Source organism: Lygodium microphyllum, chromosome 6 (assembly GCF_053477565.2).
Source record: "Lygodium microphyllum isolate KBCC chromosome 6, Lygodium_microphyllum_v1.1.10, whole genome shotgun sequence".
Lineage (NCBI taxonomy): Eukaryota > Viridiplantae > Streptophyta > Polypodiopsida > Schizaeales > Lygodiaceae > Lygodium > Lygodium microphyllum.
Genome location: NC_141140.1, coordinates 116,558,298 through 116,630,386, shown reverse-complemented (window position 1 = coordinate 116,630,386; position 72,089 = coordinate 116,558,298). Strand labels below are relative to the sequence as shown.

The 72,089-nt window shown below is 40.7% G+C and overlaps 1 protein-coding gene across 1 annotated transcript; it reads right to left on the bottom strand.

The window, feature by feature from the left end:
* Window positions 1-34,686: 34,686 nt before the first annotated feature.
* On the bottom strand, window positions 34,687-46,598 carry LOC148035011 (pentatricopeptide repeat-containing protein At2g33680-like). Its single transcript, XM_087680759.1, has 3 exons — window positions 43,630-46,598; window positions 34,906-34,996; window positions 34,687-34,830 (listed from the first exon to the last, which is right to left on the bottom strand). The coding sequence occupies exons 1-3, from the start codon at window positions 46,596-46,598 to the stop codon at window positions 34,687-34,689; spliced, it is 3,204 nt and encodes a 1,067-aa protein (XP_087536885.1).
* Between the last annotated feature and the right edge of the window lie 25,491 nt (window positions 46,599-72,089).

Genomic DNA, 72,089 nt, shown 5'->3' with positions numbered 1-72,089 from the left:
TATCTTCTCACCTTTGAATCTACTTGGTATGATTCAATTCATTGGGGACTTTGAAGCTTGCAACCAACTCAAGCTATATTGGAGTTTGTTTCTTGGTTAGCTCCATTTTGAAGCAACTATTGGAGTTCTCAATGCTTATGGGTTTTGTTTGATCAAGTGGTTGAGAGTATGTAGTAAGGATCAGTTGGGCTATTTGTAGAGCACTTCTTGGATGTATCAAGGATGTATTTGCAGGGTTTGTGCATGTCTAATCAGTGTTCTTACTGATCTTAAGTGCCTTACAACTTTCCCTAGATGAAAGGTAATGATTACGAGGCAAAATAGGGTCATTACAGTGCTAAACAGGGTGCAGTCCAAACAGGGACAGATTTGGAAAAGTTGCTACAGAAACTAGTAGCATCATTCTAACGACAAAGGAACAACTGGAAGTGATACTAGACATCATAAGCTTCGAGTGGAGCCATCAAACGTCTCTTTTGGACACATATTTCTCGAACTAGAGCCTATTTGGTACCGGCAGTTCACTAGCAGTTTATTGTGGACAGTTCTGGAAATTCTTAAACAGAGAGGGGTATTGCTACTCCTAAATTCAAACCAGGATTTCTACTTGATACTAGACATCCTAACCTTCGAGTCAAGCTATCATACACCTTATTTGGACTTCTATTTTTCAAGGAACAACATATTTCTTCAACTTGACTACAATGGCAGCTGAGAACAATAGTTCCAGCTCTAGTGAACAACGTTGGCTTCAAATACATGCTAAAATGGACAAATTTGGACAAGGTTGGTTTCAAAAACAAGCTAAAATGGACAAATTTGTACAAGATCAGCTTCAAATACAAGCTAATATTGACAAACTTGTAGCTTCGAATGAACAGTGTATTGCTCTTATAAAGGCATATATGAAAAAAATAGCAAGACCTGAACCAAATGCTTATGCTCATGGCCAGCATCAATATGCTGATGGTACACTTGGATCAAATGTTTATGCTTATGGACAACATGTATATGCTGAAGAGTATCATTCCATTGAACCTTGGCAGCAGAATGGTTATTATGGTCAACATGCTTATGCTTATGAGCATCCATCTCTTCAGCAACATAGTTCTTATGGATGTAACAGAAATGGTTATGCTTATCAGTACACTTCTAGCTTTGATCAACAGCAAGCAAGTGATTATGACCAATACAGTGGGATCAATGATCAAAGGCAACATGTTTATGAATGTGAGCAGCAAACTGCAGTGAAAACAACTGCATATGCTCAACCTAACTGTCCCTCTGATGTGCAGCAGGACTATTATCACCATATGCAGTATGAACAGCATGAGCAATATGGTTATGAGTATGGACAGCCATCTGTTGTACATGATGAGCATGGACAGCCATCTGTTGTACATGATGAGCATGGACAGCCATCTGTTGTACATGATGAGCATGGACAGCCATCTGTTATGCATGAGCAGCAAGATGACTATGAGCAGCATGTCAAAAATATCATAGAGCTGACTAATGGTGATGAACAGGTGTGTAAATTGCTATCTAAAGCTAAACGTGTTAGACACCTTACTAGTGATACAATACGGGAAGTGCATGCTGCGGGCTTATGCTATCGCTGTGCGAAGCCACTATCTTGTAATCACCAAGCCACATGTAGGGCAAAGTCTGCCAAAATAATCTTGCTATTTGAATATTATGATGTAAATGATGGAGAACATCTTGTTGAAGACCATTCTGGTATGAGTCCACAACAAGAAGTTCAACAACAAGAAGTTCAGTTCAAGAAGGAAGATTATGGACAGCATGTGGACTTGGAAGATCATCATGCAATGGAGACTTTGTTAGTGAGTACTATCATGATGATCGTGTTTCCAGCAGTATTTGATTTCGATCTTATGAAAGTTGATCCTATGCATGGCAAAGATACAACTTTTCCTTTTGATCCAGGAGGCTACAGGCTGATTTTGACCTCCTGTATAGATTAGTACTACTATTGAGTATTAGGTAATCTTTTCTTTTATCCCTTGTAATGCTGTACAGAGTAGTACTCTGTTCTATCCATCTCCTTTTTAGCTTGTTTCTAGGTTTGTTTTTGAGGACAAAAACTTTTGGGAAGGGATGGATTGTAAGAAGTTGGAAATAGTTAAAATGTTGATAATATGCCATGTCACACTGACATTGGTATATAAGGAGATAAGTTGTAAATTTCCACATCTTTTGGACATATCAATACAATTACAATCTTTCTCTCCCTTCTTGCTCCAAGCTTCCATGGCTTCTTCATCTTTCCTGTCTTTCTCTCTCCAATTCTAGTCTTTCTCTCTCCTCGTCACTCTATTTCTCTCTCTTCCTGCAGTCTCTCTCTCTCCTCTGCAGTCTTTCTCTCTCCTCTTTCTCTCTCCCTAGTTCTCTCTCTGACAAGTGACGGAATTACATAGTGATTGGATTGAAGAGCTACAAGAGGCATATCTCTTAGATGAGGAATTCAGCCAAATCTTTCAGAAATTACAACTTCTCTCCTTATATACCAGTGTCAGTGTGACATGGCATATTATTAACATTCTAAGTATTCCCAGCTTCTTACAATGGCATAGATACATGATTAAATTGAGGCATATGTAGGGGGACATGCATCATAGACACACACAGACGTGTCCCCATACTTAAAACCTTAACGAGAAGTGTATACCGAACATCAGGGTCCTAGGACCACACATCAGACCACCAACTGCAGACATCCCCACACTTAAGACCTGCCCATCACTAATTAAAAAAAAAGTGTCGGGTTAGAAAAACTTGGCCCATGTTGGAGAGAATTGAGGTTGACTGGTGAAGAATATTGCACTCAGCTCACAGTCACTCAAATGGAATGAAAAAACAGTCACTCACCCCATTACTGACATCACTTGAGTGAATCATGATTGAAATCCGAATCTCACACCTAGGTTAAGAATCGACAAGGGGGATGGTGCAGAGGGAGTATGCCAGGGTGCACAGTTTATGGTACATTAGTGTGTCCAAAACCAACCTCATCTAGCATAGGTGCAAGTAGAAAGGCCAGGGAGCCTTGGTACAGTGTATAGAAGAGGATGACATATCCTGTGGTGATAGCAGAGACCAATCCCATGTGTACATAGGGAAACGAGAGTATACGTGACTCCAATTGTCTTAATGTCCCTCAATCCTCACCCCTCAATAATTGATTTAGGAAACATCAGTCACGCTCAACCTTCCTTTATCTCACATTATGTTGATAGATACAGGAGGGCAGCCTGTTCCTAAAACCCATTGATGTTATCCTCACAGTCAATTGTGCATAGGTTGTATGCCTTGTGCGCAATTGCTAGTGCAACTGTGCATCCCGCCCGGTGCTGGCATACAGTGCAAGAAGGAAGGCCAGAGAGCCTTATAGTCCAGTGCACAGGAACAAATCGTGCTTTGTGCATTGAGAGGCCCATCCCGTGCATGCAACACTCCATTCACATATTGCACCTCTCTGTTAAATATAAAGGGTAAGGGCTGGTCACTCACCCCACCTTCTGTCTCACACTCACTGATAGATACATGGGTAGACCATACTCACATCCCCATCCGGTTAGGATGAAAGCTCGCATCACTCAAGGGGTTGTCGATGAAGATCACTTCATCTATTATTGTCATCAGGGTGTTGAAGATGAGGCGTATCCAAGGAGGCATCCAACATGTGTGGTACTTCGATTGGGTTGGAAAAGAGATCGTCTGTTGAAGGGGTCAGATGAACTGATGAAGTTATAGAGATAGCACACCAAGGGAGGTGGCTTGAAATTGTATCTGAAGTTCTGTTGGTGAGTCAGCTATTCTGAAGTGTGGGGTGTTATCACCTTTTCCATAGCCAACGTCCTGCCCAAGGGTGTTTACCACCTTTTCTTGGAACGAGGCCTACTATGACAAGGAAGTGCTTCCTTTTCTCCCATAGATTTTTTTTTTGTGTTTTTTCTTTTTCTTTTTCTTTTGTTTTTCACCTACGTTCGAGGATGTTTTCATCTTTCCTCGAAGAATAGATCGGCATGACAGGGACCTAAGTCCTTTTCTCCCATGATATATATATATATATATATAATTCTTATTTTTTAAAATTTAAGAAAGAGAATGGTAGAAATACCATGCGTCAAAACCATCCTCACACCACTATTGGATTAGACGAGAGGAGAACAGAGTAGGGATGGGAGGTGTTTGGGAGGGGCTAGTAGAAGGATGCCACCTCATAAAGAAGAGCATAATGGCTATCAATAGCACAAGGAGAGGGATAGTGGGACTCCCAAAAGGGAAAGGGTGGGTCGACTATGATTGTCAAGATCCAGAGGGAGGGAAGTACTTCTTCAGGCGATAGCCATTGATCAGGAAGGGATCATCAGAGGCATCAACTGTTTGGGCCATTTGGATTGACGAAAAGTACCTTATAAGGAGCCATCCATTGTTGTTGAAGCTTGCCTCAAAACTTACCAAATCGGGAATCATAAATGAGAACTAAGTCACCTTCCTTGAACTCCTTCTGCTTGATGAAGCTGTCATGATAGACCTTTCTATGAGCTTGTGTGGTTTTCATGCACTACTGTAGGGCCATCCTACCGATCTCATCAAGACACTCCAAGTGCAATAGATAGTGTTGCAATGACTTGGCATCTCCCAAGCGTTCATTGATGGCCACACGCAGAGAGGGTAGTTGGAGTTCAATAGAAAAGACGGCTTCTATTCCATACACCAACTGAAAGGGGGTCTGTCATCCTATAGCTGCTTTATGGGAGGTTTTGTATACCTAGAGGGCCTTTGTAAGTCGATCATCCCAATCATGGCGATGTGCGGCAATCGTCCTTGTCAGGATTGAGCAAAGGATGCGATTGGTGACTTCAACTTGGCCGTTGGCTCTAGGGTAGTAGGGGGTGGACTTGCAATAGTAGATCTTATATAGTTTTGTCAATTCTTCCATGATTTTGTTACACTACAACAAAAAGGCCTCTTAGATGCACTTTTAGACGCGATTTTTGAATTGATAGAAAATCTTACGGGCGCATCTACCCGCCCATCTATTTGCGCGTCTACAAACTCGCGTCTATAGTCGCATGTATGAAGAAATTTACTTGCAGAAATGACGTGCATATACATGCGTGAATACAAGCGCATAAAAAAACCAAAATTGTTATTTATTTAATTTCTTTTGTGCGTCTACTAGCATGTCTACATGGCAAATTAGACAAGCATATAGACACGCCCATAGACGCGCTTTTACAAGCGCCCATAGACGCAAACACAAAATAAAAAATCTCATTTTTTTAAAAAAGATATTTATTTTTTTTTTAAATTTGAATTATGTAGCGCGTGTACTCTGCATTTTAGTCGCGCTTATAAACGCACATTTTTTGCAATTTAGACGCGCAGATAGACGCGCAAAGCAACCACATGCTCTCTGGTTTTTTTTTCCCCCTCCCATACATCGAATTGTGCATTTGGAAAAAACACAATGGATCTGAAAGCATGAGAATTGAAAACAAAAATCCATGTATTCATTATAGATAAAACGCATTTACATGGGGAGTTTAAGTGCTTGCGACCTAAAGCATGGCCGCAAGCAGTAGGCTTAAAGATGGATAATAGATATACAATAAAACAAGGCCATAGAGGAGGTATGGTGCTCCTCTACGAATCTGAAGAAGAAACATCTTCGCTAGCACCACCATGGCTACTAGCGTCGCTATCCCCCTCCTCGCTATGCTCCACATCGGGGTTCGCATACACACACAAAAGATCAAGGTTGCTTATGTACAATTGCAAAGAAAAAGTTATAATTAGCTATACTTTTAATAGGAAAGTAAGAAAAACATACCTCCTCTGGCTGTCGAATCCTCATAGCCCGGTTGTATTGCTCCTCAGTGATGAGACCCTCCTCATAGAAGTGAAGCCATGTGGCTGCGCGGTTATGGCCTCGATAGTAACCTACCTCTCTAGGAGTAGGTATCCTACCAATGATAGTAGTCTGCAAAACAATTGTGATATATACAAAAAATTATGAGACACAATGTATTAGAATAAATTATATAAAGAATTGAAAGAAATATAAAATTTAAAAACTAGAAATCAAAATATACTTGCAAACTCTGCCTCCCACGACTCTCTGCCTCCCGATCCATAATGCGACGATCCCATGGTTTCCATTTGGATGCGTCGCGCCTCTGCATGCTGGCAACTCTTCACTTTCTCTACTGCTTTCTTCTTAGCTTTCTTCCACTCTATGCAGTGGCACATAGGTGGTTGGCTATAGGCTCCACGCCCCTCCTCCTGTCTCTGCAGTGACTCCCTGGCGCGTGTCATGAGGTGGGATCTTTTGTTGTGAAGCAAATCCCTCACTTTTGTGTGTCCCCAATCATCCGAGAATCGCTGACCCTCAGGATTTGGGTACCTCCTATGGACTGCCCTCAACACCTCCTGCCACAAGCCACTTTTCTAATTCTTGAAGTAAACGAAACAATCTTTATACGTCGCATGCATGACGCTCCTCATGTACGCCATTACATCCCTTCCTTCATCATTATGGAAGATGCCACCAGTATCTGTAACTCTATAGTACTAGCGTACAGGCTCCTCTACGTGATCTTCTGGTGAGGGTGATCGCTCGCCACCTCCTAGGCAACCCCCACACAAGCCTCGTCCTCCCCCTTGACTCTCCCTCCTCCCTCTCTGTCGACTACCCTCTACCTCACTGGATACACGTGCTTCTACAAATGCACGTGCATCGGCTGACGCTTGTGCTTCAACCGATGCATGTACAGGTGTTGCATGTGGAGTACCTGCAATTGGAGTTTGGACATTTGGTGTTTGGGAAGCAGTGCTAGGCAAAGATGTCAGAGGCGTTCCAGACATGACGCTGAACACCTCGTCTGCTGTGGGAGAGCGGCCAAGGTGTCTGGTCATCTCTCCCATGAAGTCTTCCTTACTAGGAAAACATGATTCAAGTAAGGGTATCTCTAACCATGAATATAGTAATTAGTGGAGTAACTATGTGTAAACTTTGGGATATGATGACTTTTTCCTCAACTAATCATTTGATCTATGAATATTGTTTACATTCAGTTCGTACTTCCTACTAGCATATCCCATTGTGTATCCAAAGATGTACGTGATATCATTTACAAGATGGGAGAGCTTGTGAGGTGTGTATACATTGTATTTTTTCATTATATATCTTTGAATTTCTACACAAAAATAAACAATTGTCAAATACATCCTGACAGATACGTGAGCTCGAAGGAAATTGATCCAAACACATTGCAAGATGCTCGAGTATTATCTGTTGAGGTGATTTGTTTGGTGGAGGAAAATTTTCCTCGATCCATTTTGACTACTCAATTACATTTACTCATACATTTGATTGATGAGATCGCACTTTGTGGGGCAGTTCATGCAAGGTGGATGTTTTTTCTTGAGCGCTTCATGAAAACCTTGAAAGATTTTGTGAGGCAAAAAGCACGGCCTGAGGGAAGCATGGCTGAGGGTTGATTAGTGCAATCATCCCTTGTTTATACCTCTGAATATCTTGCTGAAGTGGACCCCTCTCAACCACGACTATGGAAAGATGATGAAGACTTGAGGATGACCTCTATAATACCTCAAGGAAAAGGAATGAGTAAAGTGCTAAAAAAAGAAGAACTTCGTAAGTTAAATAGTTTTTGTGTGCTCAATAGTGATGTAATGAGCAAATGGGTGACACTACATAATGAAGCAAGGGCAAGAAAAAAAGTGAAAGACAAGCATTTCGCACCAGATATGGACGTAATGTCTCATTTCCAGATCATCTAAATGTGCTCCCATGTCATATTGATATAGATTGGTGTAGGCATGGGAGAGGCATGGCAAGAGAAGATACATGAGTGGATGTAGATAGAGAGACTAGAGCTACGTTGTAGTGGAAGAAGGCACCATAGCAAGAGGAATCATGGGTGAAACAATGCCGTTCTGTAGCCACGACTTCCACATCTATCACTTCAATAAAGTGGTGATAGCGTCTTTTGCATCTTGCTAGCCTACAAGAATAAATCCACTTTTTCATATTCTAAGGCCACTTGTCCTACAACATTGTGGCCATCAAAAAGTTGCCTCTGACTTTCTATCACCTCCATAGATTTTAACTCACACTCTCATACTGTGCATTGGCTTGTAACTACATTTGTGCAGCATATGCTTGTTGTCAATGGTGTTGTTATTGTTGTTCCATAAGTGTATGAAGAAGCTGCTTCATCTCTTCATACATGGATCGGAACCTACAAAAGAAGTTGAGTCTTCCATCTTGCCAATGCCTAGGTTGTGGCTTCACATCGGGTTCACCACCAATGTCAAAGAGCAATTGGACCAAGCCATAAATCCACAGAAGATCAGGATCATCACAAGCTAGAAGAAGTCTTATTTTCTATCTCTAGGGTGAATTGCTTACAACAACAGCACAACATAAATTTGAAAATCCATAAGACCCTTGCCAAATTTTGGACTCAAGGTCAAGCCTTGAAGATGTTGATATATAAAGAGTCCATAAGCTTTAAGCACATGATTATGACATTATGAGTATGAAGCTAAGCTAGATAAAAGGAGAAGCTTCTTAAAAAAAGAAGGAAATAAGCTTCGTTATGATGCTAGAGGAGCACAATAATTGGAATTTCAAGGTTTACAAAAGAAGGAGCTAAGCTTCCTTAAGGCATTCAGATTTAGAAGATCTTTAACATGTTGGTATGGAAGGGACACAAGCTTTTTCTTCATCTTCAATGTAAGCAATTTTTAGGCTTGTTTAGAAATTGAGAAAGGAACTTACCGAAGAGTCAAGCCATTGCATCAGTAGCTTAACGCATGCCAATAATCACGAGAAGGCCAAGAATGATTGACCCATCAATTCCCTTCAAGCTCCTCTTATATCATTCTTTTTCATGTCCATCAAAGCAATTGCTAGCCTAGTCACAACTTGTATCCTAGACTGCAGTATAGGTGCTATCATAAGGGGTCGAAGCATCACTTCAACAATCAAAACCAATGCTGCTACCATCATGGAGCTTTCATCTTCGTGCCATCAGACACAAACTTGCCACCTGAAATATGTATTATGAGACTTCTCCCTAATAGGCATAATTAATGGCCATCATCAATATGCTTGACTCCAAAAATAGAAACCATCTATTTTTCCTACTCAAGACCCAAGAGAACTGCATGTTGACTATCATGCTACAATCCTTGAATCCTCTCCTCTCATCATGTAATGGCCATCAACAATGATATTCTCAAGTGCACCTTATGAGCGTTACTCTACTGCAGTTGTCAGCTTCTTCCTCCATGATTCCCATCTTGCTAATCGCATGGCTTTTACCATATCAGGGATGACAACCATCCAAACTTGTAAGGTGATGATCAAATGCAAGAGCTTGCACTAATGATTTTTCTTCCTTACAACTTATTATTTCAAAAGTTCTCTCTCTAATAGTAGCAATGGCTACTCATCCCAGCCAAGGCGATGACTTCCAGCCTCTCCATCCAGCATACTTTTTGCACATGCTTTTTCCATAAAGTTTTCTTACAAAGGCTAAGTGTAGCCTCTCTTCATACAATTGTTCTACCACAAGCTAGCAAGATTTTGGCTATGGTTTTCTATTTCTATTGACAAGATTGCTTTTAGCTACTTTATTTTGTAGTCCTTAGCTTTAGAACCTTAGCTTCATTTCCTATTTCCTCCTTCACATACACCTTTGATTCTTAAGATTACACATCCTTCAAGGACTCCAAGAGCCTTTACTACACACTCACTTGGACCCCAATGTGATTAGCATGCATGCTACTAAAGAGTCATTGTGCACATACTTCATCCTTAATCTCCTCCCTTTACTCTTTCACAGTAGGAATCTTTGTGTACTTGCATAAACCTTAGCTGACCATAGGCAAGGTTTTATTCAAAGTTCCCATGCACTCATGTCAATTTGTGCTTCAAACATAAACATAAGCACATGGTCTAGAGGGACATTCCCTTTCTATACATAGCCCTCCACAATCAAGGCTTAATTTCCATAAGCAACTACCCTAAACTTTTATTCGGTTCCTTCCTTCAACTCGAAGGCAAGTAAAGATGTTTCACAGGGTGGACTAGCAATAGACAACAACATACATGTGAGAATTTTAGTGGTTTGTTTGCTCTCTCATTCCCTTTCTCTGAATCAATATGTAATTTTACTTTATTAGCTTTAGTTCTTTTAATCTTGTTGGATTCACAATACAAAAATTCTTTTTGGAGATATTCGAAAGTAATGCATTCATAGGAGGTGAGCCAAGATGAAGAGCTTGAATGTGTGGTTCTAGTCCACCTCAATTTCATAGCTATGTCAATTGTGTTATCTGAAAACATGGCATGAAAAAAAAAAAATCTTTCAAAACTCATAATGTGATGATTTCTCCACATTGTAAATTATCAATGAAAACTATATATAAGCACCATATGGAAAATGGTTTTGAGAAATTTCTATATGTTTCACAAACATGAATGGCAATTGAGAAAAGTGTTGAATCAATCCTACTTTCTCAAAGGTGAAAAAATAGAGACATACAAGTAGTAGTTAGCCAAAAGAATTGACCTAGCCTAGCTTGTGTGGACCAACACCCTTTTAAAGATGAAGTTTTATGAAGGGTGACTTACAATGACAACAAGAGTTATGATCAAAACATCAACAAAAACAATGGGGACGTTCATCATACAATAAATCTAGAGTGTGCACCTTTTCATCAACGCCATATAATAAGTATGGTGGAATGTTGGCTCAATTCTTCCTAATTAAGAAGAAAGATGGGTGTAATTCCATCGCAAGGTTGTTCTTAAAAGCGCACTTCAACATATTACTTGAGATATTATCTTGATAAAATGACTCAAATCACATTGGGCAATGAAGTAGTGCTCACAAGCACCTAGTAAAGCAAATAGTAGAAACAAAATTATGGAGATTCAAATGAATCTCAAAATAAGATAGGGGTGGAGAGTGGGAGTTGCAAAGATAAACAATAAAATCACATGCATCCAAGAGGAATGCAAACATGGAGATGGGTTACCTTGGATCCATTATCTCACATGAGGAAACCCAAAAACTCAAGGAGGCATTGTGGGCTAATCAAAAGGAGTTCGATCAAAAGCAAAGCAAAGGAGGGGTGCAATTTTCCCAGTCAAGAAGGGACATTGCTAGAAGGTTCACTAGGCAAGAGGTGATGATAGTACCTTCGTAACTCCATTCTCTTTGGCGACTAGAATATGACATTGTAATCAAAATAATAGGTCTCATGATGATGGTTGCATGATTGCCCACAAAAGAGAAAATTGCCACGATCTAGAATTCACTCGTGACTTGATTAGGATAGTTGTGGCCTTTGGGGATAACACACGACTATCTAAAATTGAAACTGCAAATATACAATGCAAAGGGCATTGCTATTTGGCTAGGGATACACCTAGCTTGTTCTTCTTCAAGTATCTCATAATTAAGTAGGCCCAACAGACTATATCAAGCATCAATGATGGGAATGGCAACATGCTAGAGATGAAGCAGATATCGCTAGTAGACGGTTAACATCTCACTTCTCTATTGTCCTTGGCACTTCCCCTCCAAACTCACCAAACCATAAAACTAGACTAAATGCCTTCTTAGAGGCTGAGAGGGGTGTTTTCTAAGATGAAGCCTTCCTTCTTATTTGGCCTTTTCCACAAGAAGAATTGTAGTTTGTGGTGCTAAAGATGAAGAAAGTTAAATCACCAAGAACTGATGGCATCCTAGTGGAATTCTACAACACCTTGTGAGAAATTTGTACTAGAGACTTGTGCAATCTTCTCAATCAAATTAGGGTGAATAGATCATTCCCCAAAGCCTTGAACACTCATATGATTAAACTCATCCCAAAATCGCTTGAAGGGTCTAAGATCTCTACTTGGAGACCTCTAACCACGCTAAATGTGGCCTATAAAATTATGGTTAAGGCATTAGCAAACAAAAATAAATTCCTACTAGAAATGCTCATTCACTTGCAAGAAATATGACTTCATTCAAGGAAGGAAAATCCACGATGCAATGCTTAACCTAACCATGTGCATTGAGCTTGCTCTATTGTTGCAATAGAATTTTGTACTAATCAATATGGATTTTGAAAAAATATTTGATAGGACTAGTTGGAAATTATCCTAGCAATCCTTCATGCTATGGGTTTTGGCATAACTTTCATATAGGTATGGTAAAGATCCTCTTCTCCAATGCTACTACAGTAGTCCAAGTGAATGGTGGAGCCCTTTGATCTTAGGAAGTCAATAAGGCAAGGATGTCCATTTTCCCCTCCTACTCTTTGGCCTTGTGATGGATCCTCTCTGGAAGAACTTAGAGCTAAAGAACCAAAGACAACTCATTAAACATATCTCTATTTCTAATACTAAGCCAGTTTTTTTCTCGGTTTTTTACAAATGATGACTTGAACATAGTTCAAGCTGAGAGGCAATCAGTCCAAGTGCTCTTGGAAGAGTATGATACATTTTGCAACCTATCTAGGTCAGCTATTGGCACTTCTAAGTTGTAGCTAATCTATCCCGGGCATGAGGACTCCTCAAAGTGGACTTCAAAGCTAGGATTTAGGAAAATCTCACATGGTTAACCATTTTGGTGCCTAGGCTTCCCACTTGGTGTCTGGAATACTATGAGATAGCATGCTAATTAGTTGAAGGGAAAGATTAAATCTAAGACCAACAACTAGAAGAGTAGGCCTACAAGTCTACCTTTGCACAAACAATCAGCTCTTTTGGCTTGTAGAATGGTGGTGGAAAAGGATATGTGGCAAAATCTTTGTAGTGAAATTTTGGCCTATTTGAAGGCCTTTGCAATAAAGATCAGACCTTTAAAGTCTTTATAGTAGCTTAAAGAAGGTCCAAATTACTCTTTTTGAAAACCCACCTATGGTGATAGATTGAATATATCACCCATTTATTTTTTATTATATTATCATCGCATTTTTTTAAATCGCCCTATACTTCATTTTCCCTGGTTGTTTTCCCCATGTTGTATTGAGCCACAGCTTCAAATAGCTCTTATTACAATTATAATCCCAAATTGGACCATCTATTCTAGCCTATTTTGAAAATGGATATGGTAAACATCTAAGCTTAGAAAACTTCCCCTAGGGGATCTCTTTAATCAAGCCTTGTTGGACATTCCTCTTAATTTTCCTTAAGAGAGGTTGGATAATCAATGCAAACATGAGAGGGCTAGTGGGGAGACTTAACTTACTAACCTCCTGGGTCAAAGGAATAAGTAAAGTATCAATTGACGGATTTGACCACAAGAACTTAGGAAATATAGCCACTATCTTCTCGCAAATCAAGGGGCCAAATCTGTAGAATTGCAATATACTGATGACGTACTAATAACCTATCATATCATAAGCTTTATCCAATCCATGTTCACAAAAAAGCAATCTTCCTCCCTTATCATGGATCATTTATGCCAAGTACAATATTTGAAATAGCATCTTGAATTTGTTATTGTGCAAAAATCCATATTGTTGCCTATGAAGCAATTTAGTTGTGTAAGCATCTTGGTCATAATCTTGTATGGAACATTCATCATGGTTAAAGGCCTCCATTTATTGGGCTTGAGTCTCTTTTGACTCTTGAGGATAAATTTGATGATCCCTTGATTCACAAAATCAAACACCTAATTAGTTTGATGAAACTTATTCAACATGCAGCAAAAAAATTTTATGCACAAACCCCATAGTTCAATGTAGAATTTTGGTAAAAATGTATTAGACTAAGAGCTCTCTCCATCTTTTTTGAATCAAATTCTTCCTCTTCTAGGTTGAAATGTCTTTCCATTAACATTTCCAAATTCTTGTTAGATTTCATGGATGAACCATTTAAAAATTGTAGCAGTCTCTCTTGATAATCCCAATTGAATTGAAAGTCTACCAACAATGGTTGATGAATGCATGTGAAAATCATGATCTATACCATCTACATTATTAACCAAATTTCCTTCAGCATCATCAATCATGGTCAAATTCTACATCAAGAAAGTGAGAAATTTACGCTTCAAAAATAATATCAATGCCACTATCGACTTGAATCTCTAAGCATTACATAGGTTCAACTCATATCCCATAGAACACCTAGTTTATGGTCTCGATTTGGGAAAGTGATATCTCCACCTATCATAGAGATAATTAGCTTTGAGGATTTCTTATTAGATCTAGACATAGGGATTTTAGCTTATAAAGAGATTTTTTGAAATTTTGTACATTTCTAAATATGCAAGTCGAGAGGGAGAGAGATAGAGACAAAGACAAAGATACACGTGCACACGCACGCACACATGCACACACAGATAGAAAGAGAGGATATGGTCATGGTAGTGCGGCTTCTTTGCGGCTTCAAGGGTGGAACAAGTGAAATTTATAGAACAAAAGTAGAGCCATTATAAAGAATGTAGTTTTTCATGACTAAGAAATATACAAAATATACCAAGAAATCATGAAATAGCCATAATTAGGGTGCCCATAGCTAATCCTCATATTATCATGTGGAGAAATACAATGGTGAAATGGATGAAGCTACCAAGATATCCACTCTTGCTATGGTGGAGCAAGATATACACCCCTTTGCTATGGTGGGAGGTCCAACATAGAATTCCTTCATAAATAAATTGATTAATGAGCAAAATGATGTCTAGATGTTAAATTTCCAGTCTTTATGCTAAACCCCAAACCTTAACAATATGCTTTATTACAAGCCTATCCAGCCTAAAGAAGCTTTGTCCTCAACGCTTGGAATTTGGGAAAGAATTGCAATGAGAATGTATAAAGAAAGCTTTAGAGGATGTAGAGTCGCACTCAAAATGAAGCCCATATGCAGCACCTATGCCTAACCACCTGTGTATTCATTATACTGACAGTACCTACACACATGTACACTATAGGTGGTGAGTGCCCATCCCTATCACTTTATTCTCTATTCTTTCATTGAGATTTGAATAAGGGAAGACTAGTCACACATTGTGATTGCGAGAGTTCCCACATATGATGTTTTACTCTCTTGCTCCATCTACCATAGCTCTTGCATTTCTCTTGCTTCAACTTATGTACTTCTACTCAGGCTCTATCTTTCAATAAATTGGAGTGTGAAAGAATATTTCAGCATAAATGATCACTTTTAACCTTAAAATGGCTACCATATTTATAATGATACCACTTTTTATAGCATGAAGAATTGCAAGCATCTCTTGCTCATACACATGAAGTTGGAGCTCCTTGTTATCAAGTTTTCTACTTTCATAGGCAATGAGCCCATGATCTTGGTGTAAAACATCCCCTATACTTCTTCCACTAGCATCCACACATATAGTGAATTCCTTAGAGAAATATGAACATACCAACATAAGTGCTCAAATCAAGAGTTATTTTAGCTCATTCAAGCTTTTGTCTACTATAAAGTCCCAAAAGAAAGCCTCTTTTTTTATCTAGTTGGTTAATGGAGCCACAATATGTGCATAATTTTTAGTAAATCTTCTATGGAAAGATGATAGTCCAAGAAATCCTCTCAAAGATGTAGAGTTTGTAGAGTAGGCCAATCTTTGACACGTTGCACTTTCTTTAGGTCTGCTATAATCCCATTCTCACCAACTATGTGACCCAAGGATTCTATTTCATCCTTCATAAAAGAACAATTTGACTTCTTTGCAAAGAGCTTATGCAGTCTCAATGTGTCAAATGCCTCCCATACATGCCTTAAATGCTCCTCTTTGTACTTCTTATATATGAGAATGTTGTCAAAGAAAACAATGACTTTTTTGAACAAGAAGGGCTGCAAAATCTTATTCATAAGTCCTTAAAAAGTGGTAGATGCATCTAACAGGTTGAATGGCATCACTAAGAAATGAAAAAATCCCCTTCCAATCCTAAATGTTGTCTTCTACTCATCACCCTCTTTTATTTGGATTTGATGACACCTTGGTCTTTGATGATCTATCTTGTTGCATCCTTAAGTTAATCCAAAAGGTCACCGATACGGGGAATGGGGTACCTATTGTTGGTGGTGGACTCGTTTAATTCCCTATAATCAATACACATGTGAAATGTTCCATCTTTCTTCTTGACAACTAACACCGAAGAGGAAAAAGGTGATTGTCTTGGCTTAATCAACCCCATTTGCAACAACTTTTTGGCTTACCACTCCAACTCCTCATGCTCATACATGGATAGTCTGTAGGATGGTTTGTTGATGGGTTTGGTATTTGGCACCAAGTCAATAGGATGATCTACCTCTCTCTTGCATGGCAAAGAATATGGTAGCTAAGATATCTATTTTTATGCCTCTAATAGATTAAACAATAACTTGGATTCTTCTTCTTTGAACCAAGTGTGGGCTAGTCTTCATCCTCTTTCAAAATAATAAGAGCAAATACACAAGACTTAGCATTGATCTCTCTCTTCAACTTCATAGACATTAATTCCACATATTTTTGGTTCCACACTATGCAATGGTGTTGTCTATCCCAAATAAATTTCATTTACATTAAGTCTAAGTCCATGGTAAAACTTTCAATTGTCTTAAGCCAATCACAACCAATAACTATGTCAACGGGTCCCATTTCCAAGGCTACAAGATTAACTTAAATAGTTCATGATGGTGACAACTTGATAGGAGTGCATGGGCATACTTCATGACTAGCTCCAAATTCCCCTTTAGCAACTTGTACCCTCAAGAACACATCCATATCCTTAGTAATAGCTTCATACCATCCAAAGATTTTGTATTTACAAAACTATATGCACTGCCTATATCCACAAGGATATGAGAAGATTTATCATGTACAAACCCTTGATACAAAGAGTATTTTCACCTCTAAATCATGTCCATACATCATGAAAAATAGTGCACAAGATCAAAGAATCACCTAGGTTGGAAACCCATCCATCGAATCATAAAAATCCTCACAAACAACATCTTTTTCTTCATGTGGTTCTTTATAAGTGGGTAAGATTTCCATTTGAAATACATCACCCTCATTTGCCTCTTCATTGGATCGTTCTTCAATAATCATGCTAAATTTAGCATTTCTTGACTTGCATTTGTTCTTATGCCGAGGATCCACACCTCTCCACACTTGAAGCATAAACATTTAGTGTACATATCCTTCATTTTGTTATTTACCTTGAATATTATTGGTTGAAGATTTAGGACCAAAACATACCAACCTAAAGCTTGATTTTACTTTGACGTTAGGCCTAAACATAAGGCCTTCTTTTGCTCCATATATTGTAGGATAAGTTGGGACTTTGTTATAGGTGTTTTGAAATCTATATTCTTGTCTAAATGCCTCTTTTTGTGATGTTGGTCGAAATTCTACCCCAACCTTGAGGACTAGTTTGATGAAATATTTTCCACAATTTTGGGTTGAAAAGAAGACATATCCATGACATGTGGTATTTTTGGCTATACAGTTCAGCAAGTTGAGTTGCCTCATGAATGTCTTGGGTTGCACAACACCACCTCCAATGAAAAATAAAGTTCAAGTCCATACACATACTTCTTCAATTTTTCCAAATCTGAAATCCCCTAAACATACATTGATAAATTCAAGAACATATTGAAGTAATCCCTAATGGGCATACCTCTTTGGTTGAGGTCATATTACCTTCTTTGCAACTTGTCCTTCTCCATAAGAGTGATGAAAGTATCAAGCATTGCCCATTTAAACTCCTCCCAAGTTTAAAAAAATCTTCTTCGATTTTTCTCATGTACCTCCACTACATGTGGGCACAACCTTCAATTTGATAGCTTGCATAGTAGATCCTAGCTTCATCATTGTGGGGGTAGAGTGTAAAATACATCTCCAATTTATTTATCCATTTTGTTGGTGAAGATTTGTCCCCTTTGAAGTTTGGAATGCTAATTTTCTCTTTGTATTTCTCTATCATTATAAGGTGGTGGTGAATTTGCATTAGGCTATCCATAAGATGATTTCTTCCATGATTCTTTACCCCATGAGTTTTTTTCTAAAAGATGATTTCCCAAATTGATTGCTACCCAATCCATGAGGAGATGGCTATCCAAATCCATTATTAGAGGGCTATTCAAATGAGTGGTGCTCTCTATTTGCTTGATCAAAGAATGTTCTTCTTCCTTCATGCTTGTCTTTATGATTGGCTTCAAATTCCTTTTGTAAAGTTAAGGGATGAGATAAAAAGACCTATAAAACATACCACAAACCATGATAATCATCTTCTCTCCTAAGGTCTTCTCCTTGCCTAGCATCATTCCTTGGGTGGCCTTGCTTTATTCTTGCTTTGCATTTGAGATGGATGAAAGGTATCCTTCAATCTTGATGGCTCTCCATTTTCAAAAATAGACACATTGATCTTATCATATTGTCTTCCAATGGGATTACCATGCAAGGCTAGATTGGTGTCATGTGGAGGTGGAATAGGATCATGGGTAGAGTAAGAATCCAACATCTTTTTGCCCAAACATTTGATGATGCAATCAAATCATCAAACCTATTGTATCTATTATATCCATTGACTTATTGAGTTGATGAAAACCACCAAGAATTTCCACATTCATGTGATTCAACTCCCTTGACAACTCTAGATAATCATTTGACCCTAAAAAGAAGAATATCTGCATTCCCATGTTGAATATTTTTGAGCACTAAGTATACTTGTTCCCTCATCCTCTTGTTGATGGTTGAGGGCTTCATTTGAATTATTTGGATTAGAGTTATAAACTCTAACATCGTTAATCGTTTCCATGATTTGACCCTTTTGCTTATTCTTAGCCATATGTATATAAGTAATGTCCATAGTGACCAACAATCTCAATAATTTGCCAACAACTTTTGTTTCTAATGCTTGAATGAAGAGATTTTTGGCTCTAAATGGTGATATTAATGCTATCTGTCAACCTATAACCTCATCAATCCATAACCTAGAATTCTTGTACCTTATTCTAGAACCAACTTTTCAAACCTGTCCAAACCTCTATTTTAACCCTATTTCAACCTATAAATCCCCTATAACCTGCAAATATCCTATAATAACGTGAGATACGTATGGGGGAGGGCTATATGAACCTAGGGATATGTTTTAGAAACCTACAAGTACCAAATTATTGATATGATACCCCTGCAAGACTCCTATAGCACCTGTAATTAGCTCAAACCTATAACAACCTACTCTTATGCCTTGTTTATGCTTATAATCCTTGTGGGTGAATACTTATGTACATGCATCTTAGTACTTGGAAGACCACCTTATTGTACCCAATCATTTGGATCTAATCCAAACATTTGACACATCATCTTTCCAACCTGATCTTTATTTTTAGCCATATGAATGGGCTTAATTTTTTCCATCTTCTTGGGAGAGAACAATTGTGGAAGGCAAAGCCAATGCAACAAGAGTACAAGAGGGTAAGAGAGAAAAAGCACATGAGAGTGAGTGAGTGAGAGAAAAGAGAGAGAGACAAGAAGCACATAAGAGTTTCGATGGATATTGAAAGTTGAGATACTAAATCTGGTGTATTCCCATATAATATGCTTTCCTTAGAGCTACTAAGCATTGGGATTGGTGCCATATTCAAAGAGAAATAAGGGGTTTAGTGACAAACTGTCTACTATTACATCATTGTTTTCTTATGGCCAGGAATAAGAAGAAAGACCCTATTACTGAAGCACTGAATGATGGTGTCAGAGACTTCCAAGAGGATCAAAATTACACAACTGAAGCCCATAATGTTGATCAAGTAGATGAAGAATTAAGAATTGGGATTGCTCATAGCACACATCAAGGACAGCATGACATATATGAAGAGCATGCAAGGAATGATTATCTCCTACTGTCAAAAGAACTGGGACATGTCAATGAAGGCCTTTCTAAGGATTTGAAGGCTTTGAATGAAGTTTTAACCCATATGAATCAAGGTTTGTTGCAAGGGTTGACACAGGTAAACCAAGGAATCTCTTAATTGCAGCAAAGCAATAAATTATTATTCCAATAGCTTATCTCAGCCATAAAGGAAATCGGAAGCAAACCACAAAGTGAACCTCAAAATATTGAAGAATCCCATGCGATTCCCTTTGTTGGTAATCCTTCCCATCCAAGCAAAGAAAAGTCTTAGTCAATAATGCACACCTTTGAAAGGGAAGAGCCATCTAGAGTCAGGGGGGCAACCATCATCCTTCACAAATTCATGGTATTCATACCCCAAGGCCTCAGTTTAGCAATCCAAAGGATAATCATAGACATGAAGGGGAACAGGACAACACTCGATGGGATAGTGATTATCATGGATGTGACCCCTTCTACAAGAATTTTTATCATCAGCTCTCAAATGCACAAAAAGGAAATGCAATCAACAATCAAGTTCATGAAGGTGGAAGGCATGATGAGCAAATATCAACCCATGACATCCCAAACCAAGAGCATGTTTCAAATGGACAACCCTCATCTCATGGTTTTAGGCCATCTACTTTTAGACAAAATTCATAGAATAAATATTCATGGAGACAACAATCTCCTAGGTAGCCATCTTACAATGAAAAAGAATGTAAAGAGAAGATCAATATCACTAATTTCAAAGGAGATAATGCATCACCTTCGGAATGGGAGGAGTGGATCAATAAGCTTGAATTGTACTTCACCCTTTACCCTAGAAGTGAAGAGGCCAAAATTTATTTCGCAGCTCTTCATCTTGAAGGTTATGCCCATACTTGGTGGGGTTACATGCAAAAGATTGGGCAAAATTTTGATTCTTGGGAGGAGCTCAAGCAAGCGATGATTGATGTCTTTGTATCTCCTTTGGAAAAAGAAAGGCTTCAAAGAAGATGGTATGCGTGCGCTCAAAGGGGAATGTCCGTTAGAGACTATTTCAATGCCTACTTGAATCTTTCCATGTATGTTGAAGGTATTTCAGATTTTGCTAAGCTGAATAAATACATTTTTGGTCTTGACCCTGCCCTATCATCAGAGGTAGGAGCTCAACAACCAAAAACATTATATGAGGCCATACAATTGACTGAAAGATACTCTTTGAAGTACAAAAGAGATGCATGGAATTTTCAGCAAAGAAGTATGACTAATAATTTTTCCAATCAACCTACAAAGTATGGGCAAGTTTTCAGCCAATCAAGAGACTCTTTTAGACAAGAAAACAGAGGTTATAATAGTCCAAACAATTATAACAACAAAGTGCCAGCATTTCCCACTATTTATACCTCTAAACAGAGTGGAAATTTTGTACAAAAACAGGGGCAAACTTTCAGAAATGTGGCTGAGCCAAGAAGTACTTTTTCAAGAGCTGAAAATGCTGCTAAACTGCCCTAGACCGGTTGCAAAGGGGAATGTTGGGAATAAAGGGCCATCGTGCCTTTTATACGTGCACGAGTGTGAACACACCCTTAGCACATTGTACTTTCATACATATATATATCTAAAACCTAAAGTGGTACTCTTGTCATTGTACCGAAAAACGTGTTCACTCTCACTCTGCTCACTCGCACTCTCTCTGTCTCCCTCACTGCGCGTAAGGTATGTCTACCTCAATCTCCGTGCCTATCCTTTCACTACAAACTAGTATCAAAGCCACAATGGTTCGCTCAAGCCACAAGCGTTAGTCGCCAATTGCAAGCCCGACAGACGAGAAGCTGTTGACCAGAGGCTATAGTCGTAGGAAGAATTCGCATACAAATAGCCAATGAACAGGTCATGAAGAAGACTAGCGCGGGTGCTCACGATTGGGCGGCAAGTCCAGTAGGGACCAAGCGACAGCTGGCTAATGATGACTGGGGAACTGCAGCAGGCGCTGACGAGCGCAACTGCAAACTGGTGAGGGGCATGACAACTACACGACAGGCGATGGGAGCATCTGCACGACGGGCGATGGGGGCATCCAACTGACGGGGCGCAAGGGACAGGTGAACAGGCGCCGTGTCCAACAGGCGTCAAAGCTCATGGCTAACAGCGTTGACCCGTCATATTTTTTTCCCAAAAAAATCAACATTTTTTCTCTAATATTTGCTTCACCCACTGACGGGGTTTCGCATGCGTAAGCACAAGACTTCATCTATGCAAAATCGGCTCAAAAATTTGGGGCTTTTCTCGAATCTGGGGATCTCAACACAGAATTGGACAATCTGACTCAAAAATTACAAAGTCGATGCACATTTGCCAGGGAATTTTGGGGCTTCTCACATTTTTTAGCGAAATCAGTGCACGGAGGACTTGGAAAATTTGGGGATTTGTCCAGATTTGGTGCGAGCAAGATGCAACAGTGATATTTATCTTAGAAATTGCAAGAATTTGTGAGGGGCTTTTCATGTACATGCACAAATTGGGCCGAAATTGACCCAATTTCTCGACATTGAGGCACATTGGGCCTCATGCAATTTGGGGCTTTTGCGATCTGGGCAAAATTTGTGCAGCATTTGATCATTTCAAGTATATGCAGGTTGAATTCCACGCAATTTGGACATCAACACTTAGTGAAATTTGGGGGTTTTGCTGAAATTGCTTTATTTTGGCAAAATTGGACAGTCCTATGCATGACAGAGGAAATGCGGATGTGTGTTTGACACTTTTGAGCACAAAATTTTGGGGCTTTTGACCGTTCGTGTCAAATTTTATGCCCGTGGGTACACATACAATAGAAATTGCAGCTGAAATTTTGGGATTTCTCATGTATTTGATGCACATGCCCTTTGGAACAGCTATAATCAATTGGATAATGCTATAGCACTTGGTTTGGTGCTTTTGAAAACTGAATTACAGATCTGAAATCTGTACTTCTACATGATCATTTATTGCTGATTGGTACTTATTTGTACCTTGGTCACTTGGGTGAAAATTTGGGCCTGCATTTACTGGTTTTTTGGTCACTTTTGAGCTGAAAACCATGGCTGGCAGCAATGACAGCAGTAATTTGATGCATATAAAGAAGCTTGAAGGCGCACATAATTTTGCAATGTGGCAAAAATAGTGCTACAATATCCTGTTACAAAAGAAGCAGGCAAAGCTGATCAAAACTAAAGGGGCAAAGCCTGCAGACATGGATTAGGACAATTGGGATGAGTTTAACTCCATTTTCAGTCAACTTCTTGCCTTGAAGTTCATTATTGATGAGGAATTTAAGGCTACTTTCTTGCTTTGCATTCTACCAGAGAGTTGGGATACATTCAGAACTGCTATGAGCAATTCTAATGTGATCCTTTTGTATGCTGATGTAGAGAGTGCTCTAGTTATGGAAGAGATGAATCGGTAAAACAATGCATCCAGTAAGTCTTCCAGTGCTTTGCATACTAGGGGCAGATCACAACAAAAGGGCAAATATGATGGCAAGGGACGCAGTAAATCACGTGGAAAAGATGTTGAATGCCATCATTGTGGCAAGAAGGGTCACTTTAAACATGACTGCTACAAATGGAAGAAAGAGAAAGGAAAAGGCAAGAAGACAGACTCATGACAGTGGGAGTGATGTACTCTTTGTCTCTTCACATTTTGGTGCACATGCTCTACTTGTAGATACAGATGATGACATGCATACCTGGATTCTTGATTCAGGTGCTTCCTTTCATGTCACTCCTCATCATGAGTGGTTTTCCGCATATACAGGGGGTCGACATGGTGTTGTCCATCTTGGGGACAACTATGCATGTGAGATTGCAGGTATTGGCAATGTGCAGTTACAATTTCAGCATGGCTCTGTCTTTACACTTCAACATGTACGGCATGTACCTCAGCTCAAGAAGAGCTTGATTAGCACAGGGCAGCTAGATGATGATGGTTTTCGTACCACCTTTGGTGATGGAAAATGGAAGATCTGTAAGGGATCTAGGGTTATTGCCAGATCTTGCAAGAGTGGTACGTTGTATCCACTTCATGTATCTAGTGTGTGTGACCATGTTGTTACCATGACCGAGCAGCCAAGTGTTTCTTTGTGGCATGACCGATTGGGACACATGAGTCAAAAAGAAATGAAAGTGCTTTCTTGTTTGGGTTACTTGCCTTGTCTTCATTATGCTGATTTTGAGCACTGTGATCATTGCATTTATGGCAAACATGCACAGACTTCTCACAAAAAGTATCTTTCTTTAAAATCTTCTCCTCTAGAGTTAGTACATTCGGATGTATGTCAAATTTGCCACCTTTGTCGATGATGCTACATGGAAAGTATGGGTTTACCGTATTCGTAGCAAGGATGAAGTGCTTGACAAGTTTAAAAAATTCTTAGCACTGGCTGAAAATCAGACAGATAAGACACTTAAGTGTCTTCGCTCTAACAATGGTGGGGAATATGTGTCCAAAGCCTTTCAGGCATTTTGTGATAGCAAAGGGATAAAGAGGGAGCTCACTGCCCCTCATAATCCACCCCAAAATGGAGTTGCAGAGCATATGAATCGGACCATACAAAATAAGGTCCGTGCGATGCTGTCTCATGCTGCATTACCCCATGGTTTTTGGGCAGAGGCTGTTATGACAGCCATTCACTTGATTAATCAGTCACCAAACAGGTCTTTGGGGGGGGAGTTCCCCAAGAAGCGTGGTCGGGCAAGCCACCTTCATATGCTCATTTGAAAGTGTTTGGCTGCGAGGCTTTTGTGCACATTCATAAAGAAAAATACAGCAAACTTGAGCCAAAGTCCTGTAAATGCATTTTCCTAGGATATGGTGATGAGGGTGAAATGGGATATAAATTGTGGGATCCCGAGAAAAGGAAAATAGTACGCAGCAGTGACGTTATCTTGTGGGAAGATCGCATGCACAAATAGCCCGAAAATACTGAGGAGGTCCGCAGGGTTGTATTCAGGAAGAAATACCTTTTGGACAGCAAAATGTGACCGCTATACAACAAAAAATACCTGCTATAAATAAACTTGTAAATGTAGGAAATGATCAGCCAGCTATTGCCCATGAAAATGAGCCATTACATGTGCAGGAACACCCAGGACAGCCAGCTGTTAATGCTAATTTGCAAGCTTAAATGCTAGGACAGCATGCTGAAAATGGAAATTTGCAAGAACAACCAGCAAACAATGACTATTGGGTTAGGAGATTGTCTAGGGCTACTAGACAACCTGACAGATTTGTTCCTGGTGCAATTAATGTGGCTGAGTATGTCATGTTGACAGACTGTGGTGAACCGTCTTGCTTCAAGGAAGCAATGGATAGACAGGATAGCAAGAAATGGTATAAAGCCATGCTGTCAGAGATGGAATCTCTTGAAAAAAATGGCACTTGGGACTTGGTGCAGTTGCCTAAAGGGCAAAAAACCCTTCCACGCAAATGGGTTTACAAAATGAAGGTCACTTCTGGTTCCTCACCCAAGTACAAAGCAAGATTGGTTGCAAAGGGGTACAAGCAGGAGCATGGAATTGACTTTGATGAGATTTTCTCTCGACTATGTTTTTACATGGTGATCTGCATGAAGACATATATATGCAACACCCTGAAGGGTTTGTTGGACAAGGGAAAGAAAAAATGGTATGTAAACTCAAAAGGAGTTTGTATGGGCTGAAACAAGCACCAAGAGAATGGTATCATATGTTTGATACATTCATGCAGTCCCAAGGCTTTCATAGAAGTCAAGTGGATCACTGCTTGTACACCAAGAAGGTAGCAGATGGCAGCCTGATTATCTTGGTTTTGTATGTTGATGACATGTTGATTGCTGGCAGGGATACTCATGCCTTGGATTCATTGAAGCAAAGTCTTCATGGTAGCTTTGACATGAAGGATCTTGGTTATGCAAATCACATTCTTGGCATGCAAATACTCAGAGATAGATCTAAAGGCTTACTCTATCTATCTCAGCAGGAGTATATCTCCAAAGTTTTGCAGCATTTCAATATGGAGGGGGGAAAAACAATTGGGGTTCCATTGCCTCCATATGTGAAACTCAGTGTAGAGGACAGCCCTACATCTAATGATGAGAAGGCTGAAATGGCCAAGATACCATATGCTTCAGCTATTGGTAGTTTGATGTATGCTATGGTTGCTACACGTCCTAACATTGCTTTTGCAGTGGGAGTGGTTAGCAGATATATGGTAACCCCTGGAAAGAAGCATTGGGATGCAGTGAAATGTATTACGAGATACCTCAAAGGCACAAAGGAGTTGTGCATCTGCTTTGGAAAGCAGAAGGCATCTGTTGTTGGCTTTACGGATGCAGATGATGCCGGTCATGCAGACTGCAGGAAGTCCACTTCTGGGTATGTGTTTACTTTCACAGGAGGAGCGGTCTTTTGGATCTCCAGAGGCTACAAAAGTGTGTTGCATTGTCTACTACAGAGGCAAAGTATGTAGCTGCCAGTGAGGCATGCAAGGAGGCTTTATAGCTTTCACGTCTGCTGGTGGGAGAGCTTGGCATCACAGAGTTACATGTTCTCCATTGTGATAGTCAGAGTGCTATAATGCTAGCACGGAATCCTGTCTTTCATGCAAAGACAAAGCACATACAGGTGAAGTATCTCTTCATTAGAGATGTACTTGACAGCAAGAGCATTGAGCTTGTCAAAGTGCATATAGATGATAATCCTGCAGACCTTCTCACGAAGGGTCTGCCAGCAAAGCGGTTTGCTCATTGCCGACAGATGATGGAAGTTGGATAGATATATTTATTTCAGCTTTGTACATACTTAGACTTAGCTGATTCTTTTCTCCTCTTAAGGCACATTGCCTTTAGGTGGGAGGTTGTTGGGAATAAAGGACCATCGTGCCTTTTATATGTGCACGGGTGTGAACACACCCTTAGCACATTGTACTTTCATACATATATATATCTAAAACCTAAAGTGGTACTCTTGTCATTGTACCGAAAAACGTGTTCACTCTCTACTCTGCTCACTCGCACTCTCTCTGTCTCCCTCACTGCACGTAAGGTCTGTCTACCTCGACCTCCGTGCATATCCTTTCACTACAGGGAAAATACACTTAGACTCAAAGGTTTCATTAATGGCAAGGTTGCACATATTCTAGTGGATACAGGCATCACTCATAGCTTCGTCAACACCAAATCTTTGAATGGGCTGAAGTTGCTACCCATTGATATGGATTCTTCCTTGCGGATACAAGTTGCCAATGGTGCATATGAGTCTAGTAAAGAAGTGTGTCCATATACTTCAATTGAGTTATTGCCCTCTTGCACAATAAAAGTAGATTTGATCACTTTGGATAAGGGGCCTATTGACATTATCATTGGTTGTAATTGGCTAAAAACACTTGGCAAATTTACCTTAGACTTGGAGCAAATGCTAATGGAATTCAATTGGCAAGGACAGCACATAGAGTTGAAAGGCATAGACCACAAACAAATAGAACTCATCTCCATGAAGAAATTGCACAAAGAAATCAATGCAAAGTCATGCATCTTCATTCTTTTGCTTGCGAAAGTAGATGAAGGACAATCAACAAATCAGCCATCTTCTTCTTCAAAGGAAAGGGATCCATAATTAGAAGAGCTATTGGAGGAATACAAGGATTTATTTCAACCACCATCATATTTACCTCCAAAGTGAGAGGTTGACCATCCTATTGACTCGTTGCCCGATACAAAACCCATCAACAAACCTCCCTATCACTTGTCCAAGTTTGAAAGAGAAGAAGTGGAGTGTCAAGTCAAGGAATTGCTACAAATGGGTTTAATTTAGCAAAGTCAATCACTGTTTGCCTCTCCCATGCTCTTAGTCAAAAAGAAGGATGGATCATTTCGCATGTGTATTGATTATCGGGATTTGAACAAGTCAATGATCAAGAATAGGTATCCTATTCCTTGAATTGATGATCTTTTGGATGAGCTTAACGATGCAAAATTCTTCATCAAAATAGATCTTTGATCAGGTTATCATCAAATTCGAATGAAGGAAGGAGATGAGTTCAAAACAGCCTATAGAACTGAAAGAGGGTTATACCACTTCCTGGTTATGCAATTTGAACTTTCCAATGCACCTGCTACTTTTCAAGCCCTTCTTGTTCAAAACAGTTCTTGTTTTCTTTGATGATATCATAATCTATAGTTAATCCAAGGATGAGTATTTGAAGCATATGAGAGAGGTCTTTGACACTTTACGAAGACACACACTCTTTGCCAAGATGACGAAGTGTTCTTTCATGGAAGATGAAGTTGAATACTTAGGTCATGTTGTGGGAGAACAAGGGATTAGAGTGGACCCCAATAAGGTAAAATGTGTCAAAGAATGGCCTACTCCTACGAATGCAACCTCTTTGTTTAAGAGGATTCCTTGGGTTGTCATCCTTCTATAGAAGGTTCATCAAGAATTATGCTCATGTGGCAGCTCCATTGACAAATAGGCTCAAAAAGGAAGCTTTCTTTTGGGACTCCATCGCCGATCAAAGTTTCAATGAGCTAAAATCTCTTCTAATTTCAGCACCTATCCTTGTATGCCCAAACTTCTCTAAGGAGTTTATCATATGTGCGGATGCTAGTGGAAGAGGAATTGGGGCTGTTTTATGTCAAGATCATGGAGTTATAGCTTATGAGAGCCAAAAGCTTGATGACAAGGAGCGTCAATTACATGTTTATGAGGAAGAGATGTTAGCAATATTGCATGCTATCAAAAAGTGGCATCATTACATTTATGGCAGTCATTTCAAGGTCAAAAGCAATCATCGTGTGCTGAAATATTTTCTTTCACAACCAAATTTATCTCCCAAGCAACGAAGATAGTTAGCTACTCTTCAAGGATATGACTTTGAAATATCTTATATGGCTAGAAAAGACAATGTGGTAGCGGATGCCTTATCAAGAATGTGGGCATGTTCCATTTCTACCATTTCAACCGTCCATAAGGATTGGATCCATAATATTCAAGAGGAGTATTTGCTTGATGAGCAAGCATCAAAGATGATAAAGGAATTTCAGTAAGACAAAGGAGAAGAGTATCCAAAATTTAAATGGCACAACGGTCTTTTATGGTATCGTGGTAGAGTATTCTTGACACCACAATCTTCTTTCAAAAACCGTATCTTGCATGAGATGCACTCTTCACCCTTAGCGGGACACCATGGGTTGTTTAAAACATTTGACAATATCCATAAGAGTTTCTATTGGAAGGGAATTTGGAGGAATGTTAAGGATTATGTTATATAATGTCTTCCTTGTCAACAAAATAAAGATTCCTCTCTTTTACCTGAGGGTTTACTTCAGCCACTTCCTATTCCTCAAGGCAAGTGGACTGATATTACAATGGATTTTATTATGGGCTTACCTACAACAAAGCATGGGTGGAATAGCATTTATGTGGTGGTGGACCTGTTGACTAAATCAACTATCTTATCCCTACCAAGGCTCAATTTACAGCAAAGCAAGTGGCTGAACAATTCATGGGATGTGTTTTTAAGCTTCGTGGTATGCCATCGAAGATAGTATCCGATCGTGATATTAAGTTCGTGGGAAGTTTTTGGAGGAGTTTATTCACTTTTATGGGAACAATTTTGACTCCTAGCATGGCATATCATCCCCAAACCGATGGCCAAACGGAGCATGTCAATAAATGGTTGGAAGTCTATCTTCGTCATTTTTGCCATGACACTCAAGCTTTGTGGGATCATTGGTTACATCCTACTAAATTCTGTTATAATAATACTCATCATATGAGCATTGGCATGTCACCATTTGAAGCGCTTTATGGATACAAAGTGCAAATACCTTCAGCCCTTTTTCATAAAGACGTGAATCCACAAGCCAAGGCTGAAGTTGAGAAAATGGAAGCTCTTTTGCATCAATGCAAGGAAAACGTTCGGAAGGCACAAGATGTTATGAAGGCTTATGCTGATGAAAAGCGGAGACATTTGGAGTTTGAAGAATGAGATTGGGTATTCTTCAAAGTGCCTAAATCTAGGTATGCTTCTCTCAAAGGCGGTCATAATAAGTTGGCTCATCGTTACTATGGGCCTTATCAAATCCTCAAAAGAGTTGGTGAGCTTGTATACAAGCTTGATTTGCCTTCTTCAACAAGGATTCATTCTACCTTCCATGTTTCCCAACATAAGAAATATGTGGGTCCATCCATAAAGGTTTTAGAAGAGTTACCTCCTATGGATGAAGATGGTCTTATCATTTATAAGCTTGAAAAGATTATTGGCAAAAGAGAAAAGGTTTTAAGGAACCGTTCGTTGCTGGAGTACCTTATTAAATGGCGAGGTTTGCCCACGAAGGAGTCTACTTGGAAACCATCATCATACCTTGATTCTTTTCCATGGCTTTTGCAGGAAACAGAGTAATATCTGAACAGGACAACTTGCTGTATTAAATTTATGTCATAAAAATAATTGATATATGGTCATCAAAATTGGATTTTTATGGCATGCATGATACTAGGGATTGACCTCTACATTTCTATAGCTCATACATGCTGATTTGACATTCATTCTTCAAGTTATGGCCATTCTTGTGCAGTAGCATGTTTTGGACAGTCTCCAACAGTATATACAAATTTCATACCTATACTTCATTGATATATGAGATCTTCTTCAGCTTAGAGTTTCATTACAGCATGGATTCATCACTTACAAGCTATTCTTGTAATTTTTATTCATCAATTGTCCCAATTCTAGCTTTGAGGACAAAGCTCTTTTAGGCAAGGATGGCTTGTAATAAAGCATAAATGCCTTAGTCTAGGGTAAGTATAAAAGGTAGAGGTGTAACGTGTGTAGTATCTTTTGCCATTTTACAAACATTACTTGTTTGAGGTCTCAACCTCCCACCATCTAAGAGGGTGAATACTCTTGGCCACCATAGCTTGGGGTGCATACCTTGCTACAGGCTCTTATCATTTGATTCTCAACCAATATTGGTAATACCATTTCTTGCCAAGCCACCTTGGCTATGGCTTCCTAGCATTTTATGTATATTTCTTGTATTTTCAGTATAAAATCTTGCTATGGAATTTAGCTTTATTACAGTCCATTGTCCTTTACACTAATAACCTCCCACTTAAAGGTGAATGCACCTTTACAAGAGAATAGCTAGTGAAGATACTCCAATGCCCATCAACAGTCTCTACAATGCAAAGCACGTGGAAGATAAACTCTTCCTCAAAAATTTGCAAGGTTATCATCTGTATGAACCTTGACAAGCTCAATACACTTGTTCTCAAGCATCTCCCTAATATAGTGATGCTTCATGTCAATATGCTTTGCCTTTACATGAAAGAGTAGATTCCATGCCAACTCAATGGCACTTTGACTATCACAATGCAAAATGAATACCTCTCCTACAATACCCAAATCTCCCACTAGACGAGTAAGATATATGGCTTCCTTGCATGCCTCAATGGTTATGGTATATTCATCCTCGATAGTAGACAAGGCCGTCCATGGCTACAATAGAGGGATACATGAGACTACATCTCTTGTGAATGTGAAGACAAAATCTATCGTACACTTTCTAGATTCCACATTCCTTCCAAAATTAGCATCTGCATACCCAAGAACATATGCATCTATCCTTCCGAAGTATATCCAAATAGCTCTAATGCCATTCAAGTATCTCATGATACTCTTTATCACTACTTTCCAATGCTTCTTATGTAGGTTTGCCAAATTTGCTAACCACTCCTAGTGCATACACAATGCCTGGATGTGTATTAAACATAATATACATCAAGCTACCAATTATGGATATATAAGGAACCTTGGCCATTTTAGCCTTTGTTTGTTCAAATTAGGATTGTTATGATGGCTAAGTTTTAAATATGGAGGCAATGGAACACTCATAGTCTTTCCCCTCTCCATATTGAAATGCTCAAGTACCTTCTCAATGTACTTCCTTCGAGACAAATAGAGAATCTTCTTGTATATATGCTACATAATCTACATGCCAATAAGTCCTTCTTATCAAAGGTTTTATTCAACTTTTCTTCAATGCATCCATATCCATGAGTGACTTCTCAATAATGAGTATGCCATCCACACTACAATCCATAGCCTTCCATGTGTATGAGCCGTAATTGCTCTCACTTCTAGTGTATCCTTGAGACCTCATGAAGGCATTGAATGTATTATATCACTCCTTGGGAGCATGTTTCAATCAATATAAGCTCTTGTGGATCTTGCATACCAATTGTTCATTTCCTTTCACAACAAAAGCCCTCTGGTTGTATTGCATATAAATATATTTATGTAAATCCCCATGCAAGAAAGCTATCTTAAGAACACGTCAATGTGATGGTCAAGACACTCTCATAATCATCTCAATATTGGCTCAACCTGAATCTATAGCTATCCCAATTGTATAGCATCTCAATGTGAGGCTATCCACTTGCCTGGAGTGGGTGTTCTAGATCAAACATGTTGTTCATATGGTAGCAATCTATTCTCTTGGAACACTATTTTATGTATCTCAACAATCTTTATGGGCTATTTATGTATTTTATTCTCATTGAAGATAACATCATGGTTGCACACTATCTTCTTAGCTTCAAGCTCTTGAAGATGATAACCTATCTCACATGAATCTCCATATCCAAGAAAATTTTGCTTTTTAGATTTAGGATTAAACTTATTCTTCTTTTCCTTAGAGATAGGCATGTGAGCCTCATAGCCAAACATTTGTGAGTCATCATAAGAGGGTTTCTTGCCAGACAACACCTCTTCTGAAATCTTGCCACCCAAGGGCTTCCTAGATGACTGATTTATCAAATGAAAATTTATTTGAACTTCAGCCTAAAAACCAGACCCTACCATTCTTTCCACTTGTATATCATTTGATTCTAGTAGGGCATGTTCTAGCTTGTACTCACTCTTTCATTGCACGTTTTTACTCTTACTATCTTACATTGTTAGCATGACTACCTATTGATAGTGGGAATACTTGTCAAAAATACACTTAAAAGAACTCTTATTGAGTTGAGGTATGTGTATTCTATGGTCTCATGTGATGATTATGCTTTACTTGTGCTTTTAGTTTGAAACTAGCCCCTATAAGACCTACCCTTTTGATCAAAACGGAGACTTGAATAGTTCGGCACTACCATAGCAATTGCCTCTCTCTTTGGTCGGGCTTCATACTCCAGACTAGCAAAAAGACTTCTCTTGAGAATGAAGTACATTGGTTTTTCAACTGAACATGCATCTCATTCTTCTTTGGGTGTTTCTTCCCTTATCAACATTGACATTGACATTTTTGAGGTGAGAGGAGGTGCTTATTTCTCCTTCCATTGTTTGGAAATAAGAGGAAAAGGTATCATTTTATTGGTGCTAATAGGATCTTGGTCATATTGCACTAATTTATTAATACCTTTATATCATCACGTGTTTGCATCACGATGCTTCATACTTGTAAAAGGATGCTTGAGCAAGTGAACAATTGCCCTATAAGTACACTACACAACAAGTGGTATCACTCCTTTGTGCATAGCATTTTATTTGAGCATAACACTTTGCCCTTGCATTTCAACATGCATTGGCATTGTGTTAATATAAAATTGAGCACTTTAGATTAGGGGAAAACTTGCATTTGCAAGATGCTTCTCCCATTATGCAACATGTTCCCCTTTTACCTCGTTGAAGGAGTGGTCAACTTGGATCCACCATGTCTACAACATCTCATCATTAAGGCAAACTACTATGGCAAACATTTATAGCAGCTATTCCCTCAAGCTATACCTTGTCACCCTAGCCTTGGACATAATGCATTCTATGCATGGAGGACGTTCAACTTCCCCCTCTTCTTGGCATTAAGAGAGAATTTGAATAGAGCTATTTGAAAGAAGATATCCTATCTCAATGGTCTTAATATGTTCTTGGGTGGCCGAGGTGCATACCTGGACTATAGTATACATTGGTTGCTTTGACTTAGGATCTTTCAAGTTTGAAAAGAGGGTGGAGATATGAGTTATGCTCCATCTAGGACAAAATCCTTTTTGGGTTTAAGAGATGTTTAGCCACTAACATTAAGGTTCACACTCGGATATAATTATGGTGCATTAACCACTAATTTAGTCTCCTTAAAAGAGCCCCAAAAAACAATTAATGCTAAATTACCAAAAATAAATGGCTTTATTTTTGACAATAGAACAAATGCATCGCCAATCATCTCTAAAGAGGAGTTTTGTGTTTGTGTATACTAAATCCCTCATTCCATTATTCGGTCAGCCCCACCTTTAGCTCACTTGTCACCCACGGCCGAAGATAAATTTCAGCATGGGTCCCGCTTTTATGGGGACGTGTCGGTAAACTCCTTGTTGCTGGCCGGTCTCTCGACCTTTTCGTTTTTTCAAAGTCAAGTCAAAACGAGATACAAATCTTTCACCAATGTGATTCGCGGGCGCGTGGTGTAAGGCTTCAGGGTGTGGGATGGGGGGTAGAGGGTTCACTCCTCGGGATGATCCTCCGGGTGAGACCAATGCACCTTTTAGGGGGCTTTTAATTTGTGGGCCCCACACTCACCCAACGACCGGGTAAACCCGTAAACCCGTGAAAGAGCGTGGGGTCCTTGCTGATATATATCCACAGCCGTCACCCACTGCTGCCCACACCCCCTCCGGAGGACATCACAAGTTCTTGGAGCTTGTTCAAAGTGCTGCCCCCACTGATCACAGCCCTACTCAGTAAGGCAACCTGATTTCCAGCAATCTGCTGCTGCATTTTCAGCCATCAGCCTGCCGCCCTGCTATTTTGGGATTCACTCAGCTGCCTGCACATCTTCATCAGCCCAGCAACCAGATTTGACCTTGATACAGCTACGTTTTGTGCATTCTGCTGCTGCCCAGCTGATCTAAGGTCTACCCCTCCTGTCATCTTCATCAGCAAACACTCATCTACACTCCAGCACCTTGCATTTTGCTGACTGGAGGTTGTCTGCTACTGCTGTACCTGTATTTTGCCGCCTGTCAGGCCGCCTTGCTGCTGCCCAAACTTTGAGAGCTGATTCAGACAGCTGATGTCATCATCTTTCCAGCCTGATCTGCAATATGAGCCATCTGGGTGGACTTAACTGCTGCTGATTTCATCAAACAAATTTCAAACTGCTGCTGCATTTTCAAGATCCGTTCCGAGTATGACACACTCTTGACACCCACTTCAACTATGCCTCCCCCAGTCCAAGAGACACAGAGATTCAGTACCTATTGATTGTATCTTCATATTCATTGTTCATTCATTAGCATTTAGCATTCTACAGATTGTGTTCTAGGTGTTGTCATACAGTTTTGTTTCTATGTTAGCCATACCATTCTTTACAGCCCCTATGGTGAATCATAATCTGATAATCTTTGTTCCACAACCATGACAAAACATACTAATTGTTTGCAAAAAGAAAGGAGGCTACTTCTAGTTTTTATGAAGCATCAGACAGATGGACTTCAAAGCCTTCAGATCCTCTTAAGACTTCATAAAATCCTCAAGATGCAAAATGTGTTCCTTCAAAGTTGCAGCCAAGGCCCCAAAGTGACTTGAACCATTGGGCCAATGGTGGCTTACCAAGGAAAAAGATAATAAGCAGTCTGAGGTAATTTCTAACTGGGACTGCTCTATCGCTGGCAATTTCATTTTCTACTTCATGGTCAGAGGAGGTTTATCCCATCCAATTCTAATTTCATGCAAACCCTAAACGAGTGTGTCAAATACATATTGGGTATCAGTGTTATCCTTCTTAGACAGCTACTATTCTGTAATAAAGCAATTTTCATGTTGCTTTAATTAGGAAATTAGTCTATTTTGGACTGGAGTATAAAAAGCAAGAGGGTGCCAATGTAAATCATCTTTGAATCATTTTACAAATCTCCACTTCTTGGAGCTTGAAGGTATTTCCTTCCCCACCATTGTAAGGGGTGAGTTCCTTACAGCAGCCTTCATCAATTGATTCTCAAGCTTCCATGGCTTCAACATTTCTTGTAGTTCTTGGTTATGAGGCATCTTAAATTAAGAAATGACAAGCTATGGTTTCCAACATTTTTTGTTAATTCAACATTTCCTGTTAGTTCTGTGTTAATTCCCATTTAAGTGGCATCCTTCATTTCATTGGTATCAGAGCATGGACTTTGATCCATGGGAAGGGTCATTTTTATGGTGGATCTAGTCACAGGATTGATACAGGGTAACTGGGAGGACAAAGTTTGGTCGTAGGACTAGTTACAGTTCAAACCGTGACTAGCCATGGATATCTGCATCAAGTTGTCACTATTTTGGAGGTTCTTGGAGATTCTATGGTGAAAATAGCAGCTCGTGGCCAATTCATAGGTCATTTTGGAGGGAGATTTGACTAACTGGAGTTAAACAGGGATTATGGAAGACTAAACAGGGTTACTTTTTGTTAAGCAAGGGTTTCTTCTTCTCTTTTCTCTTTCTCTCAAGCTTTCCTACAAACTGCCATAGAGATCTTTGCTCATATCTTCCTCCCATGGACTCCATCCATCAAATGGCTTGGTAGTCATCTTCTATGGATCATAAGCTTTGTACAGAGTACCTATATGGTACACTTCACAACCATTTTGATCACGTGGTATAAGAGTATGTTCTTCAGCAGTTTGCGCCAATTTTCTATACACTCCCTTATCAGATCGTGAAGATTTTGAAGCTGTAGCTCTTCTAAAGCTTATATGATGCTTATCCTACCTTAAAAGCACTCTATATCAGGCCCATACAAGCTTTCTTTCATCTCCTTTTGAGTTCTTGAAGCTTACATGAAACCCTAGCTATGGAGGATCTTGGACAGCATGAAGACTCTTTCAATTTCTTGAAGAATTGGTTTCTTGATGATCCCTTTTAGCTTCCAAAGGTCAAAGGTAAGCATCTACAACCGACATTGAAGCATTTTGAAGAGATTTGAACCATTCTTCCTCTCTTTATGAAGGGAAAAACAAGGCAGCCATGTAATTCATGAAATTTTGGTTCAAATGAAGCTTGATTCATGGGGCTTTTGATCTTTCTTGCTTCTTAAAGCTTCCCTACGTATCAAGGACCCGACATTGAAGGCTTTTCTCAATATTGGAGCAACTCTTCTTCTCAAATTTGGGAAAAAATAGGGCAGCCACTCAATTCTTCAAAACTTTTTATCTTACAGGGCTCAAGTCATGGGGCTTTTGTATTCTTCAGCTTCAAGAAGGTCTCATTGAAGCTACTACATCAAAGGAGGGCTAACATTGGAGCAATCTTTCAAGAATTGAAGGCTTGTTCTCTTCATGAAGGCAAGAAGGTCCTGAATTCTCATAAATTCTTGATTCTAATCAAGAATTGAGGCTACTTCAAGATTCTTGGATTATCCACAACCCTTTCTTGAAGACATTCAATCAATGATTGTATTTCCATAATCAATTGGAGCTTCTTGATTGCTTGGAGTTGGAGCAAGCATTATGGGGATAATCTTCTCTTGAAGCTGAGCTTATACCCTTTAACTTGGATCAATTTGATGGTGGATTTTATAGAGTATTAACCAATTGTGATTCATCTACCATTCTTCAACACTAATCAAGAGGTAATTCTTGTTTCTTACTTTTAATTTCCCTATTAATCCACTTGTTCAAGCTTTCCAATTGCTGAAAGGGAACAAATTAAGAGTAAATCATTGATGACATGATCATATAGTATCTTACCTAGGGATTGATTGATGTTGTTAACTGATTTTCAGCTTAGCCTATTCATAAATTGATGCCCAAATGATTGTATAGGTTGATTCATTACTCCTTACTTTATTGTCTAATCAACCCATATTACAAACTCATGCAATTTCCTTTCATTGATGCTTAAGAATTGCTTAACCTCTAACTTTGGGGTTTTTGTGATTCAATCCATTGAGAATATCCAATAAATTGTAAAAGATGAGCATAGTAAATCAGTGAGTCACTGATTACTATTGGTAAGCATTTCTCATCCTCAATTTTCATACATTTTACCCTTCAATTCTTGCATACCATGAAATGACAAAATCGTAATTTAGCCATGCATTGCATTCCTTGATTGTTAGAACACTAGCTCTGCCATGTATATTCCGACCGAGGAAAAAGGTCGAAGTTGGACGAGATAGCAAGACAAAAGAGAGGTAACCCTCCCTTGCTATTTAAGACTCCGTAAGGGTGCACAACCTGGCCCGGAAGGAACTTTGCACACCTTCCCGAGTTTCAGAGCCCATGTAGGTGCCCCTCCTACTGTTTTATCCCTCACCACAAGTGGTGGACCACGGAAGACCACTTGAGAAAGAGTGGATGAAGATTGGAAGACTCATGGTACCAAACAGAGCAAAACAGGGCAGTCGGTGACATTTTGATCAGATATACAGGTCTACAGGTAATTTGAAGTTGACTCCAGGTGAATGAATGAGCTTCCAGGTTATACTTCAGTGCCCACAGGTGGTTATTGATGATCCATGACCAAAGGGTTTGAAACAGGGTCCAAACAGTGAATTTACAGGCTATTACAGGTTGCTGTCTAATCTTGGATAGTCATATAAAATCAATTACAGAAATGGGATATTTCACTCTGAAATATTGTTTCTTATACTCAATGCGTAGAGGACAAAGTTAGCTTCGACCCTAGCTATAGAACACTTCATTTGGACCAACGGATCAAAAGTTTTGGTCATTTTAGTGACAGGTGGTCACTGTGGACAGCAACCACATACCTCTTCCAAAGCTGTTATTTCAGTAAATCTTTGGTAGGGTATACTGTTTTGATCCAAAGCAACCACATACCTCTTCCAAAGTTGTTATTTCAGTAAATCTGGTATATCTACGTGTTATTAGCTTCGTGTGGAGCTATCAAGCACTTAGATTGGAGGAGAGTAGCTTTGGATATTGACTATTCTTTATTAGGCAATCCTGAAATTGTCACAATTTGCATGATGGCAAGGAACAAGAAGAAAGATCAGATATTGGAGCCCATTAATGAAGAATTAGAAGATTACCATGCTGAAGCTAATCCTACCCATTGGAGTCACATATCAGGGACAAGAATTTATGGATAACAATACAACAAATGAAGAGGTCCATTGGCCAAGGATTCCTTTTGACAATGAGCCCAGAACTGAAGCAAATATTACCCATGATTCCAATGACTTTCAATAGTTATCAAAGAAAATTGGTAACTTGAATGAAGGTCTAATCCAGCTTACACATTCAATGGATGACAGATTGGGTAAGATAATCACTCATATGGAGTAGCAAAACCATAGAATGGATGCCAAATTTGAATAGTTAGTCACAATATTCAGCAACTTGGGTAACAAATTGCAAAGCAATTCACCTTCCCATGCTGAAGATGTACCTATTGTTCATGGCAATGTGAGGTTCACAATAGCCCAACAGAATATACCATCTACTTTTGAACATGGAGGATCTTCTAAGGCAAATGAAACAGTTCAACCTTATACCAATTCATGGAATAGAAACATGCCCAACTTTACTAGTTCAAGAGATAAAGGACAACAAGATTATTCTTTGCATGACGACATAAATGAGTTTGTACATGGATGTCATCCCTTTTACAAAGAGTTTGGTTCTCAACATACCCAAGTTCCTCATGCAGCAAGAGATGATGAAGGGCAATATACACATGATAAAGCAAGAAAAGGAGACAGTTTCCAGCATGCTGAAGATCAACAAGATAGATTGTCACATGGGATATCCACTCATAACCAACATTCGCATGGAAACTCGTTTGGTCGTCAATCTTTTGGAAATAATCATGGATAGCAAGCAATGAGTGATTATTCTAATAGACAACAATCTCTTGGATATGCCAATCATAATGGGCAGCACTATCATTATGACAAGGAATACAAGGACAAGGTCAATATATCCAATTTTAAAGGAGATAACCCTTCACCGACCGAACTTGAAGAATGGCTCAACAAATTGGAAATGTATTTCACTCTACCCACGCAATGATCAAGCAAAGATTTATTATGCAGCCCTACACCTAGAGGGTTATGCGCATACATGGTGGAGATACATGAGCAAGATTGGAGAGAATTTTCAGTCTTGGGAGGATTTCAAATCAGCCATGACTCAAGTATTCGTGTCACCAATGGAAAAGGAAAGGCTTGAAAGGAAATGATATGATCTTAGGCAAAGGGGTTCTACCGTGAGGGAGTATTTCAGTCAATTTTTAAACCTCTTCATGTATGTGGAAGGCATTTCCGATATAGCCAAATTGAACAAATACATTTTTGGTCTTAATCCAAACCTATCAACTGAAGTAGGGGTAGCCAAGCCTACAAATGTTTATGCAGCCATTCAATATGCCAAGAGGTACAGCCAAAAGTATAGAAGAGATTTGACTTCATTTCAGCCCAAAACAAGAATGAATTATCAATTTAATCACCCTATGAGATTTGGACAACAGTTCAGCCAACAACGAGAAGGATTTAGAGCTGAAAACAGGTTTCAAAATAATTCCAGCAAGGTACCAACCTATCCTACAACATATGCTTCAAAACAAGGTAATATTTTCAGATATAATGCTAATTCAAAAGGAGATTTCAAAAGGGCTGAAGGTGCAAATAGGCAATATCCCAATAATAACAATAATAAGGTACTTCCTAATGATAAATCCAAGGGTTTATGTTACAAATGTGGGGAGAAATGGTTTCCTGAGCACAAGCAGAAGTGCAAGGGATATATAGCAAAGTCTAATATGTTGAATATTGAAGACTTTGATGAAGAGGAGACACAAGAAGAACATCTTTTGCAAGTAGAGACAGTTCCTGCTTGTGATGAGATGCATGAGCATGATGATCAGGACACACACAAGGAATTAGAGCCGGTTAGTAATTTTTCTTATGATCCAGGTGGTCCATTTAATCCTGGTGGATCAAAGATTGATGATCCTTCTATGGTTACTTGTCAGCCCATGTTATGTTCCATATCTCAGGATGCATGGTTGGGTTGTAAAGGTGAAAGTACACTTCAGCTTAAGGGCACTATAAATTCAAAGGTTGCCCATATTCTCATTGATACGGGCAGCACACATAGTTTTGCCAATGCCAAATCATTACATGAGCTGAAGTTATTACCTCAAAAGATAGAAGTTCCACTGAAGATACAAGTAGCTAATGGTGCCCAAGAGTTGAGTAAAGAGATATGCCGGCAGACTCCTATTGAATTATCACAGACTTGCACTATTATGACGGACTTGATTGTCCTAGAAATGGGTCCCATTGACATCATCATTGGTTGTGATTTGCTTAAATAGCTTGGAAAAATAAAGCAAGTGAAAATAATTAGTAAGAAGAAGATGAAGAAGGAAATTAATGCTATGTCTTGTATTTTTACACTTCTTCTATCCAAGGCAGATGAAAACCAACAATCTACTTCACCTAAGGAGCAAGATCCATGTCTATGTAAACTCTTGGAAGAGTTTAAGGATATATTTCAGCCACCTATAGCATTACCTCCTCAGCGTGAAGTGGATCACCCTATTGATTTAATGCCTGACACTAAACCCATCAACAAACCTCCTTACAGATTATCCAAGTATGAGAGAGAAGAAGTAGAGAAACAGGTTAAAGACTTGCTGGAAATGGAGTTTATTCAGCCTAGTCAGTCACCTTTTGCTTCTCCCGTACTACTTGTAAAAAAGAAAGATGGGTCATTCAGGATGTGTATTGACTATAGAGACTTAAACAAGAGCACTATAAAGAACAGGTACCCAATTCCCTGCATTGATGATTTGTTGGATGAACTCAAAGATGCAAGAATTTTCACAAAGATTGACTTAAGGTCTGGATATCACCAAATCAAGATGAAAGCAAGGGATAAGTACAAGAAAGCTTTTAGAACAGAAAGAGGTCTCTACCACTTTTTAGTTATGCCATTTAGACTTTCAAATACACCTGCAACTTTTCAGGCTCTTATGAACAAAATTTTACAGCCATTCTTGTATAAATCAGTCTTAGTATTCTTTGATGACATTCTTATCTATAGCAAGAGTAGAGATGAACATCTGAAGCATGTCAGAGAAGTCCTTGTTACCTTGAGAAGACACAAGCTTTTTGCAAATGAAAGCAAGTGTACTTTTATGGCTAATGAAGTAGAATACTTGGGTCATATAGTTGGTGAGAAAGGAATTATGGTTGATCCAAAGAAGGTTCAGTGCATCAAGGATTGGCCCATACCACAGAATTCTACTTCACTATGAGGATTTATCGCTATTATGGTCCATATCAAATCATAAAGAAAGTTGGGGATCTTGCTTATCAACTTAATCTACCTCCTACCACACGCATTCACAATGTTTTTCATGTGTCTCAACTCAAGAAATACATTGGGCCTAACATACAAGTTCTTGAAGAATTATCGCCTCTTGATGAAGATGGTTTAATCATCTATGAGCCCGAAAGAATTGTTGGCAAGAGAGAGAAGGTTCTAAGGAACCGTATTGTTATGGAATACCTTGTCAAGTGGAAGAGATTGCCTATGGAAGAATCATCTTGGCAACATGCTACTTATTTGGATCAGTTTCCATGGCTTCTTCAAGAAGATGGTTAGTTCATTGTACAGTGGACAGCTTGCTGTATTCATTTTCTGTCATGAAAATAATTGACCTATCAACATCAAAATTGGATTTTTATGATATGGATGGATACTTTATGAAGTATACTTCATTTCTATATCTCATATGCGACAATATGACATTTCTATCCAAAGTTATGGGTCATTTACTATCACTACCCTGTTCAGGACAACATTCTAGATTTCCACTGTTTTGAGCTTACTTTGGAGATTCTTCTCAATGGAAGATTATCTTCTTCAATGGACAATTTCAACAAGGTTATTCAACATTGGATACTCATTTCTTCATACTTATCATTCATATATCCTTTCACTCTTCAAAGTTTTGAGGACAACTTTTGGGCAGAGATGGATTGTAATAAAGCAATTTTCATGTTGCTTTAATTAGGAAATCAATCTATTTTGGACTAGAGTATAAAAGGCAAGAGGGTGTCAATGTAAATCATCTTTGAATCATTTTACAAATCTCCACTTCTTGGAGCTTGAAGGTATTTCCTTCCCCACCATTGTAAGGGATGAGTTTCTTGCAGCAGCCTTCATCAATTGATTCTCAAGCTTCCATGGCTTCAACATTTCTTGTAGTCCTTGGTTGTGAGACATCTTGAATTAAGAAATGGCAAGCTATGATTTCCAGCGTTCCTTGTTAATTCAGCATTTCCTATTAGTTCTGTGTTAATTTCCATTTAAGTGGCATCCTTCATTTCATATTCCTAGATCTATCCATGCTCGGGTTCCAACAATCTTCACTTCTTCCATTGGGATAATCCATGATCATCACCCCAACAATCAAACGTGTATCACCCACACGAACACCATGCACATGCACAAAATCCGTAAATTATTTGACTAGGGATGTTTCAGAAAATTTTTCATCTTTCATCTCTTAGTGCACTGGGGCAAGTTGACACCAGTACTGCCCGAGAATATTCATCTATATACTAAGTTTCTTCTTTGCATGTGTGAATACAAATGACATCATGTATTGGTATCACTATTACATGTTAAGCATGAGAAATAATTATCTACAAAGTTACAAGTTCCGTCATCCTCATCAAGTAAATATGCCAAGACCAAACCTAAATTTGGCACATACCCTTCATCTTTCGACCATGAACACAAGATTTCAATCATTGTTAACACCTCTCTGCTTTGAGCATCACCGACAACAAATTCATACAAGTCTTTAACCACCTCTATGGATGCACTGCCTGTCACCTTCTTTGCACCTACATTTGTCCTCATACCATCTACTTTCTTCGCGTCGCTCCATTGGCCAGCATTCGCATAAACATCTGCCATCAACAAATATGCAGCAGCATCTTCTTGACTTATTAGCACAAGCTGCTGAAAACATTTTAATCCCAATTCCACCTCTCCATGAATTCTACACGAGGTAAGTAAACACCTCAGTGTCTCTTCAAAGGGAAGACCTTGCATGTCCTCCGCAAATCTTTGTGCCTCGTGAACATGTCCTGATCGTGCAAGGAGATCAACCATGCAAGCATAATGCTCTGCTGCTGGTTTTATCCTAAATTCTTCTCTCATCAGCTCAAAATACTCCTGCCCCCTGCTGACCAGGCTTGCATGGCTGCAAGCAGCAAGAAGACATGTGAATGTGATGGCATTTGGCTTCACACCCTGCTCTAGCATACTTTCAAAGATCTCTACAGCTAAATGACCTGCATGATTCTCACCATATCCCTTTATCATTGCTGTCCATGATACAACATCCTTTACAGGCATCTTGTCAAACACATGCCGTCCTTCTAGAAGTGTGTTACACCTGCTATACATGCAAACAAGGGTGTTGCCCATAATAAGATCACTTTCCAGACCTTGCTTGGTTAGCTCAGTGTGCAATCTTTGTCCTGTGGCCAAGGCTCCTACAATGCCACAAGCTCTTAAGCAGCACAGAAAAGTAACATGATCTGGAAAGACACACTCCAGTTGCATCTTTTCAAAACAGTTCAGTGCCTCCTCACAAAGTCCGTGATCAACAAGTCCTGCAATTAGAGCATTCCATGAGGCTGTATCTCTATCTGCAAGTTGATTGAACAGTTCACATGCTTCGGCAAGCAAGCCACATTTGCTATACATATCTAGCATTGTACTGACAGCTGAAGGATCCCCTTCCCATCCCCTTTTAGTTATCTCATCATGTACAGTTTGGCCTTTTCCTAAATCTCCTAGAATGCCACAAGCTTTCAAAGCATAAAGAAACACACAATCTGTTGGACGCACACCCTCTAGCAGCATCTGTTCAAAAGATCTCATTACCTCATCATGAATACCATATTCAGAATAAGCAGCAATCAATGCATTCCATGACACCGTTTCACGAACAACTTGATTGTTGAAAATTCCCCATGCTTCAGCAAGCAAACCGAGTTTTCCATACATGTCAACCAACGTGTTGCTCACAAAAAGCACTCTTTCCCATCCTCTTTTTGTGATCTCAGCATGTATCCATTGCCCATTCTCTGATTCCCTTACTTGGGTACAAACTTTCAAGCTGCATGTGTATGTCACAGTATCTGGAGAGACACCACGTAGTTGCATTTTCTCTAAACATTCAAGTGTTTCCTCACAAAGTCCATGGTCGACATATCCTGCAACCAATGCATTCCATAAGACCAAGTTTTGCATAGGAAGCTTGATCACTATTTGGTGTGCTTCTGCAAGAGACCCACATTTCCCATACACGTCCACCAATGTGCTGCTAACAAAAGGATCTTCTTCACATCCTTGTAGAATAGTCTGAGTATGTATTTCTAGACATCTTCGAAGAGTTTTTATGCTTCCACAAGCCTTTAAGCAGCAAGGGAATGTGGTATTGCTAGGAGAAACACCCTCTAGCTGCATCCGTGTATAACAACTGAGTGTTTCCTCACCAAACCCATGTTCTATGTATCCTGCAATCAGTGCATTCCAGGATACCGCATCACGAGCACACAACTTGTCCAAGACATTCTGAGCTTCTGCCAATGAGCCACATTTTGCATACATGTCTACCAATTTGTTTCCCACAAACAGGTGCCCTTCCAGGCCTTGCATAATAATTGCAGCATGTATTTTTCCACCTGTCTCTAAATTACCTGTGATACCACAAGATTTCAAGCTGCAAGGGAAGGTGACAACATCAGGCAAAACACCCTGTAGCTGCATGTGTTCAAAGCAGATCAGTGCTTCCTTGTCAAACCCATGTTCAGCATATCCTGCAATTAAGGCAGTCCATGAGACAACATTCCGAACAGCCAGCTGGTCAAAAACATCCTGTGCTTCTGCAAGTGCACCACATTTAGCAAACATATCTACCATCGCACCACTGACAACAAGGTCTCTTTCGAACCCTTTTTGCACAACCTCAACGCATATCAGTTCGCCTTTCTCTATGGCCCCAATGCTGCCACAAGCCTTCAATGCACAGCTGAATGTGACATCATCTGGTGGTACACCTTTGAGCTGCATCTGTTCAAAACAGTTCATCGCTTCCTGACTTTCCCCATGATCAGCATATCCAGCAATCAGTGTGTTCCACGAGATGATATCCTGAAAAGGAAGCTGGGCAAAGACTTGTGATGCTTCCACAAGCAAGCCAGACTTGCCATACATGTCGATGAGACTGTTGCTCATGAACACATCTCTGTCAAGGCCATGGCAGACAATGTCGGCATGCATGTTCCAGTCTGTTTCGATATGTTTCAAGGAACCACATGCTTTGAGGAGTGCAAGGAAGGTGTAATGGTTAGGCGGCACACCGTCCCCTTGCATTTTGTGATACAGGTCGAGGGCGTGCTGCAGAGAGCCGCACGCGATGTGACCGGAGATGACAGAAGTCCAAGAGTACTGGTTGCGGTACGGTAGTCTGTAAAAGACATACTGAGCCTCGGGCAGGCTCCCACAACTCACCAGAGTGGAGATCAGAAGGTTGCCCAAGACTCCATGGGTTTCCAGCTGATGCTCGCGCATGTAGGCATGGAGGCGCTTCGCCTGGGCCAAGTTCTTCGTCTCCCTGCATCTATGCAGTCGAGCAACCAAGCACTCGATCGGAGAGACTGACATACTCCATGTTTTCTGGCCAGTCAGCAGGACCAGGCCTCCTCCTGAGGCTGGTTACACACCAAGTAGTGTTGGTTACACACCAAGTAATGGACAGCCAACCCTCGTCCAGAGTGTGGGCATGCATTTTTTGAGACTGTGGGCATGCATTTTTTGAGACAGGCCGCGGACATGGGTCTCACATTTTTACACACTAAATGGACACAGTTTATAAAAACAAAAAAAGAATAAAACCATATAATTTTTGATTGTTTACAAATGTAAAAAGTGCACTCTCGTCCGCCACTTTACAAAGTGGGCAGGGAGACTCCCCGTTCAAAAGTGGGCGGGGAGTTCACCTGTTTAACAAGTAGACAACAGGTCATGTCCTCTCCAGTGTGTAAAGGATTGCGGACACCCACCAACCCTTAAATAAGTGTTTTGATTGGTTAAAGCTTACAAAATGGGCGTCCCTTATTTGGTGTGTAACCAACCTGAGCATCACGATTCACAGGTATTTTTCGTAAATGGCCATAGTACATACAGAAGAGTTTTGGTATTTCCCCACATGGAAAAAGGGGGCCTTTTATTCCTTATTTTTCCATATACTCTTGAAACATCATGAGTTTCTGCTCAGGAGGTACCCCACACCTAGCTACGTGTGGTTAGGGCGAAAGAGCTGTTGGCCCAAGGTTCTTTTCCCTTATTTTTCAACATGATGAGGTTCTCCTCAAGAGGCACCATGTACATAGCTCAGTGCAATTGGGGGCAAGGGGGTGTTGGCTGGTTGTCCCTTGCCCCCAACTGCACCTAGCTAAGCATGCAATCCCTCCCTCACAAAAGCTCATGATATTATCATAATTCACAATGTGGGGATTACATTGGGCATTTGTCTAAGACTTCATGTGTATAGTGTAGTACTTTGGTGCACAAAGTACCAAGCTCTATTACTCTCGAAAGGCCATAACAACAAGGTAACATGAGACAAGAACAGTAATTAGGGAGAACTTGGGCAATTTGAAATGCTGCTAAAAGAATTGTCAACTATAATTTTATGACTCTCAAGCTTAAGGGTAGGAATTCCATGGGTAAGATCATATCGAATTCATATGCCGTTCTTAATGCGGACAACCCTAGTCATAATCTTGTATATAGTTTGAAAAGTCCAAGGTGAGCCCATGAGCTTGTTATCCAAGTTTCCATGAGTGGAGGAAATTTTCTTTGTCAGTACGATGATAACTATTTTAATTGTGGATTCTCCATATCCATTCTCCTTTGGGTAGTAAAATGAAGACATTGGGCCCAAAATCCTCAATGTGAGGGTTTAAACTACTTTTCCTTAAGAGCTTGGAGGGATATAGACATTACAAGATAGTCTCCAAGTTCAAACGGTTTCAATTAAGTCAACTTACCTTCATGCTTCTCCTTCACTTTGGCAATTGGTAACCACCCTAACCTCTTGATCTTCTTCAAACTTCAATAAGACTTGGCATTTTCTCCAACTTGAAAATCATGCCATTCACATCACTCTACAACAAAATCTTCAAAAATTTTCAATTTGTCCCATGATCTATCCAACTTTGATCTTGAACCTTGCTTTGATGATTTGCACATCTCTTTAGATGCCATGGAACTCTTTGCATGACCCAATCATACAAAGTTATTTGCATGCTTAACCTTCAGGACATTGCTCACACACATTTAGGTAATCTTAATGTCATGCCAATGTTCAAAACATATCGTACACTTCTTCTTCTTTAATTCTCACATTATTACTCAATTTTGTCCAAGCAACATGGTTTATAGTTTGAAATGGCAAGTTTTATAAACCAAAGGTTCCTTCCAAACAAGTTCAAGAAAGCAATGCAAGTTCTAAAGCTCAAAAGGAATATTAGGCCTCCTCCATTATGCAAAAGAAAAGGCTTATTAAGAATAAAAGAGGGATGTTCTATCTATCAAGCATAAAATCTATCCTTATGTCAATAAGTTGAGCAAATATTTTGGGAAATATGTAACACAATAGCAAACCCCCAACAAATAGCTAGTGGCAACAAAGGGAGATAGAACATGCATCATTGTGAAGATTCTACTAAAACAAGGTGGTAACTCTAGTAAGAGAATATCACTTATGAAGCTTGCTCACAAGCCGTTCAAAAGGAGCATCTATGCTATACTCAATAGTAAGGAATGTTTCAAAAGTATGAATGAAAAACACATTATGATGCTTCAAGCATCAAGGAGCAAAATATTCGTATTAATGAAGTTATGAATAGCTTGTGTGCAAAAAAAAGAAATATATTTTGCATGGCATCTTCATGAGGAAATTGATATCATAGCTTTGCATGAAACCAAATAAGAAGAGCAAAGGCTCCTCTTGCATACTTTGATGGATACAAATATTTTTTGAGCCTTTTCAAAGATCCTCAATAGGTGAGTCAACTTCTCTTTTTTTCCTCTCCTATCCCTCAAATAAGCCAACATCCTCATATGTCTCTTCCAAATTTGGGTCGAGAGAGAGAGAGAGAGAGAGAGAGAGAGAGAGAGAGAGAGAGAGAGAGAGAGAGAGAGAGAGAGAGAGAGAGAGAGAGAGAGAGAGAGAGAGAGAGAGAGAGAAGGTGTGGCTTGATTGAGATTTCGTGTGTGTGTGTGTGTTTAACCAAGTAGTTTGACACAAAAATTTATAATCACACTATATTTATTATTTACTTTTGGATATTGCTAAGTGGATAATGAAAGGTGAGAAGGATCGAAGCTTGCTTGGAAGAGCTATGGCGAGAGAGCAAGAGCAAGAAAGAGAGAGGGACCAAATGGGAACTCCAACAGTCACACTGTGTGACTGGGCCTTCCTTTATTCAAACTGTCACTAAAAAAATAAAGAATAAAGTGATGGTGACAGGCACCTGCCACCTGTAGTGTGCAATGGTGGGTACTGTTAGTGTAGTGGCCTTTATCCCCAACAACCTTCCACTTAAAGGCAAATATGCCCCAGTGAGGAGTGAAAAGAAAAAGAAAAGATAGTACAATGTACACATGTGCAATAGGATGAGGAAAAACATCATCTCATCCAACGCCCATTAATCTCCTAAGGAAGGCAAAGCACCCAGTAGTGAAGCTTTTCGTGAGCAGATTTGTAGGATTTTTGTCAGTGGAGATCTTGACAAGGTCAATAGACTTGTCCTCCACAACCCCACATATGAAGTTATACCTCACCGTTTGTCTATCCAGAAGGAATCCACTTATGATTACCAGTGGTTGGCAGATACGTCTAGACCGTTATGTCTATGACAAGGTACTGAAGGTAATCCCAACCGACAAGATTATAATCCAAGGAAGTCGCAAGTATCGAGATTATTGTATTCTTGTTTTTCTATATGTGTTTTGTCTTCGCATGGAATATCGGATTCTTGCCTAGCTGAATAGCACTCATAGAATCCGAATGTAGCATATGTATAGTATCAATCCCAAGGTCATGAACGAAACGGCCCAACCATATGGTCTCCTTGCAAGCCTCAGTAGCTACAGCATACTCGGCCTTAGTGGTAGAGAGAGCTGTACATTTCTGAACCCTAGACATCCAAGAGACAACACCTCCAACATAGGTGAATACATAGCCACAAGTGGACTTCCTACTATCTGCATGTCTTGCATAATTGGAGTCTATATACCCCACAACTCCTGTATCCTGGCCGCCATAGCAAATATACATATCTGATGTGCCTTTTAGGTATCTCATGATACCCTTCACGGCATCCCAATGTTTCTTGCCAGGTGTAGCCATATAGTGTGCTACAATACCAACTGCAACAAAGGCAATATCTAGATGAGTGGCTATCATGGCATACATCAAATTTCCCACGGCTGATGCATAAGGGATCTTGGCCATCTCGGCCCTCTGCTCATCTGTTTGCGGACAATCAATATATGAGACCTTCACATAAGAAGGTAATGGACAGGCAATAGGCTTCACGTCCTGCATGCGGAAACACTCAAGGACTTTATGAATGTACTCCCTCTGTGAGAGGTAGAGTAGTCCATGATACCCATCACGCTTAATGCACATACCAAGAATGTGAGAGGCTTGTCCCAAATCCTTCATCTCAAAGCTCTTCTTCAGTTGAGATTTAAGAGCATCCAGCTCATCATGAGCTTTCCCTACTATTAGCATATCATCCACATAAAGTACCAAAATAAGTAATGAGTCATCACAGGCTTTCTTCGTGTAAAGACACGGATCCATAGCACTCCTGCTGTAGCCCTGTGACTGTACTTTTCTTCAACTTGCACACTAGGTGCTCCCTATGAGGTTTTGCAAAGCCCTTAGGCTGCTCCATGTATATCTCATCATGCAAATCTCCATGCAAGAATGTAGTCTTGACATCCATTTGATACATGTCCAAGTCAAGATGTGCGACTAAGGCCAAAACCTTGCACAGGGTGGTCATCTTAACCACAGGAGAAAAGACTTCATCAAATGCTCCTGTTTAAAACCCTTAGCAACACGTCTTGCCTTATAAGCCTGCTTGGGGTTGTGCTTTTCAACTTGTACACCCATTTGCACGGTAAAGCCTTCTTGCCTTGAGGCAATGCAACCAAATCCCTAGTCATATTCTTATGCAGGGAGTCAATCTCAGACTGCATAGCCCTCTCCCAGGAGTGACAGTCACCCCTGTGCATAGCCTCATCATAGGTGAGAGGCTCTCCTGCATATGTAACCAAGACATTATGCATCAAGGGCTCAAATCGATCAGGTGGACGTCTAGGTCTAGTAGACCGTCTCACTGCAGGCTCTGTTGCATGTCTAGCATCTTGTCCAATACCTTGGCCGCCATGTGTACCAACTGCTACTGCAAGTTGTCCAACTGGTTGTGCAGGAGTACGTGGCTCCTCTTGGAATATAACCCTATGTATCTCTACCACCTTCTCAGGCTGTCTATGCATCTTGTCTTCATGGAAGACTACATCATGGCTGTGGATGACTTTCCGCACCTGCGGATCCCAGAGGCAGTACCCCATCTCGCCTACATCTCCATATCCAAGGAAAATGCATTTGACACTCTTAGGATCCAACTTAGTCTGCTTGTCCTTGGGCACATGGCAAAATGCATCACATCCAAATACACATAGATGCGCATAAGACGGAGGTTTCCCAGTCCATATCTCCTATGCAACTTGGAAATCCAAACCACTGGAAGGTGATCTATGATGACATGCACAGTTGTACTAACTGCCTCAACCCAAAAGCTCTGTGGTAGGCCTATATGGCTAAGCATACTGTGTACACCCTCCTGGATGGTTCTATTCATCCGCTCAGTCAAACCATTCTGGGGTGGGGTATAGGGGGTGATCAACTGACGCTTAATACCCCTCTCGTCACATAGCTGCTCAAAGGCACGTAATACATATTCTCCCCCGTTGTCAGTCTTAAGGCATTTCAGCCTATGCCCATAGTCTGGTTCTCAACCAATGCAAGCCATCTCTAAAACACAACCAAGACATCTGACTTAAGCTTAATGGGGTAAGCCGAGACTTTACGCAAAAAATCGTCAATAAATGTCACAAAATATTTTGCACCACCCAGAGACTGACAAGACATGGGCCCACATACATCCGAATGTACCAATGCCAGGGGCTCACTCATGCATGTCCTACCAGACTTCTTATGCGTATTCCTAGTCTATCTACCATAAAGACAATACTCACATGAATCAAAACATGCATAGTCAGGGGCGGTAAGTACTACGAACCAGAAAGCATTTTCATTCCCTTTAAGGACATATGGCCCAAACGGGCATACCAAAGAGATACATGTGGGATGGAACTGATTGACAAAACATGGTCAACAGAGGACCCATCAACTACAAGAGGATAGAGGCTACTAGCCTTGGCACCTCTACAAGCACAAGTCTGCCACAAGTGATCTTTCAAGAAGAATCCCCAAATGAAACATGAAATCCAGCATCATGAACCCTGCAGACATAAGTTTGTGTGTAAGCACAGGTACATAACGTACATCCTATAATAAAAATGTACTACCAGTAGAGAATTGTAGCAGTGCATCCCCAATGCCAAGAATAGTAAGTGACCTGTCATCACCCAAGGGAACTAAACCAAAGAGAGTGCGGTAGGAGTGAAACCATTCACGGCATGGTTTAACATGAAATGAAGCACCGGAATCCAAAAGCCAGCACTATGCATACATAGAGTGAACCTTGGTCAATGGCGTAGCATCACAAGAACTAGCTGCAAGTATGTACTCCCAATAGGAGTCATCAATCTTCTGCATGACATTGATTTCCTCTATTTTCACACCGGATTTCACAGGTACCATGCTGCGATGAGAGGACTTTTCTTGTAATTTGTCTTTCCCCTTCTCTTTGCGCTTCTCATTGTGCAGCTCATGACACTGTGGGTGGATGTGACCCTTCTTGTTGCAATGATGATATGTCACATTAGCATTTCTCCCATGAGACTTGTTGCATAACTTACCATGAGACTTAGACCTAGATTTCTACTAGTCTCTGCCACGGCCATTCCCATGGTCATTCTTTCCATTACCATCTCTGCCTGTAATAGTCAAAGCATGCAACACATGAGAGGCATCCAAGTTCTTACAGTTGATCTCTTCCTATAGAAGAGCACTCTCTACATCAGGCAAGTTCAAAAGAGTAGCATGAGCACATAAAGGCAGTGAGGAATACATCCCATGACTCACTTAGAGACCCAAGCAAAAACAATGGAGTAACCTCATCATTAAAGGTAATGCCCTTCGAAGTCAAGTTTTTTAAAATAGAATGGAACTAGCTCAAATGAGCAGACATCGTCATATTCTCCTTCATGTGCAGGTCCATAAGTTGCTTCAGCCAATACATTTGACTTGCTACACTTTTCTTGTCATAGAGATTCTTAATTTTATCCCAAAGCTACCAAGCACTTGTACTTCTTCAATCACATTGTAATGCACCTGTTCAGTGAGAGACAAGATGAGGGTGGACTTGCATAACTCATCAAACTTATCCCATTCGTCATCAGTCAAAGTTTCATGCTGCTCACCATGCATCCTTAGTGGCTTGATCTGATATTTCTACACCAATACCTGTCAAACTTGGCTCTTCCAATAGGCATAATTTGTACCATCAAGCTTAGTGATGTTGAAGATAGCACTGTCAGTGGAAGAAGATGCCATACTGCAGTCCAAAATGGTGCAGACAGCTCAAAACTACTTGCTGTTTTTTGTTGTAAAACAGTAAAAATACCACCAAAACCAAGGCAAAATGACCATGAATTGATAGCTAATGATGCTGCCCACTAAGTACCATCAAAAGTACGTAAAATTAGGATGATTTCAACATGAAAATTCCATGTCATTCCATGCATAACTGCTTGCTGTAATAAATTACAACCAAGTACAATGAGAGCAACTGTAGGCAAAATGAATGCACCAAGTCAACCACTGACTGTCAGAGCATAACCGGCATCAAGCAGGCATAAATCAACAAGTGACAGTCATATGGATATCGAGCAAACACCCAAGCATGTCAAAAGAATCTATCAATAAGCCAACACACCCCCTATGTAATAGGGCAAAGTGTACACAACATTGGCAAGACTGGACACAAAGAGGTATATGCTCAAGGAGCGCAAAGCCCAAATTAGCCCAAGTACATATGTGAGGACCGCGGCATATCAACCATGCAACATCCAAGTGAAGGTCCCAATCTCACGTATCCGAATGCTCAAGTAGCATAAATCGCGTGCTCAATTTCTGTCAAGCATATCAAGATGCTCCCACTAGCACAAAAGCTGTAAATATCAAGCAAAGAAGCTTAATAAGGGCATATGATAGCATTGGTGCTAGAAGATCCAAGATCAAGCATCAATAAGACCTCATGAGCATATAGGCTGTGTAGCATCCATACATAGCATCCATAGACATCAAGTACATCCAAACTGTAACTCTGGCAAGCTGAGAAATAACCAATCGGGCAATCAAATGTCAAGCCAAAGTAAGGCTTAGTAGCATCCAGCTCCAATCAATGTAATGGGCATGTAGTAGTGGCATAGGCCAAGCATGTCAAAACTGGTCAGACATAAGCAAAGTACATGCCATGAGTACATCAGAGATGAAGATCCAAATGCTATGCGAAGTAAGCTCAAGCTCAACCAATGATTCGAGAGCAAATCCAAGCTCTATGTCAATCCCCGAGAGTCACTACATCAATGTATACATCCAAGACATAGCTCGAATGCAATAGGCATATCCAAACATAAGCAAAATAGCTTCAGCCTTGAATATTCCAACAGTAAATAAACATCCAAAACTGAGCAAACAGTGCCTCAATCCAGCTCAAAACCATAGACAAACCAAGGGGCACACTTTCCCATATGTATAGGTACCAACTGGGCATAATCGAGCATCAAATGACTATGTAGCATGAGCATAAAGTGTAATGATAGGGGGACTGCCCTATTTTGGGCTACATGTGGACTGTGTAAGACAATCAATGATTGAGAAAATTAAGCCCCAAAAGCATCTCATATCAGAAGCATACATTCCCCTAGCATTTGGGGAGCATTCGAGACCAACCGAGCAACCAATGTCAATGCCAAAGTGGTCCAGACATAAAATGCTAATGTAGCACTGCTGTGGGATGCTTGTAAACTATGTATAGCAGTTCCAAACCTAAAGTAAATGACATCAATGCTCAATGCCAAGGCTCAGAATCAAATGCCAAGCAAAACCAAGTGTATAGTGCCCAAATGAGGGTGCCAATGATTGGAATGAGCTGGAGGAGATCAAACAACTGATCACATGCTATAAATATACCTTGAAAAATAGTGCAAATATGCATGGGATTGCTACTCATGTTTTTGAGCTAGAAAAAGTGGTAGGAAGCTCAAGTGGGTGCCAAAGAAGGCACACAATAAGCCTGAGGTGCCCCAGTAAAGCCTATGTCAAGTTATGGAGCACCAGAGCTTCAATGGTGCTTCCCCCTTTCTCCTCTCAGACCTGTAGACCTGTAACAAGCATGAAACCCTAAAGCAAATAAATGAATACCTTTGTTGGAATGCCCTGAGGGTGCCCATCGTGAGAAGTCGGGGAGTGATGGGAGCTCGGGAGAGTTGGCTATGGTTGTCAGAAAGGAGACCCAATGAGTGTAGCTAATCAATAGGAAGTTGAAGGAGTCATGAACCAAGTCAGAATGCTCAACCAACCATGCTCTGATACCAGTTGAAAGGTGAGAAGGATCGAAGCTTGCTTGGAAGAGCTATGGCGGGAGAGCAAGAGTGAGAAAGAGAGAGAGACCAAATGGGAACTCCAGCAGTCACAATGTATGACCGGGCCTTTCTTTATTCAAACTATCACTAAAATAATAAAGAATAAAGTGACAGTGAAGGGCACATGCCACCTGCAGTATGCAGTGGCAGGTATTGTCATACATAGGCGGCTAGGCGGAGGCTCCTTTACCCCCAATAGATAAATACACTGAGATTCATGTATACACTCACATATAATGTTAGTCAATTTCTTTGTTTTCCCAATGAGACATATATTTCTTAAGAGTTATGTTAATTTGATTTTTAAAGACTCGTGAATTTCTTGAAGACTTTTGAAGAAATTGGAATATTAAAGGAATCGTGGAAGGTTTTTGGAAATTGTGATGATTTATTTTGGCTTTGTTGAAAGGGAAGTAGAACCCAGGAGGAAGAAGCTTGGCGGTGAGAGCTATGGCGGATGGAGAGCAAGAGCAAGAGAGAGAGAGACTCAAAAGTGGAAACTCCAACAACCACAATGTGTGGCCATGCCTTCCTTTATTCAAACTGTCACTAAAGAATAAAGAATAAGTGGTTGTGATGGGGGCCCGCCATTTGCAATGTGCAGTGGCGGGTATTATCAGTGTAGTAATACACGGGCGGCTAGGAAGAGGCACCTTTACCCCCAACAACCTCCCACTTAAAGGCGAATCTAACCCAGTGAGAGAGAGAAGAAAAGAAAAAATAGTACAACATGTACACATGTACAACAAGACAAGGAAAAATACGTCATCTCATCCAACACCCATCAATCTCCTAAGAAAGGCAAAGCGCTCTGTAGTGAGACTCTTCATGAGCAAGTCTGCACGTTTCTACTCAGTTGGAATCTTGACAAGGTCAACAGACTTGTCCTCAACGACCTTACAAATGAAGTGATACCTCACCTCAATATGTTTCGTCTTCGCATGGATGATTGGATTCTTGGCCAACTAAATGGCACTCATAGAATCCGAATGCAATGTAGGCATAACATCTATCATACCAAGGTTTGCAATCAAATGGCCTAACCAAATAGCCTCCTTGCAAGCCTCTGTGGCTGCAATATACTCGGCCTCTGTAGTAGAAAGATCCGTACACTTCTGTGCCCTGGACATCCAAGAGATAGCCCCTCCAGCATAAGTAAACACATAGTCAGAAGTGGACTTCCTACTATCTGAATGTCCTGCATAATCAGAGTTAGTGTATCCCACGTCTTCTGTATCCTAGCTGCCATAGCAAATACACATATCTACTGTGCCCTTCAGGTACCTCATGATACCCTTTACGGTGTTGGGGGTAAAGGCGCCTCCACCTAGCCGCCCGTGTATTACTACACTGACAGTCATCACCACCACTGCACACTGTAGGTGGCGGGCGCCCGTCACCATCACTTTATTCTTTATTCTTTTAGTGACAGTTTGAATAAAGGAAGGCCCGGTCACACATTGTGACTGTTGGAGTTCCCATTTCTTGTCTCTCTCTTTCTTGCTCTTGCTCTCCCACCATAGCTCTCGAGTGTAAGCTTCGATCCTTCTTACCTTTCAACTAGTATCAAAGCACGGCTTCCCGACTCTTGAGCTTGGCTCATGACATTCCCAGCTTCCCATTGACTCCCCACTCGCATTGGGTCTCCTTCCCGGTAGCCATAGCTCATTCTCTTGATCTTCCGTCACTCCTCGGCTTCCCGAGCTTCTTCCCAGCCTATTGAGGCACCATCAGGGCATTGACATTGAGGTATTGCTTCATTACTTTAGAGATTTATCTCAGTCCACAGGTCTAGGTAAACAGGGTTTTCACAGGTTGTGGGCAGCCATAGCTCACACCTCTTGGAGCTTCCTTCATCTGGATCTTGCTTCCAGCCTATCAAGGCTTACTGAGGCTTGGTGTAGGCCTTCTTTGGCCCCTATTTGTGCCCCCTTTGGGCCCCATTGTTGACACATGGGACAGTAGACCCCCCCAGCCAGCTCACTTTTTTTTTTGCGCTTGTTTCAAAATCTGGCCCAAAATTCACTCTTTTTGTCATATCTCGAGCATTTGGAACCCGATTCCGGCAAGGTAAGAGTCTAAGTTGGGGTTTTGGCATGCTGCAGATGCGATGGTGATGTCGGATTTGCCAAATTCTGATGAAAGGATATTCTACAATAGATTTCAGGTCTGAGACAACATGTATTTGTATACCTATGGCTTATGTGATGCTTCTATTGATGTCTATTGATACCGGATCACTTGTGGATGTTATGCCTCTTATGTGAGACACATTTGGAGCTGATTTAGCTCAGCCACCACTGATTGTTTTGAACAATCCTAGTTCTATCCAAAACAGGGCAGCCACCTGTTACTTCAATTTTATGCTTACAGGTCTTGGCATTTGATGCCCGGTTGGTGCCTATATATATGGGACTGTATGCCTATGGATTTGAGCTTGGATTGAGCACTGATTTGCTCAGTTTATAGAGGTTATATGCTACTGGAAACTTCAGGATTGAAGCTATTTATGCTACAGTTGGATTATGCCTATTAGTCACGGGGTGCTCCCGGCTACTCGGTATGATGTCATGATGTATTTGGACTACGCCACATGTCTTGTTTATGCTCCGGAATGCTTTTGAGCTGAGATTAGAGCTCGATTTGGGTTTGATTGTCACTTCTTTGCAGCTGGCATTTCATCTATGACATGGTTTATGCCTAGGCTACCTAGTATGGGTTATGATGTCCTGGTGAATGCTTTATGCTTTGGCTATGGATGGCAGTTGTTGAGCTCGTCTCAACATTCATTTGAGTATTCCCTCGAGCAGTTGGACATTGAATTGGATTTTTCCATTACGACTTGGCTTTTTCCATTATGACCTTGGATGCTATTGAGGCATTGTCTTGGTTACCTGTCTTTGGTACTTTGACTTGGTTTACTTGAGCTATTGAGCTCATTTATCCGCCTTTCTGTGCCAGTGGGAGCATCTTGTATGCTTGACTGACATTGAGCACGAGGTTTATGCTACTTTGAGCATTTTGTAGATACTTGAGACTTTGGGATCTCTTACACTTAAATGTTGCATGGTTCATGCACTGATATCTTGGAGTTGCTTTTGACCTGAGCTTGGGCTTTGCACTCTTGTGAGCATACACCTATTGGTGTCAGGTCTTGCTAGTGTTATGTATACTTTGCCCTATTGGCTGAAATATTCTGAAATGATGTACTTTCACTAGTACTTGGTGGATAGCAGCTTTGGTTACAATTTTCTCGCCATTTTCTCTCGATTTTGGTGATTTTTTGGTCATTTTCTGCAGTAAACAGCAAGCAGTTTTGAACTGTCTACAGTCTTCCAACCTGTATTATGGCGAGTTCGTTCACTGATCATGCTATTTTCAATATCACTAAGCTTGATGGTACGAATTACTCTTATTGGAAGAGCCAGATTTGGCAGGTGTTGGTGCAGAAATCGCAGATCAAACCATTGAGGTTAAGTGGGCATCCACCTACAACTATGGCAGATGAGGAATGGCTTGAACTTGATGAGTTATGCAAGTCCACTATTGTATTATCTCTCACAAAACATGTTCATTACAATGTATTTGAGGAAGAACAGAGTGTATGGCGGTTGTGGGATAAAATCAAGAATCTCTATGACAAGAAAAGTCCAGCGAGTCAGATGTATTGACTGAAGCAGCTTATGGATCTGCGCATGAAGGAGAATGTGACTATGTCTGCTCACTTGAGACAGTTCCATGCTATACTCAAGAACATGACTTCACAGGACATCACTTTTGCAGAGGATGTCACTCCTCTTTTCTTGCTTGGTACTCTTAATGAGTCATGGGATGTATTCCGCACTGCATTATGTGCCTCTACTGCTACCTTGAAATTATCTGATGTTGAGAGTGCTCTTCTGCAGGAAGAGGTTAACCGTAAGAATTTGGATGCCTCTCGTATGTCGCATGCTATGACAGTTAGAGGCAGGAATGATGGGTATGGAAAGCATGGCAGTGGCAGTGGCCGTGGATGGGATTCTCAAAAATCTCTGTCCAAGTCTCGTGGGAAGTCACGTAGCAAATCCCGTGGAAGGAATGTAGATGTTACTTGTCACCATTGTGGGAAAAAGGGCCATATTAGGCCACAATGCCATGAACTACGCAATGAAAGGCACAAAGATAAGGGGAAAGACATATCCTAGTGCTTCGCAGATGACAGAGATACACTCTATGTATGCATAGTGTTGGCTCCTGGACTCAGGTGCGTCCTTTCATGTGACACCTTGCCGAGAGTGGTTTCATTCATACCGTACTGTTTCGGGTTCTGTGTGCTTGGGTGATGACAACTCTCTTGATATTGTGGGCATTGGTGATGTTAGGCTCTAGTTTCCTTCTGGCAGCAGTTTTGTTATGCAGGATGTATGTCATGTACTTGCTTTGACACGTAGTCTCATGTCATCTGGACAGCTTGATGATGCAGGTCATCATGTATCTTTTGGAGACTCTGCATGGAAGATCACTCGTGTGGAAGACTTATGATTGCGAGAGGTGCCAAGGCTGGCAGCCTCTATCCCTTGATTGTATCCACTTCTTCCCTTACTTATGTTTTGTCTGTGGGTTCTATCCCACATGTATCTCTTTGGCATGCCCATTTGGGCCATATGTCTTTGAAGGGAATGAAAATGCTTTCTGGTTTGCAGTACTTACCGCCCCTTGATTATGCATGTTTTGATTTGTGTGAGCATTGTCTTTATGGCAAGCAGACTAGGTCTACGCATAAGAAGTCTGGTAGGCCATGCATGAGTGAGCCCTTGGCATTGGTACATTCGGATATCTGTGGGCCCATGCCTTGTCAGTCTATGGGTGGTGCAATGTATTTTGTTATGTTCATAGATGATTTTTCACGGAAAGTTTGGGCTTATCCCATTAAGCTGAAATCCGATGTCTTGGCTGTGTTTAAGAGATGGCTTGCATTAGTTGAGAACCAGTCTAGGTATAGGCTAAAATGTCTAAGAACAGATAATGGAGGTGAGTATGTCTTACGTGCTTTTGAGCAGTTATGTGATGAGAGGGGTATTAAGCGTCAGTTGACCGCCCCCTACACCCCCCCCAGAATGGTTTGGCTGAGCGGATGAATAGAACCATCCAGGAGTATGTACGCAGTATGCTTAGCCATGCAGGCCTACCACAGAGCTTTTGGGCTGAGGCAGTTAGTACATGTATGCATGTCATAAACAGATCACCTTCTAGTGGTTTGGATTTCCAGGTTGTAGAGGAGGTATGGATTGGAAAACCTCCCTCTTATGCGCATCTCCGTGTCTTTTGATGTGAGGCATTTTGCCATGTGCCCAGGGACAAGAGAAGTAAGCTGGATCCTAAGAGTGTCAAATGCATTTTCCTTGGTTATGGGGATGCAGACAAGATGGGTTATCGTCTCTGGGATCCGCAGGCGCGGAAAGTCATCCGCAGTCATGATGTAGTCTTCCATGAAGACAAGATGCATCGGCAGCCTGAGAGAGTTGTTGAGATCCATAGGGTCATATTTTAGGAGGAGCCGAGAGCTCCCGCATAGCTAGTTGGACAACCTACAGCTGCATGTTGAGAGTGGAAAAAGACTGAATTTTTGACTGATTTTTATTGTTTTTGAGGTCTGAATGATTGATTTTTGATGGATTTAGAGTGATGTATGGTTGATAATGGAAGTGTTTGAGAGTGTTTTGGATGATATTGAGTGTGTTTTTTGAAAGATGATGATGATTCTTAGTGAAGATGTAAAGCTCTGAGGTTCTATTGAGGCTCTAATTGGTTCTGTATACCTTCTGTATAGCTTCTATTTCGTTCTGATTTTCTTTTGTATAAAGCATGGATTGATGATTGATGAAGATTGAGATTTTTTGAAAGCTTATTGAATAGTTTTTTATAGTTTGGAATGGTTTTAGTATGAGTTATGAGGTTTTGATGACCTTCTATAACCCCCAGTAAACCTTCTGTAGAGCATTTGTCTCTGCTCTATCTCTGCTTTGTAACTGTTCTGTAGCTGCTCTGGTACTGTACTGTAATTGTTCTGTAGCTGCTCTTGTACGATACTGTAACTGTTCTATAGACCTTCTGTAAGTGTTCTATAAAAATTATGTGTGACTTTGGAAAAGTTTCTAACTTTTGGAAATGATAAATCTAAGTTCAAAAGAGCTAAAACAAATGGAAGAAGCAACTGCTGAAGACTGAAGAGAAGACTAAGTAACAATGACAGTAGTGAGCTGTAAAAAGACATTGTAGTGGCTCTGGTGACTCTTCATATCAGACATACATCTTGGGAGGTGCATCCACGACCTAAGAAGGATTATTGAGAGTTATAATGAGAGTATTGTAGTAAGGAGATGATATACTATTGAGAGAGAGAGAAAGAGAGGCCAGAGATAGACAATTATATCAAAACAGTGTAAATGTATATGAGAGATTGAGAGAGAAAACTATGAAGACATTGAAGATGAATAATATGTGGTTGATTTCCATTCAAAGACGGTGTATTCTTCTATGTTCATTGTTCTATTGATGGATTCTATGAAGATGTTGAAGATTATGGTTGATTCTATCAAATCTGTGGGAGATATCTACTATAATGCTGCGTGAAGATTTGTTGTTTTCTTTGTTTTGATGATCAAAAGAATGAAATAAAAGCTTGTTGATGTTACAAGATAGATTTTCTTGCAAGAGAATTCCCTTTTCCTTGGTGTGGCATTCATTGAGAAGTTTCCTGACATCATCAAGTAGGAGATTGTGAAGAAGCTTCAATAGTCGTGGTCTGTGGAGGTTCACGAAAACAAGAAGAAAAAGAGTTGGAATTTGTTCGTGGATGTTCAACAGCAAGATACATGGGATGCTTGGTGCACTGATAATCTTCTCTTTGTCCAATTAGCAACCCACTGGAAGTTGGTAGACAGAGTGTTTTTCACAACATACACTATTGAAACCCTCAGAAGCTGGCATTATTATAATGACGCAACAACAATTCTAAAAAGAATGAGTTTTGATACTTTCAAAAAATAAAATATCTTCCCCTCTGTAGTGGTTTGAATCCAAATTCAGAGATGTTGAAAAGAAAGAAGTAGAAGAGATGTTGGCCAGAGAATCCATCAGAGAGACTGAAGCCCGCTCTGATACTATCCTGTTGAGTACAGACCAACTGGTTGAAGCCAACCCCTTGATGAATGACGCAATAAAGAGACAAGTGTTAGAACGAGTCCAGAGGTACGTGAGAAGAAAGAAGGTAAAAATCAAAGCTGAGAACGAGCTTGCAGCAGAAGCCTCCTTTGATGCCCTAAAAGCACTCTTTACAGAAGTCCTTATGGCGACTCAAGGTCCCCTTCCTAGTCAGATTCGTCCTGGAAATATTGATGAACAGGCCAGCAAATGTAGTCCCATTGCCAGTTTTTAAGGGAGAGTACAATGAAGACCCTGATCTTCATGTAGCAGAGTTCATGGTAGCATGTGTGGCTAACAATGCCAGAACCCCTGAGCATTGGTTAGCAATATTCCCCGCCACTTTCAAGGGCGCGGTGTTTCAGTGGTATGAGAGACAAGCAACAAGAACTTTTGGCACATGGGACGACCTGAAGTTGGCCTTCCTCACTAAATTCAGGCGTGAAGGTTTTGAAGAGCGGATGAGAGAGAAGTTCATGAACCTAAGTTAGTCCTCTGGAGAAAGAGTACAAGCATATGTCTCACGAATGGAATCCATCCTGAAGAGATGGACTAACCATCCTTTGGATGAAGGAATCCAAAAAGGAGTGTTTCTCAGAGGCCTACAACTAGAAGTTCGCAAGTTTGTAGAATTGAAAAGACCAGTCAATCTGCAAGTTGCAATGGAAGGTGCAAGATTGTATGACGAAGTTGAAGCAAGGCTGTCAATGAATCCAAGAAGAGGAGTTTTACCTCCTCCCATGCCTAGAATGGTATACCCATCAAATGCAGTCCCAGGGACAACTCCCTACCCCTATCCTCAGATGCAAACAGTGCCGCAGTATAACGCACCTAACCCACTGTGGTCATCGTAGACGACAGTGCCTCAAATAATGGTTCAACCACAACAACAGTGGCCTCAAACAGTTCCTCCAATGGCGACTCAACAATAATGGAACCCTACCAACTGGAATCAACAACCCCAAGTCTTAGCAAGAGCTCTGAATCAGAGCCAGAACAGAGGACCTTCTGGATCGACCCAACCAGTTTATGTAGTAATTATAGACGCTTCCCAATATCCTACTACAAGCACTTCACGAGGTGAAAATTTAAAGGACTACGTATCTAACTCAGTTGCGAGTATCAAGAAAGAGCTTCTGGATGTGATTATAGAGCAATTACAGATACTGAAGGTGAATATTGCCAATATATCCACTCTTGCAGGAGCTGGAAGAGATGTGATGCGCTCTAATACATGGTGCGGAAAGTGTCATCAAGCGGGACATTTAGCCACTGAACGGAAACCAACCATTCCTGGAGCCTTCTGTTTTCCTACTGTTTGCGGAAGAACCATACAGAGGATATTTGCTCTCTGAAAGAGATGCATGAACGAAGACAGAAGGATGAAAATGCACGATTCAACTTGCTAGAATCCAAAATGACAACACAGGATATTGGACCAAAGCCTAGGGAATTTGGTCCTAATTTCGGTCCAAGGAGGTTTCCTTCTCAAAGTTACAGAGGACGACAGTCTGGCGGTGGTCAGAGATCAGAGGTGGAATGTTATAGGTGTGGAGAAAAAGGGTCATATCTCCCCAAATTATCAATCCCTAGACAATCTGTGGATTACAAGCCCTTATGTAGCCGATGCAAAGGAGAAGGCCACACTGCAAAGGACTGTCTAAGTCCAGCCCCTGTAAAGGCCAATGGCACTGATAGCCAATAGAAGGTACAAGAGCCTGCCTCCAATTTGGTAGAGTTGGAAGTTACCGCTGTCACACGTGCCAAGAAGAAGGAACTAGTTATTTAGAATGAAAATAATTCTCCTGCCACCTGCCAACAGAGGGACAGAGCAGTACAGGACAAAACAGTGCAGTACAGAGCACTGTAGTGCTACAAAGAGTTACAGAGACAGTCTTAGAGATAGGACCAGAGGTCCAGGAGATAGATGAGACAAAAGCACATCCAGAAACAAAAGAAGTGCCGATACTGCAATTATTAGAAGAAAAATGAAAAATGAAAATAGGTGTAGCCCCATTCCCTAGCCGGCTAGAGAAGCCTGTGGATCCTATCAAAGATTATGACTTAGTCAAAGACCTAGACACTTTTAAACCAAACTTAACATTCCAAAGTTGCTGATGTTGTCTCCTAGCTGCCGAAAGAAATTCAAAAGCATCTTGACAAGAAGATGTGGACTAAGGATCGCTCCTTCAATAGTGACCAAGACCAATGAGGCCCCGGAGCCTGTAAAGGAAGTAGATGAGGCTAATGCCTTCCTAGATCCTGGAACCCCAGAGATTAGTGTATTGCTTTATTTCAGATGCATTGATTGATGGAGGCTCATCAGTAAACATAATGACGGATGTAACAATGAAGGACTTAGGGTTGTAAGGAATTCAACCTATACAGTGGCTTATCAGATTGGCAGACCAAAGCAGAGTCAAACCATTGGGCATCCTCCCATACGTAAAAACAACCCTTGCAAGAAGAGACTATTGGCTAACATACCTGGTGGTCAAACCAAATTCTTATGGGACCTCATACCCTCTACTGTTGGGAAGACCTTGGCTTTTTGAAGCAAGAGCCACGATGGACTGGTTCAAAGGAACCCTAACCCTAGGCAGAGGACCCAATAAAGCAGTGTTAAAGCTGTATGGATCGCAAAAAGGCAATGGATCCACATCCATTGAAGTAATAACTGATTCCTCTAACGAGGTAATAGATGGTACATCAGGAGATGAAGAGGCTGTTAAGCAAATCTTTCCTAAGAAAACAGAGGCACAGTCCCTAACAGTGGGCACTATAAGCCAACTGCCAAGAGAAGCAAAATCCTTGTCCATGGGTGAATACCTCCTACCTCAACTAGAATTAACTTCTGAAATCACCTTTGATAGTGAAATAGAAGCATGGATGTACTGTTCTCCCTGTTACATGACAGTCGCAGAGACAGAGCAGAGATAGTACAGAGACAGTACAATTACAGAGCAGAGACAATACAGAGGCAGAGCAGATATAGAGCGGCTACAGAACAAAGATAGAGCGAATACAGAGATAGTAACAGAGCCATAGCCAGAGCCAGAGGCAGAGTCAGAAGCTGTGACAGAAGCAAAAGCAGATGCAAAGGCAGAAGATCTGTTCTTCTTCTACATAGCCTCTACAGAAGCAGAGACAGAGCCTAAAGAGGAAGAGGATGAAAATGATGAGGAAGAAAATGAAGTAGGTTATGAAAGTGTAGATGAAGAATTCCCTCTGATAGAGGATGATCTTGTTGATGACCCTATAGAGACCTCAGAGGCCGAAGATCTCCGGGTGATGGATGGAATGACTATGGTTCCATTTGGGTTGATCAATGGACCACAAAGTATGCAGAATCTGTATAAGCAATGGATTAAAAGCATAAAAATTAAGTTCACCAGTGGCTCCTGTCACCCTAACTATTTAGTCCAGAGAAAAGATGATGATGATGTCCCTTGCCAACAGAAGCCTAAGTCCTCAGAGCCACGACCCCTAGAAAGTCCGTGCTATGTGACATTCTTGGACGCATCCTCTGAAGATGAACCCCTAAGTCCAGAAGAAATTACCACTCACACAGAAGCAAACAAAGCTCTGATACCCTTCCAGCAACCTCAGCAGACGAATGAGTCATCTATTCAGAAGGAGGACACTGGTTCTAGCGGAACATCAGATGAGGATGCTACTCTCTTGAAAGAGTCAGACCTCTATCCAGAAGCAATCTGTGGGACATTTATCCGCGAAGTGGAAGGTGAAAGACAAGTAACGTTCCTAGATACTGACGGTATTGAATGTCACTTGAAAGTGGGTCTCAATCTTCCAGAAGAAGAACTAGTGGTCCTGCGAGATCTACTAAAGGAGAACTTAGATGTGTGTTTGCTTGGTCATATAAAGACCTAAAGGGGATTGATCCCACAGTATATCAACATCACATTGACCTAGAGCCTGATGCCAAACCTGTAAGGAAAAGACAAAGGCATATGAATCCTAATTATTCTGCTCTGGTGAAGGTTGAATTATTGAAATTTCTTGAAGCTGAGTTCATTTATCACGTGGCTAACAATGAATGGGTTTCGCCCATTGTGGTAGTACCCAAGAAGAACGGGAAACTTTGAATATATATCAACTTTCGAAAGCTCAATTCGAAGACGAAGAAGGATCATTTCCCTATCCCTTTTACAGACCAACTGTTGGACACAGTGGCAGGCCATGAGCTGCATTCCCTCTTGGATGGATTCAGTGGATATAACCAAGTCCAAATCGCAGAAGAGGACCAATCTAAAACAACCTTCACCACAGAATGGGGGACCTATGCCTATAGAGTGATGCCATTTGGGCTCTGTAATGCTCCTGCCACCTTCCAACGAGTAATGATGGCTGTCTTTCAGAATCATCTTCATGATTTCATTGAGGTGTATCTTGATGACTTTTGTATCTATAGCTTAATCCGTGAGCACTGGGGACACCTAGAGCAATGTTTTGACAAATGCCAAGAGTATGGGATTTCTCTCAACCCCGACAAATGTGTCTTTGGCGTCTCATCAGGAGTTTTTACGGGCCATATTGTCTCGGCACAAGGGATTGCAACAGACCCAGCGAAGATTAAAAAGATTTTCGCCTTAACAACACCAACAAACCTCAAGCAACTGAGAGGATTTCTTGGCCATGTGGGCTACTACAGAAGATTTATTGCACATTTTGCAACCAAGGCAGCCCCTCTGCACAAGCTCCTAAGGAAAGATGTTGATTTCCTTTGGACTGATGACTGTGAAGAGGCCTTTAATACCTTAAAATAGTGCCTTATCTAAGCACCTATTTTACAACCTCTGATTGGATGAAGGAGTTCCATGTGCACACAGATGCATCAATTGAAGGGCTAGGTGCTGTCCTATGTTAAAAGGGCCTCTCTAAATTAGATCAACCAATATATTATGCAAGCCGAAAGGTCACTGATAGGGAACGGAACTACATAGTGATGACAAAGCTTGAGTGCTTGGCAATGGTGTTTGCACTAGAGAAGTTTCAACACTATCTACTGTCAATGCATTTCAAGTTCTATGTGGATCATGAAGCCTTCTCCTTCCTAATGAACAAAGAAGATGTTAAAGGACGATTGATGAGATGGTTGCTCCTATTCTAGGAGTTCGATTTTGAAGTGGTCACTAAGCCTGGCTGTTCCCATATCCTAGCCGATCATCTATCACGGATCCCTCAAACTGCAGAAGAGGAACAGGATGATCCTGACCTTCCTGATGCTTCTTTGTTTCTAGTTGAAACAATTACTCCGTGGTATACAGACATAACGAACCTCCTGGCAACTCAACAGTATCCTCCTGGCATCTCAAGCCGTGAGAAGAAGAAGCTTCTGTTAGAATCAGTCCCCTACACTTTGCTAGGTGGTGCACTATACAAGAGAGGCAAAGATGAAGTGCTACGAAGATGTATTGTAGGGGATGAAATTGGCATAGTATTGAAAGCATGCCATAACGAACCATGTGGTGGACACTTCGCAGGAGAAGCGATAGCCAGGAAGGCTCTGTTAGCAGGATACTGGTGGCCGACCCTCCACAAGGATGCATATGACTACTGCAAAAGATGTGATGCTTGTCAGTGAATGGAAAAATCCACCAAAACAAGTGCCATGCCATTGCAACCCATTCTTTCCCTAAAGCCGTTCGAGAAGTGGGGGATTGATTTTGTGGGTCCCATTGATCCACCTACCAAATGGAAGCAGAAGAGATACATCTTAGTATGTATGGATTATGTCACAAAGTGGTGTAAAGCTAAAGCCCTGAAGCGGGACGATGGTAACAATGTAGCCCTGTTCATGTATGAGAATATTATCACCCGTTTTGGTAGCCCCCTCGAGCTGGTAAGTGACAGAGGTACTCATTTCCTTAACAAAATCATGGAGGAGCTGACAGAACTGTATAAGATCCGCCATCGTAAGTCCACTCCTTACTACCCCAGAGCCAACGGCCAAGTTGAAGTCACCAATCATATCCTTTGCTCGATTCTGACAAGAACGATTGCCGCACATCATCACGACTAGGACAATCGACTTACAGAGGCCCTTTGGACATACAAAACCTCCCATAAGGCAGCTATATGACAGACCCCTTTCTAGCTAGTGTATGGTATAGAAGCCGTCTTCCCTGTTGAACTGGAATTGCCCTCTTTGGCAATTAAAGAACGCTTGGGAGATAATGAGTCACTGCAACGCCATCTCTGCACTTGGAATGCTTGGATGAGATACGACAGATGGCCCTACAGTGCATGGAAACCACTCAGGTGCGACGCAAGGCCTATTATGATAGTTTCATCAAGCACAAGGAGTTCAAAGAAGGTGAGCTTGTTCTGGCCTATGATTCGAGATTTGGCAAGTTTCCTGGCAAGCTTTAACAATGGTGGATGGGCCCGTACAAGGTACTTGCTATCAATACTAACGGCTCTGTTCAGGTGCAGATTGTTGATGCCTCCGATGATCCTTTCCTCATCAATGGCTATCGCCTGAAGATGTACTTTCCTCCCTGGGGATCTTGACAATCACAGTCGACCTACCCTTTTCCTTTTGGGCGGTGCATTGCCCTTCTCATCGTGCTTCTGATAGCCCTTATGATTCTCCTCCTTGAGGCGGTCTCGTTCTGCTAACCCCTCGCAGAAACGTCTCAACCCGACCTTGTTCTCTTCTCGTTTGATCCAACAACGGTGGCGAGGTTGGTCCTAACACATGGTATTTCTACCATTCTCTTTCTTCACGAAAAAAAAGGGAAAAAATAAGAACAAGAAACAGAAAAAGAAAAAAAAACAAAAACAAAAACAAATAAAACTGTTATGGGAGAAAAAGGAAGAAATTTCCTGTCATAACAGGCCTCGTTCCAAGAAAAGGTAGAAACACCCTTGGGCGGGAAGCTAACTGTGGAAAAGGTGGTAACACCTCGCAGTTCAGGATAGCTGATTCACCAACAGAACCCTTCCAGCAACTAATTTGAAGCCACCTCCCTTGGTGCGCTGTCTCTGTAATATCAGTCCGTTTGTCCTTCTTAAGAGACGACTCTTCTTACAAGTCCTTGAAGTATGAGACTTGTAGGCTGCCTCCCTGGGTACACCTCGTCTTCAAGATCCTGATGACAACAACAGCCGACATGATCTTCATCACCAACCCCTTGAGTGATGCAAGCTTTCATCTTGGATGTGAGTATGGGTTGCCCTCTGTATCTATCAAAGAGCGAGACAGAGGGTGGGTTGAGTGACCAGTTTTTCCCTTCAAATCAAATGATAGGTGAGATGTGTGAACGGAGTGTTGCACGCACGGGATGGGCCTCTCAATGCACAAAGCACGATCTGTTCCTGTGCACTAAACCATAAGGCTCCCTCGCCTTCCTCCTTGCACAATTGCATCATCAAACACACACAAGGCATACAACCTCTGCGCAAGTGATAGCGAGGATTACATCAATGGGTTTCAGGAATGGGTTGCCTTCTGTATCTTTCAACAGAGTGTGAGATAGAGGGTGGGCTGAGTGTGACTGATGTTTCTTCAATCAATTATTGAGAGGTGAGGATTGAGGGACGTTACGATAATTGGAGTCAAGTACGTTTCTATTTCCCTATTCACCCACAGGATGGGGTTTCTGCCATCAGCACAAGACACATCACTCTGTTCTGTACACTGCACTGCAAGGCTCCCTGGCCTTCCTACTACCTATGCCAGATGGGTTGGACGCACTGATGCACCATCAATTGTGCACCCTGGCATACTCCCTCTACACCATTCCCTTGTCGATTCCTAAACCGGGTGTGAGCTATGGGTTTCATCATTATTCCCTCGAGTGATGTTCGTAATGGGGCGAGTGACTGTTCTTTCAATCTATTTGAGTGATCATGAGTTGAGTGCAATATCCCTCGTCATCGACGAATTTCCTACAATTCCTTCAACTAGCTATCTCCCTGGGTGCTGCCGCATGGTCCCTGCTACAAAGGACGAAGGACGTGAGCTGTGACGACACCTTGGTACCTCTTGCAGCTGACAACGATACCCGACATAACCTCGATCATCGACATTCCTCCTCAGCAATATGGGCCAAGTTTTTCTAACCCTACACCTTCTGTTTTTAAATGACGGTCATGACTTAAGTGTGGGGACATTCTTGGTTGGTCTCAGGTGTAGTACTAGGTCCTTGATGTTGGATTTACCCTTCCTGCTAAGGTTTTAAGTGTGGGGACGCGTCCCTGCGCGTCTATGCTGCATGGCCCCATGCATATACTCTGCTATGATTATACATCTATGCCATGACTTCATTTTACCCTGCTGGGGCCCCTTCCCTACTCCTCCATTCTATTTCACCCTGTCCTCGGGGTTGTTCCTTGGCCGTTTTCCTTTATTCTTTGTTTTGTAATTTTTTCATGTGAATATACCCTACGTTCACCAGAATCCCCATCCAACCTTATAGCCATGTTCGTCCCTTTGAACTGCCTATTTTTTCTTTTTACCAACCCCTGTTCCGACAGATAGTTCTCAAGTTATTAATTTTTGAAGCAATTCTTGTAAATTGGTCGGTTTTCCATGTGAACGTATCTTTATTGCTTCGGAACCCTGATCTGATGTGCCAACCCTTTCCTTCCCATTCCCCCTGACATTTTTCCTTTTTCCTCCTTGTCATTCCGATGCACGGTTCATCCGTTATTAATTTTTACGGGTTTTGGGCACTTTTCGTGTCTATTTTTCACATTTTTCATGTGAACTTGCCCTATTTTCACTAGAATTCCAGTTTAATTTGACAGCCGTGTCCCGCCAGTTTTTCGTCCACTTTTTCCTTTTTCCTCCCCCCTCTTCTGATTGCCGGATTTTGAGTTATTAATTTTTCCGAGTGTTTTCGGATGTATTTTTCATGTTTTTTCCATGTGAACCCCTCCTAATTTCCCCCAAACTAGGTTTTGATACACCAGCCCTGTGAATCCCTTTCTTTTGGACATTTTTCCTTTTTACTATCCTCTATTCTGTTGCATGTTTTTTCCCATATTAATTTCCAAATCCATTTTCGGGCCAATTTTTGGGATTTTTCC

Coding starts and splice junctions, on each gene's coding strand:
- LOC148035011 (XM_087680759.1), bottom strand. CDS start 46,598: ATGTCAGTCTCTCCGATCGAGTGCTTGGTTGCTCGACTGCATAGATGC. Junction 34,997..43,629: donor TCATGGTCGAAAGATGAAGG/GTATGTGCCAAA, acceptor CTCATATTGCAG/ATCAGGCTGGAAAGATGATG. Junction 34,831..34,905: donor TGACAGGCGGCAAAATACAG/GTACAGCAGTAG, acceptor TTGCTGATGAAG/ATGACAGGAGGGGTAGACCT.